Here is a 71,051-nt window from a genome sequence, read left to right as displayed (position 1 = left end):
ACTGGTACGAATGGAAGGAAAGATCCATGACATCAAATAGGCTCAGTTTTTGTCACTGAACTTTTTTTAGGCTAACAATTTCACTAGTGCAAGACCATATGTTTACCTGATTAAATGAAAATTCATAAATGTCACAATTTAAGAACACTCATACAAAACTATTTTCTTCTTTTAAAAAAGTGCCACATACCATACTTTTACTAAAAAAGTTACAAACTAATGGAAGACTGTCTGCCTCCATCTCTTGTCAACAAGGAAAGGCCAAAGTGATTCTTTGATCCCAGCTCGAAATGGCGTTCTCTGACCTATCCCCAGCATCTCCAACTTGGAGCAGTCTAGCTGAGCATTCCTCGGACGAAGAGCACCCACAACTGGACAATCAGTAATCTAAAAAGTAAACAGAAAAAAAAAAACCAACACACCAACAAGTAATCAGAAATGATAGAAAAATATTTATTCTTATATATGCTCATTTAGGTATGTTACTCTCCTCCCCTTCCAACTATTTTGTGGTGGTTTTTTTTTGTTTGGGGTTTTTTGTTTGTTTGCTTGTTTTATGGTTAACCTCATTTCAACATAACAGATGTCAGGCAAAGCAACATGAAGTATCTTAAGTTAAATTTTTCTCAGTCAATTACTGCTCACCATTTATGCTTTTCTATGTTTTGTACCTATTTTCACCCTATGACTATAATCACAAGGTAAAAATTCTCTAAAATGTGGACTGAACCATGTCTTGATCAATATACTTGAAGAGAAATAGATTTGGGCAAGAAAAATTCAGAGTAACTTAGTGTTCTCCATTCTTTTTCCTCCATCTTCCAAGCCACATTTCAGTTCCAGCCTTTACTAATTCGGAATCATTGGAATTTATTTTGGATATAAAAAAATCTTATTTAAATGTTATACTCTCACAACATTATCAGTATGTCTTTAAGAGCAGTCTTACTTTTAAGTGTCAATAAAACTGCAAGACAGGTGTTTTAAGCAAAGCAAAAATTATTTGAAGTTCTTAAGCGCATGTTTTCAGAAATAAATCTGGACATTGAAAAGTTCTGACAGATTCCTACCTTCAAGTTAATGTTCTGTCATTCTGTCAGCTTTTTTAAGAACAAAAATAGAACAAAAAATATGGATTTACTCATGACTAAGGGGAACTGTTCTGCAGAAATACCGGTACACTACAGACTGTGAAACTGGTTACTGACTGACTGGGTAATTTTTGTAATTCAGCAGGTCAAAGCAGCTGTTGTTTTTCTGACTTAGATACCAGACAGCATCCTCAGCAATACATCTGCTGTGCTAGACATACTCACACAGATCGTCCTGAAGGGAAAGCTTATTTGGACAGCTAGCCTGAGACCGACTACTTGAAACGATAAAGCACATCCATCTTTCTACAGGTCGAACACCGCATCACTTACTGGTCTCAGGTGGCTGCTGGGAAGGTTGAAAGCATCTGCAATTGCACATGCCATTTCATACTTAGTCATCTGTTCATTGCCAGACCAGTGAAATATTCCTTTTATTGATGGGTCCTATGAAGAAACGGGAAGCACAGGTGAAAAAAAAGCAGCTAGCTAGCCCTCAGACTAATTCCTGTGCAAGAATTGTGCAGAATAATCTTCCAGCAAGATCCTATCCTGAAAGGCATGTTACAGCACCTCACCGACGTTCTAGAAATGTCTTGCACATTCTCAGAGAACACCTGACTAAGGACTGAGACTGACAACTGCTGTTACATATATCTGACCTGACTTCACAAACAGCTTATATTCTGTAGAATTAGCAGGAGGGAAAGGAGCGAGCCAACCAACCAACCAAGGTCAAATACCTGGGGAGGAGGAACTCGGCTATTCTATACTATTCACTTACTCGAAAACAAATACAAAAGGCACCACACACATTCTGAATGTTAAACTGCAACCATATACAAGTCCTATCAAACAAATGGATTGCACCAGGCCCACCATATGTGCATGGTCCATTTTTTCCAAGTTATATGTATGAAAAATAAAGGTGGTTCGTTAGCTTTGTTACCTTGCAAAGTGGTGTTCTGAAGACGCTGTGGTGAATAAACACAATAAAGTATTTAATTCCAGTGGCTAGTTTTTGCCACTTCAGTCTTCTTAATACAATAAAAAAGGGCATCTTTGAGAATTACATTCAACCGCCGTGGGTATTTTAGTCCAAAATGGCAATTTGTAAGAGGCATATTGGAATAAGTTAGGTATTTGCATTTGTCTCCCATAGACTAGAAGACATATGACAATTTTTAGAAGGATCTGTCCCATCACTTCACTCACTTTTGTTTCAAATATCAGAATATCCACACACTGTCATGTAAAGGTACTGCAGTATTACAGCTAGTTCTTTCCTTCCTCCCAGTGTTCCAGAAACGCAAAGAATTATGCAAGTTATATGCAGTTCTCAGTTGTTCAGAAACAAAGCCAAGAACTCTAACTGTTTTTACTTTGAAGAGGCTTGTTTCTTTAAATTCTTACCAGCATTCTCTTCTCTGCTAGTTGCCTGCAAACAGTTGCTACATCCTTGACGTTAGTAGGAAATCTTTGTTGCCAGTGGTCCATGTTGGCAGATTTATTACTGAACTGCACTTTATCAAACATAACAGTCACAGCACTTTCCTCCAGTCTTTCCACCTCTCCATACAAGAGAGGAATCCTAAGTACTGCAGCATCTAAAAGAAAGAATATTTTAAGTGTTAACATTGTTATGAATAGGTATGAATGCTGTAACCATAACCTGAAAAGTGTTTTGGAAGTGTTAAGAAATATGTCGGTGATACTAAACATCTACAAATCACAAAGAAAATGCAATTAATACGTTTGCTCTCAGAATATCATTTTAATTTATATAAACTCAAAACAGTTTATAAACACTAAGTTTACATAAATTTATTTTCATTCGTGTCATTGATTTCCAGGAAGTTAACAAGCTTTCATTAACACTGCAAGAGAAAAAAGAAGGCCTGTTTGGGTTAGAACAAAAATTTAAAAAATTAAAAAAAAAACCCACACAACTGCACTATGCAGTTACCCCAGCACTCCCCATTCTCCCTGGGTAAGAGCAAGAACAAAAATTCCCACCAATCACAAATCACCATAATCAGGCATCAATTACAGAGATTTTTTGCCCAGGGTGCAAAAGCCTCCTGCATAACGGAGGATATTGTTTACCAGAAGGGAGACATGAACCTTGGAATGAATAAAAAGCTTGACAAATAAGAAATAAGTTCACAGTATACAGTAGTAAACAATACTAGATTTCAAGACAGTGATCTGCAAAATTAAACTAAGTGCAAAGAGAAGGATATTTTATGATGGAATACATCATACTAGTCTACCTCGGTCATGAAGACTCAAAAGGCCTCTTTGAGGGGAAATCCAAGCTGGCTATGACAAATTCATTAAAGGTAATACAGATATTTTTACTTAAAGAAAAAAAAAATAAAATCAGTCCTGAAATTAGAAGTGGAAGTCACCAAATCATTGCAATTCTTCAAGACTTGTAGGAAAATGCTGTAGCTATTAGAAAGCCAAAAAGAAAAAGCTAACACAAAAACTGTTCTCACAGAAAAGTAAACTGAAAGAAGTACTTACACAAGAAAAACAAATACAATAAAAAACCCAACATGACACTGATTTCCTGCTGCTCTAAAAACAGTTATTTGGTCACTCAGCGAATGTGTTCTTCCTATCTCTAAATACTGGTTGAAATATCTTTTTAAAAATACCTTTAGAATTATTCATTATTTGAGAAAGACTGCCTGCCTTTTGTTCTCAAACAGCTATCTGAGACTTGGAGAGCATTCGCTTCATTAGCAATGGTTCTGAAGACCTACTGAAACTTTTTAGTTTTATAAGCATGAGTACTAAATATAACTTGTATCCCCTCCTAACCAAAGTAAAATACATTTTTAAGAAATACGCAAAACCCCCCAAATTATTAGTGGACATTCTTGCATTATACAACAGAAATGGATAGGGAAGTTCTTCACACAACTACAGACATTTGATAGACTGAATTTTACCTATACAACATTAGCAAATTAGTGGTTGGAAGACTTACATGTAAAATATTTATATTTGTATGAAACAATAGAATTGACATTTTCAAGCATCTCGCTCAGCACCATCTCGAAACTCCTTCTGCTAATAATACCACTGCTGCAACCCACTACTGCCTGACAGATCATGCTCAACAAGGTTATGAAACAAAACTGAAGTGTTGTGTCGGGGGAAGGATCTAGCAAGATACCCACACGTACTTGAATTTGGTGCAGTCTTATCTTCATTACCAATCTAGAAGAGGGAGCAAACAGCATCACAGTCAAACTCAGAGATGATATTTAAATAAGAGGTGGAGTGAATAACTTTTTATTTAAATTGATTTTTACTTAAATAAGACTTCCCCTGTCAAAGTATTTTTTAGAAGGTCTATTTCTTACTAGTAATGACAAACCTATTTTAAGGCCTATCATTTTCAAGTATGGCGTATATTTTTACTGAAAGACCATCACACTAATTTATCAATTGTTCAATTCTGTGGTTAGGCAGAACAGAATCACAGTCTGAGTATCATATTGACATATCAGAAGCCTCTTCTGCAAGTGCACTAAGATTATTTTCTTCAAATTCTTTGAGAAAATAGAAGTGCTTCTTTCCTTAGAATCTCTGAATGGAAACTGACAGCATACTAACTAGAAACAACCAAACCTCTCTTTTATACAAGAAATAAGTTTTAAATGCAAGGGAACATGTTCAATCCCAAGCTTTTTTCCCCTTATAGAGTAGAATTTTAAAAAATATGTTTGTATATTTTGAATGCCAATTTTCATTAAGAAAATATTTAAATAACAAATAAAAAGAATTAGTTGCTTAAAAACAAATATGTTACTAACCCTTTAGAAAGTGTTACAAGCAGGAACCTGATGTGTGTGGTGAGCTAGGTGGGTAAAAATAAAACGGATGGTCTGATGGCTTATGTAATGAGAGCACAACAGGAGATCAGCAAGAAAACCAAAAGAGTAACAACCAAAGCCTACACGTTATTATTGAAGTGCAAGCCTGTTTTTCCCTGTAAGTAAACACACATTTAGAACAATTGCAATGCATCCCCCTAAATAACAGCAGCTATATATAAAGTGTAGTAAAGCTTGTGCCATTACAATATATTGATATGTTTTATCTTTCCTTAGGACTAGTTGATTTGCAGTAGACAAAGGCTTGTGAATGTCCATCAGCAGACACTAGTAACGCAAATGAAGATCAGAACAAGTCAGAAATAAAGCTTTTGTCAACCTATAAGCAATAGGAATCGTTTATGAGCAAGGAGACTGATTCCTAATCATGTTCTTTCTAAACCTCATTTCCATGGTTTTGCAGCTTTACCACTGACTTACGAGTCTATTAAGCTAATATACAACTAAGTAAAAATAGAAAGCCTCTATTAAAAAAGTGAGTGCATTCTTACCTTCATTATTTTCCAGGACTGCCTTTTCACCCTCTAGTTTGGTTTTACCATATAAATTCAGGGGATTTGGTACATCAGTCTCTTTATAAGGAGGGCTTGTTCCATCAAATACATAGTCTGTACTAATGTAGATCAGAAATGCTCCAACTCCAGCTAGGAAGAAAATGTTTATACATAGTCTATTTTAATTCACGCCTTGTTTGAAATCACAATAAACTTTCAATCAAATCTCCAAAGAATCTTATCTTCTAGCCCCATTCATCATTCCCACTGCTTTGTTCACTGATCCTGCACATAGACATACATGCTACCCTTACAGAAAATGGATCGACGGCACACTGATCGCAGAAATGACATTCAGCACTTTGAGTAACTTGCTCATCATTCTGTTCCTGTATAAATAAATGCAGTATTTTAACAAGAAACCAAATCCGTTAGATGGTCTCCTTACCCGCCTCTTTTGCTAAGTTCCCTGAAGCAGCCACATTGAGCTGAGAAGCAGCATCTGGTTGACTTTCTACAACATCTGGCCTTCTCTCAGCAGCACAATGCACTATAACATGAGGCTGGAAATTAAAGACTGATTTTAAACAACAAACATTGTCAAGAGATTGCAGTTGCACCCTAGCTCTAGCAATGAACTCCCTCAGGCAAAAAGGCATTTCACTAAGTTGTGAGAAGTAATAAAATTAGCAATATTACTTTTAATCATGGCATTCTGAGGAGCATGTTTTCCTTAGGAAGTAAAATAGAACCATGCTGCTTCAAGATACCAAAAAAATTTACACGTGGCTTATTTGACATATGCAGACTATTAACAAGATATTTAAAGCCATTTTATAGAATGGCACCCTGCATAATCTGTTTCAGGTTTTATATACGCCCCTTGCAAGTTAGATTGAAAAAACAGTGAACTTCTTACTGCACTGCACGCTAGACATAGTTACTGCTGTTGTAATCAAGTGTTCTTCAGCTACAACAGAACTGCTTCATGTTACTACGTCAATATCTCACTTTATCTTTTTCTTTCAAATATTGATGCAAGTGCGCCGACATGTACATCTGTTACCTGCAGTCTGTCCATGGTGGTGATAGCAAAGTTCAGAACTATCTGCATCTACAGAGCAGACCTACACTCCAGATGGGGCAGAAAAGGCAGCCATAAATTTTTCAGAGCTCTGCCAAAGCATTAGCCCCACTAAAGCCACGTGAACTGAGTATTAGAACAGTACTATCAACTGATGACTAGACTTATAAATCTATCTCCTTCATACTCCAGAAACTTACCTGAAAATCATGGATAATGTTATGAACTGCAATAGAGTCCAGAAGATTAATGTGTTCAAATCTGGGCCGAGCTCTCCTGTATCCACAGCCAACTGCATTCCAATTATTTTCATTGAATTCTTTAAACACAGCTCTGCCGAGAAGTCCCGTAGCACCCGTAATCAAAACTCGCCTACTGGGAATCTCAATATCTTCCTAGGGAAATGAGAACAGGAAAGGTTTTCTTTCTACTATTGCTTACTACTGTTTTTTCTTAAAAAGTATGCAAGGCAACAGTCCGTGATACCGTATTAAATAGCCTTCCTTGCCACATGAGTGTATTGGAGTGTCTCATGGAACACAAACATCTGGGAGCACCAATACTGTACCTAATCAAATATTTAAACATATTTTTGAAGATAATGAAAACAAAACTTAAATGGGAAATTCATTTACTTCCACAACAAGAGGGGAAAACAAACCAAACCTAAGTTCATTCCAAGTCTGGTAACTTTGTGGAATTTGAAATGAGGAAAATAACTTCTTTTGAAAATGGACCCAAAATGTGTAACAGTTAGGGTCCACATCCTGCAACAACTAATTTTGGATAGACTGTGCCTGGTAGAGGCTGTAGCAATACAACACAGCTCCCTGTGGGCCTACCTACAATGACTGCAAGAACTGAAGACCTGAATTTTATTATTAAATAGAACAGTAATTCATCGTTATTCAACACAATAGTCTAATAATAAGTAAAAACCAGATACACCTCTCTTCTCAGTTTTACAAAATACATCTGAAAGTGATTTGATAATTTAAACTCTCAAGCTATACAACATACTAAAGCTTTCCTTCAGCTCCCGCACATCTCGGTACTTGAGACAGTTGTGTACATCAGTTCACACAAAGTCACTGCTCTCCATCACTCACTAGACCATCAGGTTTTCAAGACAGCAAACAAGATTCATGTCTGTCTGTGCAATCTTTATTTTCCTTTCATGCTTTCCTTCTGCATGTATCATGAACAAGAGCCTGCTAAAAGCAAAAATAAAAGCATATGCTTACATGCCAGTAGAGAACAAAACTTCAGGTGGGAAGAATCCATAAATCTTGGATTTCCTGACCACTTTATACACAAGGACAATTTGTGATACTTGATTATAATTTTGTAAATGCTCTCTACTATGCAATTCAAACAGCCCACTCACTTCTGAGCATTCCTACATTTTCAGCATTGTAGCAGACCGCTACTTTTTGATTGCAGCACAGGAAGCAATAGAAATTGCTTCCAAATTACTGTTTATCTTGCATTCTTAAAAAGCTTTTGTTCCATAAGGGTATATGCAGAGGTGCATTATGGAAACAGCCTATCCCAAAACAATTGCTTACAGTTCCCAGCACCATTACATGCATTTTCCTCAACTCTCAATCTTCAGGCAAAGGTTGACTTATTCTCATCAGTACTGGATGAAAATTAATAATTTATATCTGTACAGTTTCCTGAAAATGACAAACTACAGCAAGTGATGTTTTAAAAAGTTGCCTTTATCTTTACAGTCAATTTGACCTCAGAACAAAAATTTATTTACAATTTTTTCAGGCTGCCCACGTTTCTCTGAAAAGCATAAGCAAGAACATGCACGTACTGTTTTCTTTTTTTTGTTATGTACTTTTTATCTTAGCAAAGCCTGGACAGAGCGTCATAGGAGAGATGATCAGCACTTCTATAGCCAGAGGGCACCCGCTAATAAACATCAAAGACTTGTTGAAAGGTTCTCTAAAAATATCACAGAATATCTTTAATAAGCAGAAAGCGACCAACACAAAAACATGCGTCATTTGTAAAATCCGACATCTTTAAGCATCATTTATCTAAGTTTGTTTATTCTACGTCTCATAAAGAGGGTATTAAATTAGCAGCACAGCTTGAACTGAACACAATCACAGCTTTTACCAAGTTAAGTACAGTTTGGATCCTGTTGCTCTTGTCTGCAAGACTAATTGACCTTAGACAGTTGTTTCTGAGAAACCAAGATTAAGTGATAGATGTTTCCCATAATTCAACACAAAGTAACTACCAGTTTAAACATGTTTCACCTTACCAGAAGTTAAACGTTCTGGTAATACAAAACCTGTACAGGTTAACTCTTTCCCTATATGTTGCCTCGCTCTTTCTCAGAATGCCACCCAGCTGCAGCAGTATTTCTGTCTCGGGCCTAGTAACTACAGACAGCAGAACTTCTGAATCCAAAGGACCTGTGAGGTTTAGTGGTTCCCACCACTGCTGCTTGAAGGTGCTCTCACAGACTTGCAGAAGCTCCTGTTGTTGCCTCACAGCTGTCCACACGCAGCCAAGCAAATGCATAGGAACGGCACCACATACTTCAGTGGAGCAACCAGATTGTCTTTAATAGTTAGCAAAGCTAAAAATTTAATTCCTCTTACTTGCTTTGTCTTGCAAGGAATTAATCATTGTCCTCTAGAAGAGAAGGAGGCAAAAAGTGTATAGCTGCTATCTAGGAGTATTCAGTATTTAACTGAAACCACATATGGCGTAGCATCTTCTTTCTGACTTTTGTTAATTTACACTCTTTTTCTTAAATACAGATAGAGTATTAATAACATAATGCAACTAAAATGTAAGACTGTTATGCTAACGAGCTAGAAAGTGCGCTTAGGATTTGCAGTAATTTTATAGGTAGTTACTACATGTAAAGAATAAAAGATACTGTAGAATTCAAACGTTATCCTTTCGCTTGCAAGTTTTATAGACTGAAATGCCAGTTCTTGCTCAGATTAGCCTAACAGCTGACAAATCTTTTACACGTGTTTCTCAACTAAGCAGCAGTCGTGTTCAGTCATCAAATGTGCAGAAAGTTCTGATTTTGAATAATACCACTTAAATGCACAATTTTGAGCTTTATAATAAAGCACTCAATTTCATTTTGCCTTATCTTATATTCAATTCTCACTAAAAATTAATGTAATAAAAGAGAATTGTACTCAGCAGTCCCATTCACATAAAAAATATACAAGCAACAGCACTATAAGTTTAAAAAAAATAGCATTTAGGAGATCTAAGATTCCTTTGTAGACACTACCAAAATACAAAATAAGAGTATAATTTACAAAAAAAAATAAAATGTGATGCATTTCAAGGTGAAAACCAAGATACAAGTACTTTATAAGCTCTACATAAAAACTGAACTTGACAGAATCACAATGAGCTCGAAAATACCCGTGTTAAGGAATACCCACTAAAAACAGAAGCTACTGGGATAACACAGATTTGCAACATAATACGATGACAAAAAAAGTCACGACAGGGCCATCCCTCCAAGGCTGAGCTCTTTGTCCTGCTTTGGCATCACCTACAGCAGCAAAAGGAAAACCAACAGCCTTTATGGAAGTCACGGACTGACACGTGAATACTTATTGACACGAGAAACTTACTGACAAAAAGTCGCTGTGCATTCAACTTCCACGTCAAGCACTCACCGCTGCAGCCGTTACAAGCTACACCTGGGGAACGTTCTTGATGCTAAAACACGACACCAGAAAAGGAGCAGCCCCCAGAAGCGACGATACGTGGAACTCCCGCACAGGGTTCCCTTTTCTGTGCAATCGGCCCGCTAAGGTGAAGCGGTTTAACAGGTGGGCTTAACAGCCGTAACTTCCTGCTACAGCCCGAGGCACCTCTGGGGCGACGGATGTAACGAGAATGGCAGGAGATACAAAAGTACTCATGTCTACCGCTCGCGGGTAACCCGCAGCAGGGGCCCAAGGGTACCTGAGATAACTTAAAACCCAAGAGCCCCGCGCCCGAGCCTCGGCGCGCCTGCCTCCCCTTGCGCCGAGGCCGCACGGCGGGAGGGCCCGGCCGCCGCAGCGGCACCGCCGCACTGCGCGCCCGCCCGCGCCGCCAGCCCGCCGGGACGCGGCGCCTCTCCTCCCGACCCGCCGGGGCCGCGGCGCTCCGCGCTCGGCACAGGGCCCCGCTCAGCGGCTCCGACGCTCCGCCCGCGTCAACAGCACGGAGTGCCCCCGGAGGGACGGCGCACCCCGCGGCCCTGCCCGGGCGGGACGGCCGGGCCCGCCGCGGGCAGCCGGGAGCCCCCGCCAGCCGTCGTTGCGCACCCGGAGCCAACCCCCCGCCGCGGGCTCCCGGCGCCGCTGCTCACCTCCACCAGCTCGCAGCGCCCCGGCACGAAGCGGATCTTGAGCTCCTTCTCCCGGCCGACCATGGCGGCGGCGCGGGGGCCAGTGGGGCCTGGACCTGGGCCGGGGCCTCCTCCCGCTCCGCCGCCCGCGGGGCTCGCCTGGCGCTGCGGGAGGGCGGACGTGCCGTGCACCGCGCGGCAGGGCGCGCCCTCATTGGGCCGCGGGGAGGCAGCCGACGCAGGCGCCTCCCGCCACCGCGCGCTCATTGGCTGAGGAGGGCTAAAGGAGGCGGGGCCCGAGCGGGGGTTTAAAGGGGCCGCAGGGCCCCCAGGAAGGCGCACGGCCCGGCGGGGCGGGGCGGGAGAAGGCACCACCGCCTCCCCGGCGGGGCCTGCGGCCAGGAGGAGGGAGCCGGGCGGGCCTGACCTGCGCCGCGGGGAGCGGGGTGAGGTACCGGGGTGCAGCCATCGCTCCTCCCGTGATGCCCCTTCAGAGCCGAGGCCCAGGGCTGGGGGCAGCTGGGACGAACGCGCCTGGGGAACGTGTGTCAGCGCCCAGAGCAGGAGGGGGAGCCGGCAGTGCCAGGGGCCTGACAGTAAAACTGACAGTTGCAGCACTTGCAAAGAATAAACAACGTGTAAAAGCCTTTTATATAAAACAGGTGAGCCATGTAATGTGCTAGAAGAGCCGTACTTTAAGAAAGACTCCAGCTTTAAAAACAAGTTAAAATTATAGTCTCAGCCGGTCTTAGTCTTTAGAAAACCAGTCCAGGTGTTACTAATTTTCATTTCCTCAGGGGATAGAGGGGAACAAGTCACCCTTCGCCCAAAGTCCAACAGCACTGAATGTTCAACAGACAGCAAGCAGCCCTGGGTCTGTCTGTGCCGCACCCCCCCCAGGGCAGCCTGCAACTTTATGCTTGCAAGATGACAAAGTTTATTTTTTTTTTAAATACAAGTCTTTGAGGTAACCTAAATCTGTATACAAAGCTTTTTACTGTGATACTTCTGACCCACACAAAGGCAAAGGCTGTGTGCCTAACCTTGGTTTTAACAACAGGACTAGAGTTCAGTAGATGCATAAGAATGAGTAGCCAAGACCTATTTTAGCTACATCCACACTTACACCTTCACATGATGGATTTATTTCAGCCTGACTTGATTAAAGCAGTATTTAATTGGTGGTCAAGGGAGAAAACCAGCTGATACTACAGGACTTAACACACAGTTAAAGAAAAATATTCAAGTCTATTAAAAATTGAATGGAATCATATTGTAAATGACCTTTACTTATGACAAACAACTGACATTTACAGGGCAAAAAATATATATATATGTAAACCACTTTAGACAGTTTCTGCCTTCTTGAAATGCAGATACCCTAATTTTTCATTGTAATAACCTACAGACATGTCATTCCTTTTCATTAACCTTAGAATTCCACTAAAAATGTCAGTAATTCATAACCTGAGTACAGAGAAATACTGAGCCCTTCAGCAGCACCAAGGTAACAACCCCAAGCACACCCGATGTCACACCCCTTCCTCCCAACACAGACTGAACCAGCTCACTGTGCAGCTTAACAACAACAATGAAGTGGGAACAGAAGTTTTGCCTTCCAGGTTTAGAGCAAGAGGAAAATAGGGAAAGCATTAACGCTGGAGTCTCAAGCTAGAACCATACATTGGCCTGTAAAACATCTTCACATTTTTGTCACCAGTACAACAGTTAAAAAAAACCTATGTGTAATTTGTTATCTTCATAACAGACTATAGTCTATTTTTTCCTTAAGTATTTAGATTGAATTCAGTAGCATTCTAGCTTATATTTTCCATTTCTTTATTATCATTACTTTCACTTTGTGAAACACTATAATGGAATAGATAACAATTTTATTACAGTCCATATCACAGTTATTTAAGCATAATGCATCACTGGGTGACTAAATGCACCACTCATTAAATCAGCACTTCGGACTGTAATTCACAGAGACTAAAGCATAATTAAGTCTCTCTCTCCTTGTTTCCTTTTCCCCCAGTTCTGTAATCAAAGCATGGCAGCCATCTATCAATGGAAATATCCAGAGCCTTACCTGCTCCATTTCCACCAGCACTGCAGGCATTGCCTCAAGCTATAGAAGGAATTACCAGCCTAGGAAATTATTGCAGTTCAACTGCACATTTGTCCCTTTGCTTTTGACTGCAGAGAGCACATGGACTGGAAGAAGCAATAGCTCAGTTGACCTTTGAAACCAAAATGCTAATCCAAGCCCTATATCACGTGTGGCCCTGAATCCTGTTAAGCTTTTGGTTTATTCCCAGTGGTACCATTTAAGCAGCTCAGTATGAACTTAAATTTTCACTTCATAACAGCCAGCATGAACAAGTGCAGCCATTGTGTGTATAGAATTTATTCAAAGCACTGGCACTGAGTCTTACGCAGTTTTCCTTTTATAGGAACCAGGAGGAGGGCTCTAATTGGGTCAGCCAGGTTGAGGATTCTAGCAGCTCTTCATTTTACATTTAAACTAAGTACAACCCAGATCTTGCTACAATACAGTGAGATGCATGATCAGAGAAATAGTTCTTGTTCAATTATATATTTTTTTCAATTAAAAGAAAAGGTATGTTCCACAACATGAAAGTAATTTATTCCTGCAGTGAATGCTTAAGTCAGTCAAGCTACCACTGTCAAGGATTCAGTTTTCAGTAAGTATTTCATATGTGCACAAAACTGGCAAAAGAGCTTAGACTGAAGTTGACACAAAGCAATTTCCCCTGTACTTCCACTCTTTACTTCTCTCCCCAGTTCGCTCTACATTATCTGTATTTTAAAGCTAAAACAAAAATCAACACTGCTGTAAGGCCAGCAGAGTCATCTGCAAGAGTTTCCCTGTTCTTTTTGTCAATATAAGCATGCTCCTGATGATAGTCTAAAAAAGGATTTAAAGTGACACCTAGGCAAAACTGCCAATTAAGCTGGAAAGTTTTAAGAATTAAGGCTGTATGAAAAAAGTATGTAGGTATCGTAAAAGCATGGTCCTGTGATCTCTGCAGTATTTTGCTTCACTTGGTATACTTTCACCCTTTGACAGAGTCTTGCTAATTTGCTGCAGGACATGTTGAACACCAAAAATGAGGTTCGGTTAAAAGTGTGCCTTGATTGGGGTTTTTATCCCTGGTTTGTGAATGAAATAGACAAATTATTTCATTTAAAATTTTTATTGTGCTAAAATGGTCTTAATTTTAGATGCAGTTAAACAGATTCTTTCCACCTTGCCAAAATTCCAGTCTGTACAATGAATGCCTGTACAGTGGGTATCCTCCCACCCAATTAAGATAAATTCTGTTGTTATTCCCCTCCACGTAGTATTGATCAATTACAACAGCTACCTACACAGATACTATGACAATTTAAGAGTCCAGCACTCATAAGAGACATATCTCTTAAGACACTAATTTTAGCTGCAGTATGCAAACAGGTAGGTAAATGCAGTCAATTTGAGTTTGACCTGAAAATCCTCTTCTGAAGATCAAGAGCTGCAAGATGTAGCCCCAGGATTTAAATTGGCACGTCCTGAATACAGACCCCATTAAGAATATCAAAACTAACTGTACAGTCCAACTTTCTACATTGGTTCTATATTATGTAGGCCACAGAGGAAAAAGGGTCTCTTGGCAGCACTCCTGCCAATGGTATTGAAACAACCATAAACAGCAAAAGTAATTTAACATAAAATTGTAAACATGAGAGAGAAGCAAAAAACCATCGTTCATGAAATCACATTTCATCTGTCATCCTTATTCTCCAGTGCTTATTCACCTTCTCTGAACTTAAGCTGCTCTATCGAAAACAAAGCAAGCAGCTTCAGCACACGAGAAGAGTGACACAGTGAACACTTTTCAGAGTTCAAGGGCGCAATGATGTTACCAGGAGTCTGGAACATACAGGCACCTATGGCTTCTCAGCAAGAATATGACCAAGCATAGTTCTTCTAGAAATATATCATTTTAGACTATTTCTCTTGTACTCCTACTAATTTGTGTTATATACAGCATCCAAATTCACCTTGAACAAGTAGTCTGTGGAAGTCTTCTGTAGTACATGAATTTATTGGTGATTTAAGGTATTTTTCTTAATACCAAGAAGAAATTAAATTTTGTTTTTATTACCTGCAATGGAAAAACATTACTAAGTTTGGGTTTTTCACTATTGTCTGCTGGGGGGAGGAAGGCACTAGACTCCACATAACAGGCAAGCCAGAATTTCAGACCCTGGAATATACTGTAAAATGAAGGTCTGGCTGAGATCCCTACCCTCCCACACTCTCTCCTACCCTGCTTCCCTTCATGCACCCCATGCTCCTGCCATCTTTCCCTCCACTCCACATTCATCTGCAGGCATATTGCATCTTACCCTTACACCTACAGCAGTATAAGGTCCTGCCAGGTAGCAGCTAAAGAACCAGGGCTCAAACCTCTGGCTGAGGCACTTTTACCCCTCCCACCCGTACAGGAGACACAGCCTATCACCTGATTAGCTGTATGACAGAAGGAAAGTTGTTGGTGATACATAGTAGCAAAACAAAGTTCATATCTTGCAAGATCATGCAAACCAGCTGATTCTCTGTAATCGACCCCTTTCTCTGCCCCCCATCAAACACACTTTCTGTTGTCTGACCTGACATCCCACCTGCTCAGCTCAGGTTATAAGAAACTGGGCTGGAAAGCACAATAGCAAACACCACACTGGAAGTGCCCCACTGATGCAGCCTTCCAACATCTGCTGCGAAACACACAATAGATGCCATTCTCCTTCCTTCCCCAAACGCAGCAGACTATGCAAGACTGTCATACCTTCTTTGGTTAAATTTAAGAGGTACCAGGACATGGATACTTCAATATCTAAGCTTACCTTCTTTAAAAGGCGTTTTTGGAGGAATATTTTCCTTGCTATCATGCTGGAAAGCTTTGGAAGGATCAAAACACTTAATGCCCTGAATTGCATATAGCTGCTGCTGAAGATCTCTGTTGGTTTGCTTTTCTTTTACTAGCAATGCACGCAGCTTTGAGACATCCTAAAGAAAACATGATACTTGGAAGTTAGATTAAGAAGAGAAAAGCCTGCTTCATCATTTGCTGAAGTAGCTCTTCTGACTAACGCTAAACACAAACATACACACACAATTTTTGGTGGTGTTAAACAAACCAAACATACAGGTGTAGAGATGCCAGCACCATTGTTTAATTACTGTATAACACCATTAAGCAGTATAGTAGCCTGAATCTTTCAGGTGCTGGTTTCAGCAGATAGTTTACTAAGTCTAGAACCTCCAAAAGAGATAAGAAAAAGCAACCAAGCTAAGAGTAGGGGGAGTTATTTGCACTGGTGATCCCTCTGTATATCATATATTCAGTCGAAACTAAAACAGATTCTCTTGCTGTTTCTGGAGGCCAGTAGTTTGTTCTAATCTAGCTCTTGCAGGGAATTTAAGAACCATAGAAAAGAATTCATTTGCAGGATTAGTGTATAAATATTTAGAGCAAAAAGCAGAGGAATCATGCAAATTAACTTACAGATTTCAAACTTTTCATTCCACAAACCTGCTTCAGGTGGGTATTCTCTTCCTTCAACTTCATAACATGCTTGATCTTTTGCTTCTGGTTCTGGTGGCCAAGTAGTTTAGCATATGCATCACTTAGTTTATTCAGTTCTTCTTGGGCTGCTCCGTGCTCATTTAAGAGCGCATTCTTCTCTGTTTCAAATGCATCTAGTTGTTGCTGAAATACATATTGAATCTTTTAGAAATCTTTACATTAAACATAGCTTTTTACTGAACTGAAATCTACAAAGACAGACTGGTTTGGGAAGGGGAATAGCTGGCTCAAGGGATAGCAACTTAGGAAACCACTGCACAATGATAAATGACTTAGAATGGGAAATAGCATGTATACTTCTCAAGAGTAGAACTTGAGTCAATCACACAAGTCTTAAGCCAACAGATAGTAATAAACATTTACTTCATAACACACCTGAAAAGGCTTAGTTTTGTTATGTAAATCTTCATATAGATTACGCCAGGTCTTTATCTCATCTTTTAAGCTAGAGGTCATATCTTCATCTATGTTTTTCCTAAAAAGCAAGAAGTGGAGTTTCATTATGTTCACTGTTAGCTCTCAGCACTTCTTCACACTAAAACTTTGATGTGCTATAATATGCAGGTTTAGTTTGAGAAGTCACCTTGACCTTTCCACTTCGAGTTTTCTTTTCAGATCTTCAGTTTGCTCTTCCAGTTTTTCCTGAAGTTTAGTCACTTGTGCAAGGCAAGACTCTCTTGTTCTCTCTGTTTCTGCTTCTTTTAGTGCAAGCTTTGTCTGGACTTCTAAAAGCATCCTGAGGAAAAGACCATCCATCCTTAATGAACCCTTAATTTTTTTTTATTACACTACTCTAAATCTGAAAACAAAGTAACCGTGATTGAAAAGCTGTTAGTAGAAGAACTGAAATAAAGGTTTGCACAGACAGTGCTACAAGAGAAGAACAACAATACAGAAAGCAATCAAGTCCAAGAAGTACAATATTTTTAACTTCTCCTATGAAGCAGCAAGCAGGGCTTTTGAAGCAACAAAAGTTCATACGTTTCTTATTTACAGCTGTTTAATGCCAGCAGCTTTTAGTGGAAGAGACTTTAGTAGTTAGGCTTTACATGCAGAGGTTTGCTCAAGCAGAAACTAGTCAAGACTGTTCAGTGTGGGTGCACTCAAGGGTTCAAAAACTCTACACCTAAAGCATTGCCTTCCCTCTCCAACCTCAGCTGTTCATTTTATCATCTAGGTGGAAACTAAGAACCCCTTCCCTGCCACACTCAACCAGCAAATCTAACAGGAAATAACTCTTCAGCTGTTTTTCTTTTACCAGCTCTAATGGAAATTGGAGGCAATTGTAAGCAGGTGGGGAGGAAAGAAAGGGTAATATCTTAAGCAGCATATGTGTTTTAAAATAAGCTGGGCTAAGCTGTAATTGTTCTTTGGACAATGTTAATATACTGGCTACGGATGAACAAGTCAGCAGAAGCATTACAAAAGTTTACGGGGGAATTTTATAAATCAGTAAAGCGACAGAGTTGGGAAGATCAGAAATGCTCGATTCAGTTTGGCCAAAACAGCATTTTCAAGCAGTTGAGTAAGTCATTTATCCACACAGAACAGTCAAAAAGATTAGAGCATAGCTGTTGACTTAAATCCAGCTTCAACTTCAGAAGATAGCTAGGAGCTACATCAAAAGTAGTAGGAATGGAAATCTTCCAGCACATACACAATATGTTCTGCCATGTAACTCACGTACAGGCAGTTACCACAATTGCCTAATACAGGTGATCGTACACTGGGACCTTTTAAGACCAAACTCCCCCACTTCCTCAAATAGCCAGGTACTTGCCCACAGCAAAGGACTTTCTCCTGCTCCGAGTAGTGAACTGAAAGGACAACATACACCACTAAGCTGCTGTTAGACAGTCAGAGAAACATGTCTTCAGCTAGTGGCCTAGGACAACTCCTTGGGTGTTACTACTTATCAGCTGCACTGTGGTCCTTCATAATAGGCAGAGAGAGGACCTTTGTTTACCTCACTGCAGTGTGGCAATTCATGGGTGGTTAACTGGCATCTGCTTGTGAGCAGGATTTGAGGTTACACATTATTCAGAGCAGCAAAGGATGAGCTCTGCATTAAGTATTTGTTCGTCTGCCCCTGTGGATCTTATTTGTGGAGCAGTTACTGTAACTGATATTGCTGATAAAGACAATATTCCACATATTTCCTTTTCCTATATGCTCCACATAAAGGAAAAAATGAAAGCAATTGATCAAGCAGACCAGTTTTCTAATGCGTATAAACTTAATGAATTTTGTCTGTCAATATTTTCAGCCCTCTGCACTAGGAAAAGGAAGAAACTTAAGTTTACACCCCATACTGATTTTATTTCCCAGAGCACTACGTTAAGCTCTAGTTACGAAAGCAAGCTTTAGTTGGCATTCTTTAGCTTAAGGAAAAGTTTGTGTGTCTAGTACCTTGCACATTCTTCTTTTGCTTTATTTTTAGTGTATTCTGCTTCCCGAAGCAGCTGTAGATTATCTTGGCCTATTTTTTTCAGGTTGGCAACTTCTTCTTGTAGAGAGGTGTTCGCCAGTTCAAGACTGCGTATTTCTTCAGCTGCTGTCTTCTTGTAGCTGGTATTGCAATGCAAATAAGAAAAATCTTGTTACTTGAGACAAAATACAGACTGACATGTTCAGGCCTTACAAGAGCAATACAAGCTCACATTAACAAGTATAAGAGTTTTTATTATCTGGAGACATGGCAGTGTCTTGGCACTGATAAATCCAAAGTTCAAAAAAACCAAACAAATTTCCATAAAGCCATAAGCAGTAACACTACAACAAATTCGGCAATACGGATATTTTCACATTGTTAGATACTTTAAACACAAAAGACCTACTATATCTGAAGCTTATTTTAAACACTGAAAGACTTCTATCTGCAGCTTGCATTGGCAAATATCCCACTTGAGCCTTCATGGGTGCCTTGCATACTGAGCAATAACAGTATCACTTTTTAAATACTTCCACAACCTGAATATTTTGAGAAGAAAGATCTGCAAGAACTGTAGGAAACTAATCTTGATTCAGTGCAAGTTTTGAGCCTAAACAAGAAGTCTTTTTGCAAGAGATTTTAGTGCGAAGAGAACATCATCACGAGTTACAACTCTCATTGAGATTCAAGAGCACTTGAGTATTCTAATTGGTTACACTTTGGAAGAAGAAACACTCAGTTTCCTGAACTAGATACTGAGTACACCATTACACTTGACTAGTACTCAAAAGGAATAAATCAATTTCTTAATGCCATCAAATACTCCATCACAAAATCCTCTTTCTCCAATACTGTACCAACACCCACATACACGTTAAGTACCAAGGCACATGAATAAACAGCATATTCTATTGTAATCTTACACATAATCCCTGTCCTAGATCTTAATGAAATTTAAATACCTTTCAAAGTCAGCAACAGTCTTTCCAAGTTTACGCAATGTATTGCTATGCTCTTCTTGGATTTGCAGAAGAACACTGCTGTGCATTTCATTGATTTGCTCCAACTCAGCATTCTTCCTGAAATAGAAATTCAGCATTCCATGCTGGACGTAAGTAAATCTGAACACATTACCAAATGCTGTTATCAGTTACAGAAGGCTTGCAGTGGCAGCAATAAATTAATTGTGACAAAACAGTAACTTCTCTGCCACAACTTCTCAAGTATTAAAGCACAATCTTCATAGCATATTCAACTAAGCATTTCCCCCTCCCCTTATTTTCCAAGACAGCTATAGAATAGTTTGAACACCTAATAGTAAACTTTCAATATGTGAAAGGAAGAAACAGGTTGCTTGAAAATCTTTCCTAGTCATTGCCTTCTCCAGAGCAGAAACATCCAATACGACATGCATGTAGCTTACCCTTCACAGTAACATCGTATTACTACAGTACTGGCATTTCAAGCAACTCTCAGCACACTGATTAAACAGTTTTGAATTAAGACAATATAAAACTGATTCAAGTCACTCAGCTGGATTAGATCTAATCACTATCAACAATAAAGAACCAGCAAGAAATAAATTTAGATCTGTTCAGGTCTCTTTAAAACCTGAATTAGGCTCAGAAGCTTTGTTTATGCTAGAGATTTAACATTTTTCCTTTCAAAGCTTTGGAATCAGAAAGTTTATTTCACAAACCCTTTCAACTTTACTTCCATCTGTGCAAGTTCAAGAGCCTGAGACTTGATTTCTTCTTCCAAGCGCTTCACCAACATTTCAGCTTTCCTCTCCTTAGCATGTAATTTATTCAGCTCATTCATTGTATCATTCAGCTCTTCTTCAAGAAGATGTCGCTCACTTGTTACCTCATCTTGAAACTCTAGTAACTTCTGGTGCATTGATGCAGACAACTCCTGCATACCAGAGCATCACAGATTTTAAAATTACCAGAACTTTTCTAGATCTTTAAGACTAATTTGCAGTGTTGAAACTTTAAAAGCACAAGAATAAGGTCAAATCTACAAGAACCACCAAAACACCCATCACACCAGCTATGATTCTTAGAGCTATTGAACCACACACAGTTTCTTCTGGCCAACACACACTTGTACATTCCACAGATTAGACCATTATTAATACAGCAATCTCACATGTAACCAAAATCAGAACCTTTAGTACCAGTCATTGGGCTAGAGTCTATTTTTAGACTAATTTATAGTCTGTTTTTACCTTCTCTTGCTGCAGCTGAGAGACCATCTCCTCATGTTTCTGAAGAAGTTTTTGGTGTTCTTGTTCTTCTAAGCTAATTTTTTTTTTCAGGTCTTCCATTTCAGCATTCATACTCAGAAATTTTCCTCTGCTCTCAGACAACTCTTTCTCTGCATAGAGGAATTGTTAATATTACACAAATTCCCTTCTCTATCTTCAAAGAACTAAAACATCTGTTCTTCATAGTGCTTCCATTCTTGCTTTACAGTTAGTTAGGCAAGGGGAAAACAAAACAAAACAAAAAACCAAACTCAAAACAAAACCACATCTTTAACCCATCTGGAAACTCCTCAAAATGGGCTGAAAGTACACCACTATTAAAATAATTTTAACAGCAGGAATCTTTGGATCAAGCAATTAGCCTTCATCAGAACAGCAGTATGGCTGGGGAAAAACAACACAGTATTTCCCCAGAGCTTCTTCCACATAGTACTAGCACATACGAGCCAAGTGGGACACAGAGAACTGAGTACCAGTCTCAGAGCTGCAGGTCTGCTGATTTTGGTGGAGAGGGGGGAAAGAGATGGATACCTAGACACATTCCTAATACCTCAATGAACTTGTGCCCAAGCTGCTAACAATGGTTTGAGACAATATCATGCTGCTTCTCAATGAAGAGTAAGGAACAAATAATTTGTGTTCATCTTCCAGATTAAAGCCATTCCTACAATGCAAACTATTTCCATCTCTATACTTTCTACCTTAGTAACCCTCCATGGAAATATAAATTTAGACTTAACAGATGTCAGATTCAAAGTAGTTTCCATGTTGTTAGAAATATGCCTAGCTGTTTTCAGCTGGAGCTCAAAGACATGACTTTTAACTTGTAACAAACTAGTCTAAATTGACATTTTGGAACAAACCTATTTGAGATACTTTAAGACATGTCAGTGATCCCACATATGTGAAGAGCATACAAGCACTAACAATTACCTTTTTCTTGTTCAAGCAATTGACACTTTTCATTAAGTTCTTTTATCAGTTTAAATGATTCTTGCTCTTTTGTTTTGAGGGTATCCCTCAGGATCTCGATATCTTGGTCTTTCTTTATCAGTGTCTCCTCCATCTGGGCAACATCCAGTTTGTATTTCTCAACTGTTTCTGCAACACTGCTGTAGGAGAAAATTCAGGTATTTGTTACCACTACATTTTGTTTGTAAGCTTACACTTTAGCACAAAGGAAAAATGCTTAAAACTGTTGGTTTCCAACAGGAAAACTGCCTTTGTGCCAGACACAAGTTTTTGCACATTAAGTAGGTTAGTTAACATTAAAAGCAATTTATTTCAACACTGATGTTTTGCTTTAGAAGAAACTTATACAATCACACAAATAAAATATGAAGTTTTGATTAAAACAGAATTAGTCACTATAATTGATTTACAGATGACTGCTACATCCAGTGTGTTTTTTTTTGTTTTTGGTTGTTTTTTTTTTTACAAAGCTGTTTTGACAGAAAAGCATAGACATTAATAAACCAGATTTCACAAGAATAAGTGGAATCTCAAGATATGTAGCCAGTTAACGAGGAATCTCTTAATGAGTAAATTGACAGTGGTGGTAGGGGGCAAAAGAGTGAACTAGCTCAATTTAAATACTTTTGTATTTTCACCATGTTCTGAGCTAGGGACACATTGCTGTGAAGACTGGTTACTTTCAATCAGTTACAAAGCACTGGATTAGTGATTTTTAGAATCAGACTGATGCTCATACATACTGAATTCATCACAACTCTTAAATGCAAATCAGAGTACTGCAAAGTTCACTAGAAGCCAAGACTGAGGGGTTTTTTTCCCCTACCATACATTGTTTTGCAAGCAAGGGCTAAAAGACGTTACTGCCAGTACTTTAGAGGAAAAGGATTTAGCTTGATTTATGTACAAATAACTCAGGCTAAAAACATGTTTTCAGGACCTTCATACAAAACTCTTCCATAGTATTGCTTAGCCCAGAAAAGCACAGATACATTCAGAAAGATAATTAAAATAATAGCTTAAACTCCTTTCTATTGTGTGGAAAAATACCCGATTTCTTTTCTCCTCTCTATTTTAATAGAGTTAAACAGAATTGTTGCCAAGGTTCTACTTCACCAGTCATAAATGAGGCTTAGTTTTACTGCCTTTTAACTTACCAAGTCCAATTCAAGAACAATTTGTTGTTACCTGAGCTCTGTGATATATTCCAGGAGTTTTTCAGTGTCAGATTTTTCTTCAACTTTCTCTCTCTCAGTAGCAGACCTAAAACCAGGAATTTTTCATGATGGATGCATTTACACAATTCAGAGCTACTTATAAGCTATTTGTTTACAGATAATCAAGTAGAAATAAATCATTGAAGCATGACTTAGTAGTCATACATATTTTTTGTAATACAGTCTGGCTGACAAACTGGTATTGTCTCTAAGAGGTGATTCTACCCTCCTTTAATACTTGTTCCATATGGCCTTCTCATTTGTAGTAAAGATGCGGAGCCATATTCTGCCACAAGTAAGTGTCCTAGAACAGCTGCATTATTAGCTAGACAAATTATCATTGCCTCCCTTTGTGAATTGCACTGCATTATTAGCTTTGTGTATTTTAACTGTAATGTAAGTATAAAAGTTCTGCTCATATTTGAGCACTTGGATGTTAAATAAATGCAGAAAGCATAAGAAGGATGCTGCAGTGCCAATCATGCAAAATTGACATAAAATATACCTTACACAGTCATCCTTCTTAGGTCACCACCCTCAGAAATAGCCTATGTGTTAGCACACGGTTCCTGTGCAGCAAGTGACATTATTTGGGCAGAATAGAAAGTGTTGATTTGGAACTGTTTCTTCCTACATACAGCTGCTTCAGCCAAGACACTTTGCAGCTGCCTTTCTTCAGAGAATGTGGCTACTATGAAGCCACTTCGAAGGCACCACAAGTGCTCTTCAATAGACTTAGCTAGAGAACGTACATATGTTCATCGAGTCTGTGTAAAATGCCTGGCTACTGAATTAGGATCTCAACTCCAGGTCCAATGCTTTTTCATTCTTGCTCATTCCCAACTTATTCGTCTAAAGGGCCAGACACTGAAGCATCCAGTCTACATGAACGTCTTGCTCCAAGGTGAACAACAATTCTTTTCTCAAGATACATGTCTTCCCTCCCCACCCCACACCCAAGGAAACTCCACCCATACCACACTGGAAGACAAAAGGCTGAGATGATGTCGTTTGGCTTTTGGAAAAAGGTCAGATACACTAGAGGAACAATACTTCATATGTTCATTTTATAAGAATACAGCAGTTCCTGAAACTTCGTTCCATCAAATTTATTCCAGGTCGCAAATACTAATAATTTATGTTCCTTCTCAGTAGGGAGACAGCCTGTATTTTCCCTAAACTATGTGCTTACTATAAGGTATAAGCATGTAAGCACAGCTAGATTACATGTTGTTATCTAAGTCAATTCCCTCCTTACTACTTACAGTTTTTCTTCTAACTGTGCTACTTTTCCTTTTGAGTGCTCTAGATTCTTTTGCACTTCCTGCAGCTTCATTTCCATGTTTTCCTGCTTTGCAAGTGCAGTCTTAAAAAAAAAAAAAGACAACTATTACCACCAAAATGAGATTTAGTAAAAAAAACCCACCCTGTTTAAGACACAGTGGTAAACAGATAATAATTCATAATTACAATTTAATGATAGCGCTTGCTATTATGCTAAATGTGATTCAAAGTATCCCTCTGTAAAGATATTAGCCATTTGTTGAAACAACAACCATCACCCGAAAAACAAGAACATGTGTAAGAGCTTCAAACTACTTAGGACCACTGTTTTTCTAAGATATTAATAGTCTGACCAACAGATTGATACTGTAACAGAGGTATTTCTAGGCTTCCTTACTTGAACTCTGATTTACTCTGCACATCAACAGCAAAATCAAGAACATTTGTTGTTTGATCTTTCCTTCTTTATTTTCACTCTACAGAAAGTAGAAGAAACTACTGAGCTGAGGACAAAACCAAAACATGATCTGCAGTTCTGTCGTAAGCCCCTCATTGTCTGTTCCTGAACAGCTCAGAATTACTATCCTGTGCAGTGCAAATGGTCATACCTTCTCCTTAGCATCCCTCTCGTTTCGGAGCTTCATTAACTCCATGCATAGGCTGCTCATTTTCTTCTGCACGCCATCTTCAGACAGCTTATTAGAGATGAATATAAAACCACTAAGCATAACTCCTTCATATGAATTACTCTTTACACAACCTTTTAAAAGTGTCCCCCTCCCACCCACAACACTGATCTCTACCCGTCCTTGAGCTGGACATGAGCATGTCCCGCTCCGTCTTCAGGCAGAAGCGCACAAGATCCCAAACCAGACATGCTCTATCCCTGTGCCAATGAAGGGGCACGAGGCATGTGAAAACAGACGCTGATCAGCCACTAAAGTTTCCTCTTGCCCAGGGAGCTTGATAACAGCAAAGGCAAAGCAAATATGTGCTTATTTATCTGAGTACCTTTGACTTCAGCAGTTCATTGGTTCTTGTTAGTTCCAGAAGCTGTTTTTTTAGGCATGCAACATTTGCCAAAAGGGATGTTTTCTCCTGAACTGCAGCGCTCAGCTTGGCTTCAATCTTAACAAAATCCTCATCCAGAGCCTGAAGTTTTTTATCCTGCTCTCCACGCTCTCTCACTAACGTACGAATCTAAAACAAAATAGGTATTTTCTTTACTTCACATTATTATTCTTCTTAAATAACATCATTAGTTTATGCCCATGGTTTTCTTGGGGAGGCTAAGTATCCAACCCCTATAAACTTTCATTCCAAACATATATCTTCAACTCTGCCATTCACAGGAAAGGAGGTAACAGAATCACCACAATTCTCTGTTATTACACACCACGGATTTGCAGTCGTAGCATTTCATCTGACTTATGCTACTGAGCCAGTACGTGTTAAAGTTAAAATAGTCTTAGATCTATCTTGCAACAGAAGCCAACTCTCCTGTTTGGCTACGGAATAGAAACACAGAATGCGCCATTTGAGATACATGAGGAATAAATTAGTACGCAGAAGTGTACTGATAAGGAAAAGCTAACTGCCTCTTAAGCTTTAAAATTATGTCAGTTATTAGGCAAAAATCTCAGCAAAGAGTCGTTAAATAGAACCTTTTTTAGGGACAGAACATAGGACTTGGTTCTCCATTTTTTTTAAAAAAATGGCTGCAAGCTCTTCACGATCAGTAGGAATGAATATAATTCCATTAACAAACCCCGTGCTTTCGACATACCATAACATTTGATAATCTCTGCTCTGCACAGAGCTGTTTGCAAACTACTTGAATGCTATGTTATGCAAAAGAGGCTAATTTTACCAGCTTACATTTTTTTTATTATGGTAAGTGGGAAATATTACAGGATTGCACTCCCACAATGTATACATACCTCCTTCTCCAGTATCTTCTGTTTCTTTTTCTCTTTCATAAGGATAAAATCTTTTTTAGGCTTCAGAGTCCCAATAGCTGGCTTTTGAAAACAGATGTATTAGAAATATTGAAACTGATCTCTAGCTGCACACTAGTTTAACAACACAGTTAAATATAAGAGTTGATGCCTTCATATAAACAATACTATTAGAGATACACACACACAAAAAATAAAAAGTAGACACCTCTCTCCTACACATAGGGCAGACACATATCAGGTTAGGATGGGTTTTACCACTGTACTTTCTCATAAGCATTACTCTGAATGGGCAGCTCATACCCATTGTGACAGGAAAGAGATTAAGAAAGTTTGAGACATTAGCACCCCCTAAACTCCACAAAAAACACTTATCTCTTAAACACAGGTTGGTTTGCAGAATTTCATCCTACATCATGAGTACTAGTAAACTAAATTAGTAAGTCGGGTTATCATTTTTTCACTCATTAAACTATGCATCTTCAAATCCATACCCCCACACATCGCACTGAGAACCGTTATATACGGTATCATCCACTCTTTGTTTCTTTTACCACTAGGTTTCTGCCCTGCCCACCATATGAAAGCAGAAACATGATCTTAAAAACAAGCAGCTGTCCCATAATTACACGATGAGCAAGAGGCAAAAAACCCCCAACACTGTAACACCAAAGACAACAAGCCACTCTGTAGTCCCAAGTAATCATCACATGATTCTCAAAGATGCTGCAATTTCATTTTTCCTTCTTAGTTACTAAGGAATAACAGGCAAAACAACGTGTTTCATAGTTTGCTCAGGTAGGCTAATAGTAACTGTATAAAGAGGCTACATGATTTAACTAGTCACAGTGAGGTGTAGCTGGAATTTAACAGTGCTACAGACACCACAGAAGAGTCTTACTGTTGATCCGAGAGATGCGAGTCTCCTTCCAGTTACAGGGGTAGGTGCACTCTTCTCGCTGTCCAGATTTGTCTCACCTGCAGAAGGATGTAGAAAAGAATGGTGAAGGAAGAGGGTGTGCATGCACACAGTGAGGGAAATTTAACCAAACTAGACAAGGTTAACTGACTTTTTATACAAAATACAGAATGCCACCTAATGATTGACTATCCACTTCACAACCCAATGGCAGCTGCTTTCTGACTGTGATCAGGCAGTTCCATATTAGTCATCTGGGCACTTTACAGAGTTTAGAGAAAGACTACCAGATGACAGCCAGTGTTGAGAATTCAGCTTCTGCCAAGTTTCCCTGCCAACATCCAGATCCATGCTGTCAGTTTTCAACTCACGGATGCTCTACATCTGAAAAGCCCACAACAATATCACTAAAACCAAGGTTAATGAAGTAGTTAAATCATTTATTTGATCTCCAGAGGTCCCCCTACTTAGCAGAAGTCACACATAAAGCTATTTTCAGAAGATTCAGTTAGACATGTTTTTACAGCTGCTGTCCCCTTGAGCTGGAAGGTAGGTAGTGAGCCCCTGCAACAGAAAACATTTTCTAAACAAGAACAAAGCACTAACAGCATGTAAGCACTAACAACTGTAGCATTCAAAGATATTATACCATTGTGTTCTGTGCAACTTTTAGGACTACTTACTCTTCTGTTTTCTAACCCGTTGACATGTTTCAGAGGACAGAGAACTTTTCAGTGCATCTGAAGATTTAACATCATAGGATCCTCGCAGGGGGGTACATACTAGAAATGAGATTTTCAGAACAGCAGAGAACTATTAAGGTAAATGATATGGTTTTACACTTCAATGAGTTGAGGCTGGTAACACATCTAAGTTAAAACTGCTTTAAAAAAGAAAAAGAAAACAACCAACAACTGGACTGTCAGTTCTCCTCATTCTTCCCATAGAGATGAAGAAAATATACAGCACACATGGTGGGGGAAAGGGTTGGTTTATTACACCCCTAATAAAATTAGAAATTGTGATTTACATATACAATATTGCAAGGCATCTTATTAGTCATAGCAGTGCATTAACTTCCATTAAAAAAAAAAAAACAACGGTTAGAGGATCTTAGTGCTCCTTGGTGAAAAAGCCAGTCTAAAGTGTTAAGGACAAAAAGCAAACTTAACTTTTTTTCAATATCTTCTTCCAATTTAGAAGAGACTTAGATGTTATTGAATGTTAAAGTTTTCCTCTAAAGAGCTAAGTTACTTAAACTTAACAAAAAAATCAGATTTTTTTTTAAATTCAATAATTTTAAGGGAAAAAGCAGACAGAAACAAGATGGCTACAAATTCTTCCAACAATTATCATTATAGTCAGGTGGTCTCAAGCCCAGTAAAAGCTTATCTACTTCACCTTTCAGCAAATGAGAGCAACTTCATTTAATGAGAACAGGCGACGGTAGCAGAGAGGCATTCAGCTACAGCCAAAAACTCCTTGTGAGAAACTTTTGCATTAGAAAATGCCCTCAGCAGCAGTACTTCAGCTGTGACTAGTCCTGCACCACGACAGCAGCAGGCTAGCAAATCGGGGTTTGGCACTGTTTTATTTACTACATACATACATACACGTTCACTGCTATATCAGGAGCAGTTTACCCACGACTAGGGTTCGACTTGGAATTTTTTTTCCTCAAAAGAAGACTCCTGCAAGGGCTTAGAGAAGAGGCCCCCACACGCACCGCCGCCCGCGGCACCCCCCACACGGAGACATAGGCAGCACTGGGGCACGCGGAGGCAGCCGCATGGCGGCCCCCCTTCCCTCAGACACTGCTACGAAGGGCTGGGGCTTCCTCCCTCCGCCACCCGCAGACAGGAGCCCGCCGCGCACGTACCGGAGCTCTCGTTGAAGCGCCGGAGCGGGGCCCTGGCGAAGGCCATGGCGGTGGGCAGAGCGCGGCGCGGCGCTGCCCTCTCCGCGTTCAAAAGGCCCAACGGCCGCCACCGCGCGCCCCGGACAGCAAATCACCTGCGTCCGTTCGGGTTCGCTCAGCCAATCAGCGCCCCTGGCACAGAGCACGCGCACCGCCGTTCCCGCGATACTCCTGGGGGCGGGTGGGTAGCGATGGTTGGGCTGTGCGCATGCGCGGGGCGGGCTGCCCGCGCCGGGCGGTGCGGGGCGGTGGGGGGCTGGGGCGGCGGGCGGTGCGGGGCCGCAGTGTCCCATGTCGGCTCCTTTCGAGGAGCGGAGCGGGGTGGTGCCCTGCGGGACGCCCTGGGGCCGCTGGTATCAGACCTTGGAGGAGGTGTTCATCGAGGTGCAGGTGCCGCCGGGCACCCGGGCTAAGGACGTGCGCTGCAGCCTGCAGAGCCGGCACATCGCGCTCTCCGTGCGGGGCCAGGAGGTGCTGCAGGTACCGGCTGCCCCGGCGGGGGGGGGGGGGGTGGGCGCGGCCCGGGGGCGGCGGGGCAGCACCGAGCGCCGCCGCGCGAGGGAGGGGACGGCGAGGCGCAGCCCGCGGCCGGCGCCGAGGGCCCGGGGGCTGCAGGGAGCTCCGCTGCCTCCCGAGGGGGTTACAAGGCCTCTCTGCCGTGTTGCGCTTTTTTTTTTTCTTCTTTAAATATCTAGATTTTGGTAAATTAAAAGTGAAATGTGTTACAAACGGTTCTGCCGCACTGCACAGTCTTTTAAAGGCGATAGGAAAAATAAAGACAACAAATTCAGGTGGATTTGCGTTCTTTTCTGGTGGTTTGGGCAGTGTTTAAGTGCATAACTTCGATCCCTGCTGAAAGCTAAAAAGAACCATCGAAAGCAGATTTGTTTTCCCCCTGGCAGTGAGCAGTCCTGCCTGGCACCGTGTGTGTACATCGCACCAGAGCTGTACGTTACACTTGGCAGAAACACTGTCATTATCATGGCATGTCTATTAAAAATGGCATTGCCCTCTCAGAGACACAGCCCCTTTCCATGAATTGAGATACTGAAACAGTGACAGGTTTTTTTACTGTATTAAATGTTTAATTTAAAAAAAAAATGTGTAACAAAAGATAATTATTTGATTGTTTATGTGCAAGTCTATACTTACAGGGCCAGATTGCCCTATTCATTTTAAGTAGAAAACAAGAAGGTAAGTTGGGAGTAAAACTTCACGGTTCAATATGAACTGGACACTGAACAGGTTTTCCCATTTTGTAATATTGTACTTGTCTTTTGCAGGGTAAACTTTTTGACTCTACAGTAACTGATGAAGGAACGTGGACGTTAGGTAATAACCTACATCTGAAATGCCATTATGAGGGCAGTAGAACTTCTCACAATATGCTGCAGAAGAGTTTACCCCCTTTTTTTTTTATGGGAAAGATTACTTTCTTCCCTGTGCGTAGCTTTGTAAAGACAACAATCATTATTGCCAAACTAAGGAACTGAGGTAGTACAAAAGCCCTAGAGAGTAAGGTTAATGGAAAAATGCTGTATCTTGGAAGGTAGGAATTAATGGATTACAAACTTCATATAGTGAGAAGTTTTTTGCAAACCCTCATTAAAGCTACACAATTACAGTACAGTTATGTGATCTGTGCCTCTCCATAATTGTTACTTTTTTGGTTTTTTTTCCTGCTCTTATGCATTATATTTTTGTGATGGGTGACATATGCATTATATTTTTGGCATGGGTGCCGAAACCTACAGTCTCAGAGAATCCAAAAAGCAATCTAAAAGTCACACTAAGGTACCTACAGATAATGAGCAAACAAAAGATGCTTTGATCATTACATCACAAATACTGTAAAGTGTTCAGAGTATTTTGAGTTTTGGCAAGCATATTTGTGGACTGTGCCTCTCACTTAATGTTTTCCTATGATGGATTTTGTTTTCGATCCAATATTAATTCTAAATATTGATTAATAATTTAGTAACTTAAACATGAAAACTAGAAGTGTAAACAAACATTGTGAAGTGAGGCCTACTCTTTTCCAGTATGCAAATAATCTTTAAAATACACTTCATAATGCTGTATTTATTAAAAAAAGTAGAACTAAATATCATACATGTTAACTTTGAACTGTACTTCCAATATATTGTCTATAGGCATACTGTCTGTTTTTAAATAAATTGATTATACCTCCGTATGTCGCTAAAACTTAGTTCTGCCTTTTTTTGGTAATAACCCTCCGTAAAGCCTGACCTCACATCCTTCATTTTTGCCTTAGTTGAGGTGTATATATTAATAGATTAATTTTTTTCTCTGTTGTGAACCTCTCTAAAAGGTTAATTTATGTTTGCAACAGAAGTACTTCTGAACTGTGTTCCAATTCCTTAAAACAGCTTCAGCATTTTATAGGCCACAAAGGGGAGAGATGGCTGTACAGGCTATATTTGCTTCAGCCTTTCTGTTTCATGTTAATGTTTGTTTATTTATCAATAACCTTGCTGGCATTGGCATTAAGAATTTAAATTACTTCACCAAAAAAATCCTGTGCTTATTAATGGTGAATCCACCAAAACAACAAAGACGACTAACACATAGGACTGAGTTGGATGGTTGTTTTATGTGTCCGTTTTCATTCAACAGAAGACAGGAAGCTGATACGAATTGTTCTAATGAAGACAAATCGAGATGCTGGAAATTGTTGGACATCTCTGTTAGAAAATGAATATGCTGCTGATCCTTGGGTGCAGGACCAGATGCAAAGGAAACTTACACTGGAGCGATTCCAAAGAGAGGCAAGTTCAAGGACCATAATTACTCCTTATATTTTGTGTTTGCAAATAGAGGTTATGGCCATGAAAGCTGAGGAAAATTGTTCTGCTGTGCAGTGCCGTGGAAACATATATTGTAGTTTAATATATATAGAACCCTCACAAGGCTTTATCAGTGTACTCTCAAGAGATTATTCTCTCTGTAGTCTGTCTGAAGGTTTTGTGAGAAGTTAAGATGAGTTTGGGGGGGCGGGTATTTCTGGTTTAGGGTTTGTTGCATAATACTAACAACCTTGCTTAAGTTAAGCTACACACAATTTCTGTTATTATCTAGAAGTATGACATAGCCATATTTACAACAAACTCCTAACATCAAGCTCTGTTGAATATGTTTGTTTATAACATCAGATGATGTAGAATAGTTAGCTGGAAAATATTTTCCTTGCCCTTTTACTAAAATTGCTTAAATTGTTTTGGTACAACTTTAGCATGCAGCTATTTCTATGCATGTCTGCAGAGCTGTAGAATTACAACTTATGACTTAGCAGCTGAACCAGCACACTACATACTACATCCAGCACGGCAGGTACTTATGTTTTCAGATAGTAATTTCAAGGGACACCAGAAGCCAGAAATTTTTCTTAAACTTCCATTAATATTTTTTACTGGGAGATCTAACTGCTTGACAAATTGAGAACAGCATTACGAAGTCACTTTAGCAGCAGGCAGCCAAACTATGACAATTCAAAGTTTATTTGTTGATGCATTTTCCAAGAATTTCAGTGCCATATCAAATGGATGACAAGTTGATCATCCCGTTATATGTCCCTGTTAGAACGGCAGAATATTAACAGAAACAGTTTTGGGCTTTTTGTTTATTGGTTGTTTGAGTGGTTTTTTAAAAACATTTTTATTAAGAATAATTATCTACTAAACTTTTCTCTTATGTGCATCAGAATCCTGGATTTGACTTCAGCGGGGCAGAAATTTCTGGAAATTACAGCAAAGGAGGACCAGACTTTTCTAATCTTGAAAAGTAAACTTTTTATCTGTGTTCCTTGAGAGGAATTACACATTACATTTAAAGACTGGAATCATGTAACTGGTGAAGACTTCAGTGATCTCTTCCATGGATTGTTGTCAATTAATTACTTCAGTGAAAAGAAAAGTTATTTCTTCCAGTAGAATGAAGACGAAGTGTTACCAGCTGATTTATAGGCTGCAATAACTTTCTAATACTAAGGGACAAACTATAAAGGTGTACACAAAAAAGTAACATCTTTAAGCACAATGCTGGTTTTGAGGTGGTTTTTTTTTTTAGAAACACCATAGTAAACTAGTCAGTTATGAATATACCACTTGTCTTTATGTAAGAATATCTCATTCACCACTGAAGAATAGATCCTATAAGCAAGATATTTACTATTTTCTCTTAACTTGCAACAAGAAGGGTATTAGGATGGCTACAGTTACGCTTTCCCTCTGTAGCAGCCATCTGAGGACTCATTAATGTAATTCTAAAACAGTGGTTTAAATAAAGAAACTACTGCATCTTGCCTTGAGTAAGGTTTTACAATCCACTGTGCTGTCAAATATAACACTAATGATTAATACTTGCTACCAGGTAAGTGATACTGGAAAACTGAAAGGTCAGGTGAAAGTCTGGGATATAAATAATTTTATGTGTTAATGTAATATAGCCGTTCAGTATAAATATTCAAAATTTTGAAAGTAAGATAATATTATGTCCTTTGAAAGGAACAAGGAGTCCCTAAATAGGAAATGGTATCTTGCACCTATTCATTACCAACATATAGCACAAGTTGTTGATAGTGTATCTAAGAAGCTGTAGATTTTTGTAGATACAGTTTTAAATTTAATAGCCACATTTTAAACTGCATGATATATTTTGCACGTGCCAATTATGTATCAGGAATTTTCTACTCATTGTTAAGGTTGCAGCTGAGAAGCACTCCAACCACAGCATTATATAGGACTAATGCTGTGTCAAACAGACTGACAAAGGAAGAAAACACGATTGCCAAATCCTGTTGTATTCTGAACTCTGAAAGTACTGCCTATACTTAAGTCCTAAGCAGAAGTCTCACTGGATATAAATTACCAGCAGCTGTCATCATACTGCTGAGCCTTATTTCTAAAATTGCATCATTATTTCAGTTGGCATATGACAAAAATAAAGCAATAGCTGAGGAAGAATGCTTTCTTGTTGTACAAGAAAGCAAGCATTAAGTGCTCCTGAAATAATCAAGTGTGCTGCTTCTACCCGTGTCATCTTTACAGAATGCAAAGTAAGTCCAGACACTATGCTTGGGTTCTAGAGAACTTGCCTTACTGTACAAAGGGAAGTAGTATAGTATCAAACACTGATTTAGGGCTATGAAGTTTTGTATCTTTACCATGATCCTAGTATAGAAGGTGGATGGCACAGTTAAGGACTGAACTGAAGACAGTTAATGTTGCATCAAATGCTGAAGTACTATCCAATGAAATATTATTTTTTGTTACAGCAGTTGGTGCGCACAGGATGGTTTTGTACGTCTTTTGGTTAGAGCAGAAGTTAAAAACAGCATCTGACACTTCAGTGCATGAACTTATACTTACTATATGCACTTTCAAAGCTAAACTTTATTCCCATATTTTCTGCTTTATGAAGTAGCATGAGAGTCATCCTACAGCTAAGTCCAAGGCTGATGTCAAGGAAAGATGACAACTGTGCAGTATGTATTCAGGCATCACAGCTGACAGGAAAGGTCTGAACTACTTTGTTAGCTACTTCTATCATCTACTGTAAGTTACAGACCTCCAATTTTGGAAGAATCTAGATAAAAATAAAAAGATACCGATGCTATGACTTAATCAGCATCTACTCCGTTCTCAGTCTATACTTCAACAAATGGTGGTTTGTGTCTATCTATCTCACAGGTCTCACTGGGATTCAGTCCCTTGCTTCTTAGACAAACAGTAACAGGCACTTGACAGATGCATAAATCTGGGTATGTGATATGGTACCCAGAGCAACCCGCCCTATAGGAAATAATCCTGTGCACTCATTCAGAGTGCTACTCTGCTAGGTAAATGAGTGGAGGACAGTCTACTGGCATTATTTTCCTTTATCTGGTTCAAGATCGGCTTAGAGTAATGCCACAGAATTGCTCTCTTTATCAAAAGGACCATAGCTGCTCTGAGTCATTGTCAGGCACAGAAACGTATAGCTAAACTTATACCTAGTCAAACTGAGATGCTCAGATCAGTGCAGAAACTCAGATCTTGGGATTAGAAATCCGAGTGCCAGATTCTCTTAAGCGCCATCCATGTATTTACTGCAACGTATAGAAACAGGTGATATGTAGTATTAGATAAATAATGGAAGAGGGTTGGAACCGTCTAAGTATTTAAGACAGTGTTTTCAGTCTTCACACTTTAACATCTCAAAGGATTCAGACTAATTGTGTGCCAAGATGAAATAATTTTAATCAGGCCCCATGAGTTTTTCCTGTTGGTTCTCTAGGCTTTCCCACGCAGCCTCAACCTCCTAAAAAAAAAAAAGAAAAAAATCTCTATATCTTTCTTCCTGCCTGGAAGTTTTCCGGGTACTGTTCAGATATGTCACTTTATAGGCTTCCTACTAAGATGTTTTATAACAAATGGCAAAAAAGTTACTCAGTTAAGCACGTTTCAATGTTTAATTGAAAGGTACATATCTTAATATTGAGACATGACAATACCGTTAGAATTGCACATTGCATCTTCTCCATCTCTCCCAGCAGGCTGACCACACCTGTGTCCAAATCACTTGCAGGCTTTTCAGAGGCCAGCACAATGCACAGATAGCACTGGCAGATGTAAAACCCAGTTGCATGTTAAGCAGTGCAATCACTCCCATCAGTTCATGAGAAGGATTGGTTTGTCCAGTACAGAGCTTTGGTATGAAGTCTTCTGTGAAAGGTCTAACTAGTTTGAGCTATGCAAAGAATGGTTCCCCCTCAGCTATTACCATAAAGGGGAAAGGGTTGGTTGGCTAACATCTAAGCCCACACTATATTCAGAACATTCTGATCTCTCCTTCTCTGCTAAATTGGTTCATACAGGCATCAGTTATTAACAGCCTTTCGCTAACAGCCTCTGCTCCACAGTGACACAGAATTCAAGAGGTCATTAGTAACATTCCCCCAACACCCCTATTCATCTTAAATACAATAATACATTCTTATTATTCACTTCCTTGTTAGCACTAGAAGCATGATACACCTCAAGTACTGATCTGGTCTTCAGAAAACACAGTTGTTTTTTACAAAGCTTACCATTAGAGAGATCAGAGTTGAAGCAATCTTCAGTGCTTCTCAACTTGATTGCTCCTACCTACAGGCCAAAATGGGGCATTAGCATTAGCCCTGCTCCTACTGTTCCTACTGTAAAAATGCACCTGTTCAGCATCAGCATTTACGTCTTGTACAGTGAAACTTTGGAAAACTGATGTCAGCTTTGGGGCAGGTGACCCAGTACTTTCCCTCAGCTTTCATTAGCTATCATTAATTTTTTACATCATTACATTTTTACACTTTATGAAATAATTTGTAATCTCTGTAAACTACACCTCTTACAAAATAGTGAAGTTACTGATGCTGTTTTAGTGACTACCTTTTAAAAGGCAATGAAATAAGGTTTCTCTTTTCTTCTGCTCTAGCTACCCGGCATGTTCAGCTGGTTATCACATAGCCTAATTTTTCATGTGTGTCTGTGGTAGAAGGCCAATGCCCTGCCCAGCAGGAACATGCAGACACATGACACTGCCCAAACAGCGTGTCAAGTGGACTGACAGGCATTTGCTATTGTCATCACTGTTGAGCAGGATTAGTCTTTAGTTTGATGACTGAGACACTGCAGCACTGTGCTACTGCACACAATGTTTTCCTAGTGTCACATAATCTTTGGAAAGTGAACCAGATTTTTTAAATTAAATGGCGTAATTCAGCACCTGCAGTTAACAGTAAACCAAGGTTAGACTACACAAGCTGCTCTACAAACTGTAAGGTGTTAAAATTCCTTGTATCAGTATTGTGGTATTTCACTGAACAGTAAACAGTCTAACAAATAAGACTGAAAACTGACACTGAATATTGTTGTAATCATCATGAAAAGAACTTATTTGCTGGAAGGATCTTTAGTCTGAAATGTTACATAGTCTTTCCATGAGTTGAGTTCTTCACTATTAATATTGTGTTTCAGACTTTGTTTCTCAAATATTCATGTGTCTGTTGACAAGGTCACAGGATGGTTTTCTCCTCATTGTATTGTACTCCTGTAAAAAAATATACCAGTCAGCTGAAGAGCTTTCTACAAGAGCCAAACGAAGCATCAGACTTTAATACAGCAAGACAACAGCAAGACAGCTGTTATAGAAAATATGTAGCCTTTGGAATTAAAGTCTAGAGAAAGAAGTAGTTCACAATTTCTGCAAAGTAAAAAACCAGTGATATGAATAACTGAATTACAGCTTTAGACTTTACTAAACAGCCAGTTATACAAGTAAAACTGTACAAAACTGTCTTCCTTTTAAGTGGTTTAAGTGAACGATTACAAGAAACTCATTCTAATATGCAACTCTTTCCTCTTAGCCGATTCTTTTCAGGATAGGAGCAAGCTAAGTTTTTTTCTATGCCTTTTTACCAGTTTTACTCCACATTTTAGTTTGAATGAGGTCCCAATGACTGTAGAACACATTTCTGTTCCCACAGCACACCAGAGGATCAGTTCCTTCACTAACATTCATATATTAAGTTGCCACTTCTTTAGGTACAGCACTGGCTCAAGCATGAGCACAAGAATAGATCAGCCTCTATGACAGGCCTACTACATTTATGTTACACGTCTTCAAGTGGTTACCTATGTAGAATAAGAAACTTTGAGGTAGTTAACAGCTAATTACTTCTACATAATCAGAAGTTGATTTTACAAGGAGTTACCTATTATGAGCTGGCCTCTGGAATTGTAGGAAGGTGTGTTATTCTGTAGTAGCTATGTTTAAGCTGCCGTGCTGTACGTCCAGACACAATCCATTTTAATTTCTGGACATTTGGTTTGGAACACTTGCTCGAGGAATATTCTGTAAGGCACTTTAACACCAGTTCCTTCCAGAAGGTCAAATCTCTGTTGTTTATCTAAATAGCAAGACAGAATCTCAGTGTTAATAGCTCATTAAATCCTTATTTCATACATGTACTTTCAGCTTCTTCACATAAGACAGAAAGGCAAAGATCCCAAGCCAAATGGAAAAAAAAACCCCAACAAAGCCACAAAAGAAACCAGTATGCCAATGGACCTCCCCGTTCCCCACTGTGTAGGCCCTTGCATGCATTTTTCTTCCTTCTTCCCCTGAAACTTTATCTATACATACCTTGGAATGCAACTGCAGAAATTCCAATGCCTCTGTCAACTCCAGCAGTTTTTGTTCTTCTATCTCTAGTGCCATAATAGACAGTGCCAAGACAGAAGGCTGGAGAGAGAGAAAACATTTTTAAACACCGCTTTGTTAAGTTTCAGTAGTCTCATTGTCTTTGAGCTTTCAAGACATTTACCTTGGCTTTAGAAAACATGATTCTGCAGTGACATGCCTTAAGCTGGGTCTCAAGTCTCTCAAAATTAAGGTATTTTCTCCTATAATAAAAACAGACAAGTGAATGTAGAAGAAGAACGCAAGCTTGATCAAGGCAACACCACCCTGGGAACTCAGAGAAGCAGCGAGAATGTTCATTAACTGAACAAAAGCTGTATTTATCCCAGAAGTTCTAGGGTTACAGTCAAACAGGTGTTCAGTTTTGGCAGTCCTAACGCCAAAAATAAATCTTGTGTTACATCGGGGAAAGTTGCATTGTCAAAAGAGGCTTACCAACAAGGAACTTTAGTGCTTACTAGCAAAAGGAATCTCTTTCTAAGCCAGATTTTGAAATCCTTGCAATGAGGCAATACTTAGTGCAGCATAAGCAGAGATTTATTATACCATCATTATTGAGCAAGTTTTGTTTTCGGCTCAGAGCGCCATACTCTTTAGATCAATTTATGCAAACAACATTTAAAATTAAAATAATACTAAATCAAAGATATTCACATTTATAATATTCACCAAAAAGGGGGAAAGTGTGGGGTTTTTAAGTATAGAAAGGCCAATTACTCAATTTCCCTGCTTACTTTTCTACATAGGCTTCCTGATCATATGCAGCCATAGCAAAAGAAGTATTAGACATTTTACCTTTCACAGCTTAAATTCTCATGAATGAGTGAATGATATTGTTGTAGAAATTGGAAGGCTGTTGTAGCTTTGACTTTCCAACACAGCTTCTCCAATACGATTTTCTCCATTCTCATCATATCAGAAACAGTGAACCTATACTGGCTTATTCGAATTAAGTCAGTGGCTAAGGGAACATTTCTCTCTTCTTCTGATGCCTTCACAGCCAAGTAGAAGCAGCTGAGTCCAACACAGCCCAAGTGTTTAGGCTGTACCTAAAGAAAAGTAAAATGTTGTTACTTTCAAAGAGGAAGGCCTTTGATCAGCCATTTCAACATGTAAGTACCAAACTATGTAGGCACCAGCGTATTTCAGAAAAAAATTATGGGGGGCAGGGAGGGTTGTTCTGTATTTTGAAGACCAAGAAATAAGTCTCTGCTCCACTTACATTATTATCTTTATTTAACTAAATGAGAAGACTGTTAGACACTGCAAGTTCTGCCTCATTCGTCTAAAAAGCAAGATTGTAGAACAGTATATTTTGATTGAGGTAGAACTGGTTTCTTAATGAGGTTCTATAATAGCCTAATCAGAAGATTTTAGGACTTAAAAGTGTTGTACATATTGGTTTATGGAAAAAAAAAATGTTTTTTTTTTTACTCTTTTCTATATATATATACACACACACATATATATATAAAAAACCTGACTGATTTTATTCCATAGGCATTACAGTCCCCATTTTTACTGCTTATTTTGGATTCAGAAGTAGTTTCAAATCATCAGTTTCCTATCTACTCCATCCAGCTTTCTCATTTTTGTTTTAACACAGAAGGAAAACAAGCTTTTATTCTTGACCAAATAGCACAGTGGTAATCCTGTCTCGTTAGACAATTAAAAACAACCCAGGTCAGCATGCCACACATGCACAGCAGAATGCAGTGCTAACTAACTGTTTTACCAGATTCTAAGTGCTGAACAGCACCAAGCCTCTTGAGATACATGAGGCTTACAGGTAGGATGAAACAGCAGTAAAATAAGAAGTAATTTAAGGCATTCTTGTATACATGCAACAGGCAAGACAGCCTGCATTTCCAAGCCTATGGGCATCCTCAAGTTGAAACTGATGCCCTCTTCCTTCTCTTCTCCAGGGTAAACAGCTTAGTGATACTAAAATCTGAACAGGGAAAGCCATTTTTTAGCTCTTGAGCAATCAGAATCTCTGGAAGCAGCTTAACCTTTAGCCATCTAAAACCAAGATGTCCTAACTTACAATAGGAACAAGATTACAATGAGCAGAAGCTAAAGACTGAGAGCTTACACTTCAAAAAGCCTTACCTTCATTTTTGACAGGAATCTATCTAAGAAATTCACAGCTAGTGAAAACGTCTCTGTATGGAAGCCAAAGAACTGAGTTAAGCTGAGGAGATCTTTCACTTCAAAGTCTCGCAGCCTTGCAGTCATTCGGAGGCCATTATCATGAGCAGATTCAATTAGTCTCAGGCCAGAAGCCTTGGGCTGACATTTTATCTCCTGTTCCAACAGGGCTGTGAGCTGGTACAGCAGTTCTTGAGCTTCAGTAGTTACAAGTGTTTCAATCATCTGTAAGGAGAAACAAATGTAAGTGTATCAAACAGCTAAAAGGGAAAAACTTACAAAGTTACAGTTGTCTCTAAAGCAAAGATACAAACTTCCCTTTCTCTGTGGGTATGTGAACTATTTATTTGTAAGTCTAAGTACTTTTGCCAATTAGCAGCACGAACACTCGGAACGGATACGCTCGGGCACACACAGGCGGCATCACCCGGGGCACATACCGGCAGCACCAGCGCCCGGCCCGCAGCGCCGGTGACCAGACACCCAGTCACACAGCGCACGCCGGCAGCGAAGGTGCCCCCGCCCGGAGCGGGCTGGGCCCGAGCAGGCCTGGGGCGGCAGCGGCCCCCCTTCTGCTCCCCATAGCGATACCTTCCACTCACGCTCCGGTTACACCGCCCACCTCAGGGGCCGGGCCACACCACGGCCGAGCCAGCTCCAGGCCAGAGGGTCCCCACAGCCGGGGCCCACCGGACCCCGGATAATCCTACACGAAGGTGCCCGCTGCTGTGCCCGGCACACCCCAAGCCCCGCAGCGAGCCCTCGCCGCCCGGCAGGGCCCTGCCGCGGCCCCCAGGCCCAGCGGGGCCGCGCACCGCGCAGGCGCCACCTCCCCGGGACAAGCCCAGGCCTGCCCTACGCCGCCCCGGGGGCTCCGCCGGCGGACGAACGACCTGCCAGCTCCGCCGGCGGGACGGAGGGACCACGCGCGCCCCAGGCCCGGGCCGGGCACGGCGCGGAGGAGCCCAAGCCTGCCGCCGGTGGGGCCCGGCCCTGCGCTCTTACCTTGTCCCTGCCGTCCCGCTCCCTTCTCTCGTGGGGAGGGCCCCGAGCCGGTGTTAACCGCAGCGACGGCCGCAGCAGCGCCGAGGGGTCACTCTGAAGCGCTGCCCGGTTCCATGGGCACCAGCGACCACCGGCAGAACGCCATGCAGCCGCCGCCCCGCAGACAGCCCGCCCTGCACCGCACCGACCTGCCTCCGGGCTCCGCCCGGCCTGGGGGGCGGGGCTGAGGGGCGTGATAGACTTCCAGTCAGGCCAACCAAAGGGCGGGGATGGCAGGAAGGGGCGGAGCGCCGTCGCTAGCAGACAGGCAGGGCCGGCACAGTGGCGGCCTCTGGTGGCGCCGCTGCACGGCACCGCCCCGCCCCGCCCACCACGTCCCGCCACATCCCCGAGGCGCGCGGGCGTGGCGCCTTCCCTCGCCCTCGTGCCGCGGGCGGGCTGGGGAGCGCGGGGCAGCGGGTCCTCGTGGAGCTCCCGCGCTGCTGCAGCGCGTGTCCCTGAGGCAGCGGCCCGGCCCCGCCGCCTCCCGCCTGAGGCGGCCCCGCCGCGCCCGGGGCTGCGAGGGGCTCGGCACGGCCGCTGCTCGGAGCGCGGCAAGCTGGCCGGCCGGGCACCCCGGCCCTTGCGTAAGCGGCTTTTGAATGCTTTTTGCAGCTCGTTGCTGGGTTTTCAGGTCAGGGGAGTTGAAACCGTGTTCCTGCTGGGCTGAGGACTGGTGTGACTGCTCCCGCCTCCTGCAGGGCCGAAAACTTTTAGGTATGGATCAGTAAGGATTTCTTTTTTTTTTTTTTTTTTTTTACCCACTTTCCAGTCCCTCAGAAATATTTTTCTATATCCTAGGAGGTCAAGAATAACCGAAGGACCCAATCAACAGCCTGAGTTGGCCGGTTTTGTTTGGGATTCAGGCGGCAGTTTACAAATACACCTGCCTTCATCTTTGTGTGTGCTTGGTTGAATGAAATAACAAATAGTCTTTCTGCTCAGAAAACTGACAGGAGCTACTCAGGGTTATGTTGAGGTGAATGTGTTGCCAGGGAAAGCTAATTCTAGTTTGTTGTAGGTATCAGGTCAGGTTGTGTATAAACTTTCTTTTTTCATTTAAGATAAGTAGTTACAAGATCTGGAAAAGATACGATATTGTTGAAAAACACTTCAAACGGTGTTTAAAGTTATTCCAGGAGCAGAAAGTATTCCACTTCTGAACTGACTTTAAGCAAGTAAAGGGAGTTTCTTACTATAGAGAGCTTCTGTTTAGGGCATGCTCCAAGCCCAAACTATTTATTTATTTATTTAACGTTCCATTATTTGTTATTTTATCAAAAGTGAATTCTGATCTCCTATAAAGGCTGAGGAATGGCTGAAGGAGGTATTTTTCAGACCTGTAATGGATGCTGCATCTTTCAAATGGGTCAAAGGTGCTTTAGCACTTGCTTTCTTAAAACTGTTGGGGTGTTATTTCTGCTTCAGTCTAAAACTTTCAAACTATTTTCTGATGGTTATTATGAATTGGTCAAAAGGCTTAAAATTCTCTTACGGAGTGAACTGACATTTTCTGTAATGCACGGTTTTTAGTAAGGCAAACCTTTTAGCTGTGTTTGTTCTTCTGACTCCTCAAAATATATGTTGATATGTGACTAATAAATGAAGTGATACGCAGATATGTAGATATTGAAGATATATGCATCTTGTAAATGGGAGGAAGTTCTCTTAATCTCAGAAGGACTTGAAAGGGCTCAAATCCAGGTGAGCTTTATGACTTTTGGAAATTCTCTCAGGAGGTCCAAGATTTCAGTAAGCTTAGGTGATAACTCTCCTGAGAAGAACGCTTTTTTTTCCCCGGTGAAGGCTATTAGCTTGTCATTCAAAAATCTTCATGAAAGGAAGGCTGCCTTTAGGCAGCATTCCTGGCACCGCTTTTAACTAGCTTTACAGATAGTTTACAAGAAGTCATCTTATGTCCTCTGAGACAGGATGTTTTTCCGTCTCTGTTTTCTGCTTATGAACGGTTTTTGGTTTGCGTTTGCTGTAAGCATTATTTCTAAAGTGCTTTATGCTTTTCTTTAAAAATGGAGGGAGGATGAGTTACACTTTAAGTGGTGGCATGTTGCAAACTGCCAGCACCTGTTCCAGGCAGTATTTTACCCCTCCCTATAGCACAGCGTTTTCTTTATAATACTCATAATATTAGAGCTTGTCACATCTGCCAGGAGTAGAGGACAAGATGAGTTTAAAGTCATTTGGGGTAAAATTAGCATAATATTCGTGACACAAAAAAAGGGCATGTATCTACTTGCATGAGACAGTTTAGCTGACAGATGTGATAGATAATACTACAGTTGTTCAGAACCTTAAACCTTTAGTAGACTGTGTGGAAAATAAAGATGAGTTGTAAGAGGTTTTTATTCAGCAAAAATTGTTTGTGTGTGTAGGGGTTTTTTACTGTTTAGATACATTAGGTAAATACTGTCAAGAGCATTATCTGTGTTTTCACGGAGAGTGAGACTCACCAAAGTAACAGCCTGAGTTGCTCTAAATATGGTGATCCCAACTCGATTTTAAGAGCACTTTGTACATCCTCCCCTTTTCTGTGGTAATGGCTGTCATTACCAGTATTCATTGGTCTGTTGTCATACAAGGAGAGGAAGATGAGGGAGCAGCTTTCCTGAGAAACCTCTGCCGTTGTGTTCCGTCATTTGACGGAGTGTGAGCATAAAACAGAGGGACTGTTTTATGCATCAATGAGTTTTATCATCTTATTTACTCAGTATATGTATCAAAAGCTGTGTTCATCCTACTTTCTCCCATTGTACTTCTCAGTGATTTATTGTGAGTTTATTTAGTTTTTCCTATGACTTACCTTTGGAAATTAATCAAAGTTGGTTTTATTAGAAGCAACTTTGTACTTCAGAAGGCTGGAATGAATGACAAGAAAGGCAAGACCAGAAAGAAGTGTGGTTGGAGATGCAGAGATTTTTAGGAAAAATGTGTTTTACCTAGTAAGTGCTTGGATTTCTAGAAGGCTCAGTGGAAGTCAGTATGAGGGAACTTTAAGGAGTCCCTGGGTGTGAAGGTGGAATGACCAAATAGTGTCTGTGTCTTTCCCCTCTAAAGTACCATTCACTTGCATAGAATCTAACTTTTAGTTTTCCACTTGCTGTCTATTTAACTTTCACTCTACCAATAGTTAGCAAAGGTCTGAGGAAGAATGCATCTAAAAATCACTGTTTTGACCATCATGATAATGACCTTGGTTTATATCTATTAGACAAGAAAAAGTAATTTGTTCAAAAATGAGGGTGGAGGCATCAATCCCAAGTCTCATGCCACAGCCCTTCTGAAAGAAAACGAATTGGTTTTCTGTGCTACAAACTCTTAACTGTAAATCAGTCTGTTGCTGCTCTATGAAATTCCTGTATAATTGCCCATGAATGCAAACTCAAGTACTTCAAGTATTCACAGATGCAGAACATCAGAAATAAAGTTTGTAGTAAATCAGATCTCATGAATATGCATGTTTTTGTTGCCAGTAAATAATCTAAGTTATCTAAATTAAAAATCAAAATTGTGTATTGCAAAGGAAGTGTTCATTTTTTTAAGAATTGGAAAACATTTGTGGTAGTCTTCCTGTTATTACTGTGCACATAATAATCATGTGAAGCAAACGATACTTCTTTTTATGCTGCTTGCTTTAAATAGCTTTTATTTCTTAAATTGCTGTTAAAAATAGACTGAGAACTCTAAAAAGCAGTGGTCTGTGGAGCTGGTTGAAAGCCACCGACACCAGCCAAAGCCACTGGCCTATTTTGTGTTCTTGCAATAAGGATTCTGGACTGAAGTGACACTAAGGAAAACCAATTCATGTCAATTAAATGTAACGTACAGATTTTGATTTTAAAAAACATTCCTAGGGCTTAGACACTTAGCAAGTGGAAGCCCAAAACACCTACATCAGTGTATGTAGTTAACACTCCTGGCGCAGAGTTTAGGCTGCTGTTAGCTACTTGGGCAGCAGCTGGGAGAAGTGGCTTGCTCTAAGGTGCCAGACTTTGTTCTGAAGTGAGTGTGCATACTCCATCTGCTCTGCAGTCTGCTGTGTGTGGGTAGAAGACTCTTCAAGAGGGTGGCAGTGAGCAGTGAGGGCACTGGTAACTTCCTAAGTGTTGCAGCTGTTCTCTAGTAGCTCTGGCAGATACGAGACAGAAGATTAAGGCTGTATAGCTAAAGGTGTTACACCTCTTCTAGATGTCTCTTTTACCTCTTTGGTGGACATCATTCCAGAGGCAAGAACATCCACTTTTCTTGTGAATCAGTCTGGTGGCTGAAGGCACATTGATCCCAGTGCATACGGCTGTGCCAAGCTGAGGAGTGTGCTAGTCCTGGGACTGCTGCAGGGATGGGTGGTGATCCTCCCATAGAAGCCGAGTGGATAGTTGTAGGAGAGACATCCTAACCTCTTTTCTATTTCATCTATGTCTGTATGTCTTTCAGAAGTCTGTGTAAATGTCTCATCCCTAGTGCCAGAGTCAGAGAGCACCAGTAGGTCTTAATTACCTGCACCAGCCTCACCTGGGACTCCCACCCACATTCCATGCCCGGGGGTCCGGGAGCCTCCCTTAAGCTCAGACCTATGGTCAAAAAAGAACTGTGGTCAACCCTCTCCCCTGCTTGTCCAGACTTGTTGATTGGACTTCCCAGACTGACCTTGGACTTGCCTTGTTGCCTCTTACTTGTCTGGTAATCACAGGACTGTCAGCACAGCCCATGGCTGTCACCAGACCGGCTCTGCTCACTCTGCTGTGAGGTGGTGTCTTCGTTGGTGAGGTCCTACCCTGCCTTTGCCAGGGCTGTCTTCAGCTTCTAGCTAGTCTTCCCTGGTGGAGGGATGCTGCTGCCTGGCTCTTTCATCCTTGTGAATCAGTCCTCAAAACTTTTGTCTGATTCTACAGAATATCCTGTGTCCTTTCCACTTCATTTTGTCTGGAAATGCCTTGTATTAAAAGGAAAAATTCTGTATGTGTCTTGCTGTAAATAGTATCATTATAAACAAAAGAGCTTTAATCTAAAGCAGGTTTTCATGGGGAAGTCTTAGTTCTTTTTAATATATAGATTTCTCATTATCCTTTTACTGTACTTATGTTACTTAACATTCACAATTCATCCTATGTGTTCATATAAGATTTTTAAAAATGCTTCTGTAAGGATACTTGCTGAAATGAATAGGGCGTCCTTTTCTGTGAGCTGTTCTGGACAAAATCAAGAGTTTATTGTTAACAGGCAGAGGACGGATCCTATAGTTCAATCCTTTGGAGACTCTAAACCTGTTGTTAGCAGTTAGAGGAGTTTCTGCTGTAGCAGAAATATGATTATTTTGTGATGGGTTACAAACAGATATTGACTTGCCTGAACAACATCAGGAAGCACTGCAACATGGTTGTCTTGGAGAAATGTGTGCATGCAGTCTGAGTTCTTGGGAGTGGGAAATACTATTCTCTTTTTTTTTTCCCCTCCTGTGGAAAGAGACCTGTGTATCTAACATCACCCTGTTTTCAAGATAACTACTGACATTAGTGCTGGCTTTTCACACTTCACTGTGTAATGTTTTGTGACTATAGCATCATGACTATAGTTTTGTGACTATAGCTTTCAATAAGCATTCAAAGCTTATTGAAACTACTTTTGCTGGGATTTCAGTAAACAAAAGATTACTATAAGAGCTGGAAAAGTTTCTCTCCTGCCCCTTCATATACAGTATACCTTTGTTTCATATTCAGTTCTCACAGACCCACACACACAAGAAGAATCAGGGTTTTGATTACAGCTGTCTGTAGTTATATCATGCTTGTTCCCTTATTGTAATAATTGTCTGGAGTTTTTTCACTAACGTAATTGTAAAGAAGCACACACGAGAAAGAAAGGGAAATGAAAGGAAAGAGGTGAAGCTTCCCAAGTAAAAGTGAGGCGCTATAAGAGATTTACTTTGTCTGATGATACTCCTTTACTGAAGCTCATTATATCAAATATGTCAGAGGAGAAAGTAAGGATCTCTTGGATGGATTTAAGTACAAGCACTTGTGAGTACAACCTGAGAGGCTAAGGAGACAAGCCTCTAAGCCATTTGGACCTGCTTTAGGGAAAGTCTGTTCATAATCTAAAGTTCAGCACAGGCACAGGAGAACTGTGGGATTCTAATTTCAAAGGCCTCATTTAAGCTCACAGAGTTCCAGGTTCTCAAAGGTGTTGATGCATCTAACTCCCAGAATCCTTAATGTAAAGGATTTAGACGTCTAAACTTCATTGGAGAAGAAAGATCGTGGAGATCAGAGGGGGTATCAGTTAGCCCTGACATCAATACATTAAGTTATTTGACTGAAACTTTGATCTGAAACTTTGATGAAATTATTTTGAAAGTTTCTTGTGAATTTGCTTTCCATGGCATTCTTCAGCTTTTAAACAAAAGGAAAGGCAATGTGCTCTGCATTTCCTTACTACAAGGGAGAAGGACACTTTGTCAGACTGAATATGAAGATTGTAACACTTTCCATAAATACCAAAACCTGGAATAGATCTAGAAGTTGTAATTAACTCTTACTTGATGTTCTCATACTTATCTTAGTCGAACATCAGTCCCATGCTTTCTTATCCCCTTATTTTCTTAATGAAGAAAATTTAAAAGGTAATAACAGGATATCTACTTTTTCAAAGTAGAAAACTTATTACTGCATCCTTCTGTGAAATTGCCAAGCCAAGCAGACTATTGCGTGTTTCTCCACCTTGATTGCAACGATAATGCACAAAGCCCTGTTTTGGATAGGGATAATAGCAGTCCATTTGCTTTTTTATTAGTGTATTGGCATAGCATGTAATCTAAATGCCCCAGTCTCTTGTGTGTATCTGATATCTGATTTGTATGCTTGCTTAAGTTTATTGTGATCTCTTTGAGTTGTTTTTGTGATGCATTGATTTTAAAAAATAATCTCCTTTTACCCCAAAGGTATTTAAACTGAAAGTCATTCAGGAAAATTCTTTGCTGTTTCACACTCCTTTCCCCCAGCCTTTGTTAAAACAGTCAACGAGCATTGTAAAGAGGACTAGTATGTAGTTAGCTGTCCTAGAAGAAAAGGGCATGGGATACAAAATCTTTGATGCTGTGGTGGAAACTTAAAAAATAGCAGCAGTTCTGAGCTCTTTGTGATCACATCTTCTCTGCCATTAATTTTCAGCTGGGTATTTCTTCCCACTTAGAGAAGATTCAGGACTACTTTTCTAGGAAGAGTAGTGTCAGCTGGATTCAGGACACAGAGTAATTTCCTTAATAGATGGGGAAAGGTGGGACCAGGGACTTATGATTACTAATAAGCCTACAAAGGTGTGTGTGTTTTGTTAATCACCCTTTGAGGAGCAGTCTAGGGTCAGTGTCACTTTGCTTCAGGGACAACTGTTTGAAATACTTCAGTCATTCCAAGACAGTACAAAGTCATGTTTCAATATTTTATTTATTTTTGCTTGCAGACTAAATGTTTTCAGTGTTTGTGTGGGTGCTGCACAGTTGCTCTAGACTTACTGATAATGAGCTGATTGTTCCTGACTACCCCGGAACACCAGTTTGTGAACCCTGTTAGCTGCACCTTGACATTATGGAAATATGTAGTTTGTTGTTTTGGTTAAGAAAAAATATTAGGAAGCAAAGTTATTGAATTTGGATTTTTTTTTACAAAAAAAAAAAAAAATCTACTTTTTAATAAATCAAAAAAAAAATGCAACTGGAAAGACTAATTGAGAGCTCAGGGACTTAAAAATCGTTGAAAACAGTTTGCTAAAAGCAAAACCTGAGAATCTTTTGTTCCATGCTTGGTTGATGAACCCAAAGTGATGGACTGAAAACTATTTTTGTTTTTTGAGTAGCAAATCACTGATGGATCGTATGGTACTTGGAAAGAAGCAAAAATACACAGAAAACATTGTTGGGGGGGAAACAAGTTACTGGCTGAAGCCTTCTCCCTGCCCCACCCTCCAAAGCCAGGTAACTCCCATGCTGGCAGCACTGTTCAGGGGAATTCACCTTTATTGCTATTGTGTCACAAAGATTAGGTGCTCTCTGAAGCACTGGAGTTGAATGCATTGAAATGTGGGGTTAGGTTTCCCACCATTCACTCATCTTCTCAGTTCTGAGCTGATCCTCTTCCCCACCCCCAGCATCTGATCTCATGGCCAATTTTTTTTTAAGTAATTAGTGCCTTGATTTACTATAGATGAGTATTTACAGCTTAAGCTTTTTCCTCTGACTCTAGTTCCATCTAACCTCAACAGCTATTAACTCAGATGTATTTGCAAATAAATGAACTCTATGGTGAAGTTGTTTTAAGGTTTTTGAACGAGTAATATAACCGTCTCATGATTCTAATGCAAATTCCTTTTTATTACCTTTAAAATTAGGGGCTTGAGAGTGTGTTTCCACACTGATGTGTTTAGCTATTGTCCCTTGCACATGTTGCACATGAACGGCCTCTCTTGGCCTAGTGTTAGCACTTCAATGGTAAGTTAGACTGGAGAGCAGATGCAGGTGAAACCTATTTTTTTCCTAAATCATTGGATTAAAGTGACAGTAGAACAGTATCTTTAAGGGTTGGATCCTGTGAATGTCTTAGCTTGATGGAAAGAAAGAAGCCTCTCAAGCCAGGCGCATACCCGTACCTTGCTGAAGACTGTCTTCCGATAAATCTTGCTGTTGTTTTTCTCAAAAGTCTCTGTCACACTCTGCAAAGTGTCCCATAAATAATCTGAGTATACAGAGGATTGATTCATGTCATATTGGAATAACTCGTACTCCCAATGCCCCAGTAATGAGTGATACATCTCTTTTTAAGAGGAAATAGTTTGATTCCTGTTATCTGTATTAGATTTTCAAGATAAGAGGGTCTACTAATTGATTGTAATGGCTAATGTGCTTTGCCAAATGAATGAGTTAAGTAGTTCAGGTAGTATTTTAAACAATCAAGAGTTAAATATCTTTTTCCAAACTATAGATTTAGAGCGCAGCAACTTGCAAATCAGTTAGTGTCCGTGCTATTATGGTAACTCGGTGGTTAGTACGCAGTTCAGAAGATGAAGCATTAGGATATTTCAGTCCATGTGCAGAGCTACATCCTTCTTTTCAAAAGCACTTTTTGGAGAAAAATGGACTGGTTTTCACAAAGGCAGAGCTGTGATCAAAGGACAGTTCTTCCCTGATGGACTCTGTTGGTTTAGTAGAGGAGATCTTCAGATAACCTAATGAAGCGAATTTTGTTCTTGCAGTGGGAAACCATAGCAACCTGCCACTTTGGAATGCATGGTATATAATCTGTCTGTCCTTCAGATAGTATTATGCAGTCCAGAAATAGTCATCGTTTCCTAATGTGTGAATGTAAAATGTCAGACAAATGTAGCTGGAGTGACAGTGTTGTCTCTGAGGTAAACATGAGCCTTATTGTGCTGCTTGTCTGGTGCTGCGTATTTGCAAAGCAGGTTCCAGAGGAGGCAAAGGCAGTCTATATTTTTTTTTTAGTTTTTAATAAATAGGTTACAGAGGTGCTCTGAAAATTGGTAATTGAAAGAGCTTGCTGCAGTCCTCTTAGTGCCAATCTTACCCTGCCCTCCAACCCATACATGTCCCTACTTATTTTTGGCAGAGTTTTCTTAAATGACAGTATTTGGAGTTCAAAGCTTTTTGGTCATTGGTCTCTTTGATATCACTTTGTTCAGGCTGAAATAACCACAGAAGTACTCAGTAATTATGTAGTAGGGTGAGTGCCCTGCAATTTGCTTGAAGCTGGCCAAAGCTGCTGGCTGTTCTTGATGAAAACACGGAAACCATTCTTCCTTGGTTAAATAAATAAAATGTGTGTGAGCAATCTCACTGACTTCTCTCTTTGTACTCCCCCCCCTCCCATTCTGAAACAAAGCTGAGAGAAGTATTTTCCGTAGAAACCAGCATTGATTACTAAACTGTTACAATTTACCTTGTGAGTCTTAGAATCTACTGCTGGTTTTAGAGACTGGGCTACCAGTGTGGAAAGAGATGATTTACTCAGCTTTTATGTGAAAAGAACCAAATGAGTGGTGCATTGAAGGAATAAATTGTAAATATTTAATTATGTTACTAGGGATTGATTTAGACTAAACACACTGTATTTCCTTTAAAATATCATCACGACTCCAGCTTGTTTAGGAGTGTTTAGAAATCAACTTTGATAGCACCAAATGTTCTTTATGAATGTACATTTTGTGGAATAGAGCCATTTCAAGTGTTTTTCTGTAAATCAAATGTTAATAGCTGAAATGTATTGTTTAAAATGCAAAATTATTTTGATAGTGCTGTGATGTACTTTGACTTAAGAGGAGAGCAGGGCAATATTTGATCAGTATTTCTTTGTTGATAGTTATACTGTTTCTGTGTCATAGTGGGCAAAGGCTATTAGATTCCTTCTACTCCTTTAAACTGATCTGGCTCCTTATTGTTTGTGACACATAAATTTCTTTACAGTTACAGTTAACCAAATTTTTCTTGTCACTTATGCCTCCATTTCTCAGCTTTTTCTGACTTCTTTTTTTAACATCATGCCTGTTCAATAGCTGTTTTTATCCCCCACTAGGTTTATTTTTCATCCACCTTTGAGTAATTATACCTTTATGAATAACAGTGGAGCTTATTAAACTATTCCTATTGTCATTAATTTTTGTTCTAATTAATCTTTCTGTGATCTGAATCCAAGTTGTTCTCAGCTTTTGAAGTTTTTTTGATTGTATATTTGTTATTTGCATTTGTACATAGATGGATTCAGCACTGAAGTTGCTTGTGATCACTTGTGTCTAAGCAAATGCAGTGGGTCTCTTGTTTTGTTTTTGTTTTAGTGCTCTGGCAAGTTTTTCTCCCTGTATTGTTCGGGGATCTAATAGAAATCCCTCTTGTTGGGAGACGACACTTCAAGCTGAAAGACAATGTAAATGACAGCACATATGCTCAGATCTATAATATCAAAACTAATAATAAAAATAACTGTGAAAAAGTAGTCTTTTAAAAAAGAGGAATGTCAGATTCCAGCTTCTCCCGAATGAGGGCAGTAGGGGCACATGATTTGTATAGTCCTTATTCATGTTCAATGCAACACTCATTAAAGACTGTGAGCTTTGGTATATTTATATTAGGTGTTTCAGTGAATGTGTTGTGGAATTACTTTTATAAATTCAGAGCTGAGAAATACCAGAAAAAGCTGTGAAGGGAGATCTTTTTATAAAGAGGACTTTCAACTTAACCTCGCACTAGAATGATTTTTGAGTTCTGAAGAAAATCAAGACAACTTGCTGAAGGGAAGAAAATGCTATCACTTGACAAGTAGAGTTGGCAAATCTGCATTTAAAGTTTTCTAGGTTTTCAGGAGATGGTCAAGTTTCACAGGGATTAAACTTAATTTTTACTGAAGGATTCTTTTCTACACACAATGTTTAATTTTACTGTTTAGTTCAATATGCACTGAGTCTATTTATATGTACTGAAATCATGTACTTCTAACTGTTACATCCTCATGTGGTTGCTTTGCAGCAGCAGTTATGGAAGTATTAGATGAATAATTACACCTCTGTCTGCCTTAACGTGAGACCTGTCATGTTTTCTTAATTGACTTTCAGTATTGAGTAATGTTAGACTCTTGAGAGATCAATATATGTTGGTGTAGGTGTCTTAATGAGTGTCACCTTCTGAAGCATGACTTCTCTCCCAACTGAGGACCTTTTGAGATGGTACCTAGTGACATGATTTTTGGGTTAGTTAATATAGCAGTGAAGATGAGGTTACAACTGGACAGGTATCCTGCTGAGGTGGCACAATAACTGGCTTAGTGGATTGAATAATAGAGTTAATTATGTAATTGGGTATTATAGTTTTAAGAAACTGCTGATATGATATCCAGTCTGCTTCTGTTTGTTCCTCGTGTCTGCTCAGCTTTACGTAACCTTGTTGTGCTTGTGCTCCCCTGAGTCTGGAAACTCTGCAACTGCAAGCCAATAATCATGCAGAACAGTGAATTGAGGTCTCTCTACAGAAGACACCATAGATCTATTAAATTAAGTGGAAGGAGTACCTCCACGTAAGCACAGCTGCTGCTGACTGGTCAGTGGTGGGCTGTTTGTATTTACGTGCCTGCTAACACTAGTGCAGATTATGAGAGTTTCCTGAAGGCTTTGCTAAAGCAATGTGAAAGATGTATGTTTAATCTCTGGATGATGAAAAGTGGTGAAGTGGAGCTACCAGCTTTGGTGTACCAGGGAGAACAAACCACAGTTCTATTCCGAGTGTTAACAGTTAGGCAGAGCTATTATTTTAGGCTGAAGTGCAACAAGTATATTAGCTTTGCTTGCACATAAACTTCTTAAATTATAGTTAAAATCGTCTAGCTAAATGTTCCTTTGTTGGATTTATCTGCCAGTATGCCAATGGAGTCTTAACATACCATAGAATAATGCTTCCAGCTTTCTACGTGTGGAGTTAGGAATCTAAACTAAATCTGCATAAAAATAAACTGGCAAATATAACACTGTGTTTTCAAATGTATGTAGGCACAAACTTTTGATGGGATGAGGAAAACGTTGCGGGGGGGTGTCTGTAGGTTGTCAAATGGGTAAATGCAGGCTACATGTTGCATGCTGTAATGTGTGGCTGCTGCCTTCACAACATGTAAAAGGAGAAAGTGGCACTTTTTAATTGAACTTTGCACTTTTGTAGGGGAATTTATTCTTCTTTTAAAAAGGAACGTGTAGGTTACAGCATCCTTGCTGGTCACTTCTTTTGCCTTCAAGAGGTGTGCGAGACACAGTCTGCCATGTGCGCACTGGAGCCAGGAGCGACTGGCTCATTCCTTTGAGGCTGGTATATACATGCGTGGTTAGGACAGTGTGGCCAGTGATGTTAGTATGGGAACCTTTTCTTAGAAAGTAGACAGGGAAAACACCCCTTGCCTGTTTTACTGAGTTTTGTTGCTGCCACACCAGCTGTGGATTGTCAAGCCAGCTGAAAGAGAGAACCTAGATTGATTAGTTAAATATTTGTAGACTCCTGACTGGATGTTTGTTACATTGTAACATAGTGTGGTTTTCAGGTTAAAACTGTGAAATACCGTGTATTTCTTTGCTTGGGAAGCCCTTCCTAATAGGCATTGACATCAAACTAGCAGCTGATCTGAATCTAGCACCAGTATAGGTCCAAGGAACTGCAGCAAACATGGAGAAAATAGGAAAGCTAAACTCCTGTGCATGCTTGAGTTGCTTTTATTTGAATTGGGGTGAGGAGAAGTGGTTGGTCAGTTTACTGGAGGTTTGGCTAGATCTTGTTTGCATATCACCATGATTAAGGTAGTGTTTTCTTTGCAAACCGTCTATTTAACATTCATCATGAGGTTTGTGGGTATGTCTAATGGCCAGTAAGCCTTGTACCATGTTCCATGTGTGGTGGGGGTTTGTGAGAGGGAAGCCTGCATCTTGGAGCTTTGACAGGTTACCTGTGTGCTGTGGGCTCAGAAACAAGGGGCAATACTCATTTTTGTCACTTTTTTTGCTCTTCATTATTGCTGGGAAGCAGAATTTGCAAATTAAAAGGCGATTTATCAAATGCCTGCCCTAGATAGAGTTTTCCATAAGGTTAAATTTCCATCATGATATCTATCTCAACAAAATTACTGTTGCTTCTATCAGTTTCTTCTGTGTCACTTTTCCCTTTTCAATTTGTTCCTTGCTTCCTGTAAATGAGCTTATACATTATGCATCTAGAAGCTATTTTCCTTCTGTTCACATTCAGAACAACTTAAAATACATGGCAATCAATGCTGCTCAGGAAAACTGTCATATCTGTGTTCCCAGACATCTTGGAAGGTTAAAACCCTGTAGCTGGCTCAAAGGTGATAGCATTCACTGTAATGGATTGCACAGAAAATCAATAGGAAAGATTGATTTGAAAGATTTTTGAAAATGTTATTTCAAGCTAAGGTCAGATTAAAAAATATGTATCAATAAAGCCTCTTGTATTGGCTGGTGACATGAGAATGTATGGTTTATTCAGTAATTCTGTATGCAGTCTCATTTTTCTTTCAGAGTAATGAGGATCTTTAAGCTTCTACATCTCTAGCCTCTGCTTTTCTTGCATCCAATTTGATTTGATTCTAACATGGAACTTCTTTCAGATTGACAGAAGAAGACCTGTAGAGGCTGTCTTCATAATCAGTGCCATGACATAAAGGCCTGCAGCATGTTAGAAGGCGCTTTTGCTTTTCTTCCGTGTTCATCCATTGAGTGTCTTAATTCCTATTGAGGAAAAAAAATCATTTAAGGAAGAGACTAATTACCAATAACTTTCTTTATCCCAGTAGATAGATAAAATGTGTTTCCAGCTTGTCTTGCATAAGAAACAATTAATTTTGTTAAGAAATATTTTGAAACTTGAACAGAAAGAAAGGCAAGATCAACAGATACTTCCATAAACTTGGTAGTAACTAATGTCTCAAAATTTATCTAAGAAAGCAATGAGGTGAAAAACTGGCTAAGAGACTTAATCTGAGGGATTTTAATGAATGTGATCCACAGATAACCTAACATGTGATTTCTTGGGTCCTGTGGTGCTGACTGTCTGTTTCCGGCAGGACTAAGTAGCCAAGACGGTGCACTATTAGCTGTCTTTGCTTCTCCTGGTCCAAGACATCTTTTAAACCTCTTGCCTATGCTTGTGATTTCCAGTGCCTGTTATGCTGATAAATCTGCATGTACCCATATGCCTCAATCAAGAGCCACTTTGCATGGTAGTGCAGGCCCACCCTGGTACTGGGAATGTGACAGGGATTTCTGCTTTGCCAAATATTTTCAGCTGTGCCTTTTTATTTCCTTCCACCCAGAGCTTTACTCGAAATCAGTGTTGCTGTTTGTCTACTAAGCAGCAGCAGCCTGTCAACGCACTGATGGCACACAGTTTGTAACCAGGTAAGCTGGCCATAGATAAAGGAGAGTTCACTGAAGTGAAACCACTTTGGACACTTGTATTCAGTTCTTCCCTGTGCATGGGAAGTTACGAACATCCCAGGCTCCAACCAGGAACTATGACACTTCAGTCTTCAGTCCCATCCTTCTAATAGCACCTGTAGTCATCACTGTACCAGGCATTGACTAGACATAATACAAGAATTCCCATCTTTAATAACTGGTAACTAGTCAAAACTTAACTATGGGTGAAGTAAAATGGCAGCTTTTTTGTGATTTCTTAAATCATCATCCAGTATGTTTCATCACAAATGTGCTAAAGTGTTTCTACTTAGCAATCCTTGTACTTGTATCCTAGTTTACAGATTTTCGTAACTAATGAAGTGAGTCCCTCTCACTTGGTACATCTCTGAGACAACATTGAAATCCAGTAGATTTAATAAAGTAATCCAGAGAGCTTCTATGCTATAACTCATTGCAGCATTTAGTTTGTAATTAAAAAAGGCTATTCTTGATGGGCAGGACAAAAGAATTTAGAAAGATGTAGATGGGTTTTTTGTTTGTTTGTTTTTAAAATAAAACACCTTGAACAGAGGACTGTTGATATACTGAGAAAATCGGAAGTGGTTTCCCTGTGTCATAGAAATCACATATTTACAACATGTAGTTAGGGGAACTATTTTTCCTAATAGGTCCACAGAACTCCCTGCTTATCCCCTCACCCTTTAGAAATTATGCTTTGATGCTTTGGGATACTTTAACACTTTTTTTTTAAAAAAAAAAGTTTTTAAAAGCTTTGTACGGTGTCTACCATGTTTTTTGATGGTCTCCTACATGATTTCCTGTAAATTCTCATATAACAAAAATAGTATTTTAAGGAAAAAATCTGACACAGTGGTCACTGTATGGTGGCTATAGGCAAACCAAATACTGCAGAAGAACTTTTATACCTAGGGGCCTTTTGTGTGTTTTAATGGAAACAAGAATTTCAACAGAAGACAGCCATTTTTGGATGGAGAAGAAAATGTAAGTCATGGATTTTTACCCATGAGCCAGGAAGAAAAAAAAGATTTTGCAGCAAGCCATTCAGAACTACATTGGCTTTTAAGGGTCAGTATGTCGAAATTCCCATCTTCCCATTCATTGCATGCTTCAGTTTATAGAAAAGAACTTTATTGTATGTGTAATTATTTTTGGAAACCTCTGATAGAAACCAGCAAATGTGGGCTGTCCTCCTGCAAACCTACAGTCTGCATAGTTTTCTTGAGTGTTTTGTTAAAGTTTTCTTGGTCACCATGCTTCTTGGGGCTGCCTTCCATTTTAAATTGTTTTATGCTTCTGTGACTTCTGTAAGTTTATTATGTGACCAGTACATAATTGTTTTGCATGCTAAGGAGTTGCTCTTCCAGATGTATGTTGCTGAGCATTCACAACGACAGCTGAAGTCAACGTACATCCAGCAGGTCTGAAACTTAAGCCCTGGGGCCCAATCAACCTTTTGCTGAAATAGGTGCTGGCAGCAGTGGGAGCTGGACTGAGGACAAAAAGTCTTTTGAGGCAAAAGTCATAGGAATATCATGAAATGCCCTGGGTTCCTGCCCAGCTCCAGTGCTGGCTATTGTCCAGAGTTAGTCTGTACTTGCCTGCCCGCCCTCTGTGCCTCTGCTTTGCTTTGTTTCTTTGAACAATCGTTTTAGCACTTTCAAATGTAACAGTTGAGAGCTCCCTCTGGCACAAACTCTGTAAAGTGCGTGTGTAGCAATGTTTTGTTTGTGTCTTTTTGATGTTCTGTGAAAAACTATAAAACTTAAGTGTGCTTTTTGTTGGTTTAAAAACTATGGATTTCATAGGAATTTTCCCTGAGAGATAGAAGCAGACAGACCCTTGCTATAAAATGAGTGAATATATAATCATGTGGAGACTGTTTTGCCCTTGTTCCGCTCTGCAGTTATTCCAGGTCTCTCTTCAGTGTCCTGTCTGAGCCAGGCTTTCTGGTTAGTGTTCAAAAGAAGTAATTACAGGAGATGAAGCTGAGGGACTTCTCCTCAGTACTCTTGGACAGACCTTTGAGTAGGTGAATACTCATGCCTCTCCTGAATGCAAAGCAGCAGGGCAAGGGTTTTCCATGCAGGCAGTAAACATTCCAGTGTTAACTTTGAGGTTCTTTCAAATGGAAAACAGCTCCTGTTTCCTGGTCTGGGGAGCTGAGTTGCAATGGGACCCCAGTCACTTGTAGGCACAAGGGTTTGTTGTTTTTTTTCTGTTTGTTTTTTTGCTTTGTTTTTATGAGTCAGTCTTCTACTACAATATCTGATCTGGATACTTCCAGAGCTCCAAACCGTAATAGCTGTATAACCCCAAGTGGAGGGGTATTTGGCCAGTCTGAACCAGTTGTCAGTTTTGGTTTCTTCTGCTTATTTAGTTATGTTTAAACTTTTAAATCTATGCTGCTTTACATTTTTGTCAGCTATCAAAAATAAATCTTGTTTTTTTTTGTCTATACAAACAGCAACTGCCAGATTCTTGTTTCTCTCTCTTTAACATGAAAATGCATTATGCTCAAATGTGTATGCTGATTTACTAGGCAGTTGTGTGAAGGCATGCTAGTGAGTGAGTCTTAAGCTACTTGAGTGAAATGGGGGTATTCTTACTGAAGGTGTATGGAGCAGCAACAGAAAAAAAAAAATATCTCCCTTTATGAAACTGAGTGCATAACGGGAGAGAGAGAGCTGGTTAAGACATTTTTGACAAAATAACTCTTCTTAGGATAGGCCAATTTCAACAAAAGCTTGATTTGAAAAGGTCAAGATGCTGCTTCTGGTCAGAACTCAACGGAAAGACCCCTGCCATCAGCAGCTCATATGCTCTACTTCTATACTTAAAGTTATGGGGAACTTGGGTTGAACCCTAGGCTATTTGGACACTTCTAAAGTTGGAGGTTTGAATGTTTTTTTTCTACATCCCTAGTGATAAACCAGAAGAAAGTACTAATACTGGGTCCTTCTGGATCTTCAGAACCAAATTCCATTACTGTGTTTAAATGTCTCAACTTTAATGATATGAAGTCTACGTTGGCCAAACATAGATGGTGAAAAACTCTACCCCTTGACCACTGTATTGTGTGTGAATAGCAAGAGATGTTAAGTAGTGCTATCTCCTGGCTCTTCAGTGCCTAATGATGGATCCTTCCCTGGAGTACCAGAGGAAGACTGAGAGGCATATTATCACTTCTCTATTCTCTTCTTCTCTCATCCTGATGAGCTTCTTGGTTACCAGAAGCAAATGTAAGTAAAAACTAGTTCTGCTTTAAAGCATTAAATCCCATTAATCTCTTTCCTAAGTTTGGTTGTGTACTCACCAACCAGATGAGGGATCCTCCAAAAGAAAACTTGTTCCTTGTGAATGCTTGATTTTGCTTCTAGATCTTGTGCAATTCAGTGACCACAGGGATAACATATCTGCAAGATGAATACTATTTGTTCAGGACCTTAGCTAATGCTTGTTAAAGGACTATATAGTCCTCCTAAAGGTATTCCAAGTGCCTGAATTTTTTGTTCTGCTTTGTGCAGCATTTTGCGCAGTCTGGAAACATGAGTAAAGCAATTAGAAGAAATTGCCATACAAATGACAAAGTCACTGAGATGAAAGCGAGGGTAACAAGGAATAGTGGAAGGTGGGTGTGGGTAAAGGAAGCATGCAAATAATATTCATAGTACTCAGTGGTACAGCAGCTCAACTGAGATAGGATAAGTGTTTATGTGGGCTAGACAAAACACAGTAAAATATACTGATTTAAATGGTATTCATGATATAACCATAGGTTGATCAAATTCTGCTTTGAGTTTGCAGTGGACTGTAAATATGCATGTAGCTACTAAACTGACCATCATAAGTCACTGAACTGTAGAAACTCTACGTGTCTGCAGCTTTTCTTAACCACGTAGTAGATCTTAGTGTTCAGACGTATTACCCTGCAATATTTTGAATTTTCCCCAAATTAATATAATGTCCTCCTAATCTACAGAAAAAGGAGGTTTTTATGTGCTGGCTTCCTCTCTTTAGTATTGGTGTCATTAACGTATTAGACCTGTATTTCAGATACCGTAGAGTAAGACAAAGAAATTGTTTTAAGCTTTCCAACAGCTTCGCTTAAAAATCAGAATATGATGCCAAGTGGCATCTTGTGTCATTTGCTGCCAAATATCATTTTGCCTCATAGAATTTGAATCCACTCAAGTGGTGTGAAAGCAAAATTAAAAATCAGCCTACCGCTGTTGCTTAGAAGCTTTCAAGTGTACTTCGAAAACTGAGATCAATGGAAACCTTTACCGAAATATCAAATTAAAAATAGAGATTATCTCATTAATTTAAAAGCTAATTTAAAATGAACTCTCTGCAGTAGGGATTCCTGTTCTGTAGTGGACTTGAAAAGTTCAGTTTACATGGTTTCTGGTGAAGTTTTGTGCTTTAGTTTTTGAAAAAATCAGTATGATTGTGGAATAAAGTCTCCCATGTTTATAAATACAGTAATACAGAGTAGAGAGCTGGGTACAGATGTAACCTGTTTTCTTTCTTTACATGTAAATCCAGATGAACAGATTAAACTCCTTTACAAATACTATGTAGATACTCTAAAGACTCCCCAAATTAACTTGCATTTGGTAACATCAAATATTCTATTGGTGCATATACGTAAAACTGATTCTTTCATGAATGGCATCATATTCTGATGAAATCCTTTGTGTGGGAAGAAAAATGTTTCTCTAAGGTATAGAAATCTGTAAACCAGTGAACTTAATTGCAGGGAAGAGATCTGTGTGCCCGTAGTCGCCACAGAGCGTTCTTGAATGTGTGAGAACTTTCAGGCAGGAAAAATTATTGGTGCTGCCACATGTCTCACAGAGTAGCTTTTATTTTATGCAGTTGTGCTTGGATGGGAGTTGGGATCACTACTGCTGCCATGTGCTGCTGGTAGAGCTCTCCTGGCTCCATCTGCACAGGCACAGAAAGGAGCTGTGGGGTGGGAGGGTCCCGCTGTGGCCACCCAGGCATAGCTCTCCAACTGAGCATCAAAGTGAAAATTAGGAGGTATGTAATACTACCAGCAGTAACCATTGCTGTCATGCTGTGCATAAGAAACTGATGTCTTATTATGACATACAAATTGGTCAGTTGAGCAGTAGGTGTGTGCCAAAGGAGTTGGAGAGTTTTTCTCTGGGGGCAGGCAGGGGCAGAATGCCATGCTAACTTCATGTTAATTGAAAGTTTTCTTCTGCTGTGTGGGAAGTACACTTGATGCTTGTGCTGTTCGATCAGCAGAGTGTCTCTGGTACTGACATATGGAGTTATCAGACTTCAATGTTGAAAACAAGAGCTCTTACTGAAGCCAAAAATGGTGTTTGATTCAGTTCATGTTAGGAAAATGTGGTATTTTCCAAAAGGACAGAATTCCTTGCAGAAGGAGACTATCTTTTTAAAAGCTATGAAACTAATGCAGTGCTACTGAGTTCTTAAAAGGTATGAGAAGTTTAAAAGTAATCTACTTTGGTGAATAGCTCTGCTTGCTAGAAAATAAATAAACATAGCTTACAATTTGTTCACAGAAAGTTACATAAACTTATGCTTATAGTTGTGTTAAGTGGAGGAAGAGCACATTAGTGCCTCTTCCTGTATTGTGAAAGAGTGTGCATGGGGAAATGTGTTCAGAAGATCTTGCACAGAAGGATGACAGTCTGGAAGGTAAAACATCCCCTGGGACATTCACCTTCCTGTGCTGTCTTCTATTTTTGTTGAACTTCAGTATCACCATAAAGGTGTTACAGTCCTTGAAATAGAACTTGTTTCTGAATGTTTTTCACAATTAAGAGAAAGATAATGCCAAGCAAGATGTGGGCATTAGGAGGACCTCACACCGCATCTTGAACATGACACTTGTTCTATGAGTATGTCTGGATTTAAGTTCCTATCTTTTCTCTCTCCTCCTTCCCCCTTACTGCCTTCTAGCCTAAACAGTCTACAGATAGCTCGAAGTGTGGCTAAAGCTCAGACCCAAAGGGAGTAGCCATTTAATAAAAAGCTGATGTTAGAATCAGGTATTTGGTCTCTCTGAACATGGTTCAAAAGCCTCTCTCTGCTTTTCTTAAAACTGAAGGTTTAAATGCTTATTTCACCTGTGCCCTTCATTTCTTCTTTCGGTATTTCTATTTTTGTTCTTGCTTTCTTATGTAGATCTGTATGGTTTACCAATGACTTCACTTTTGTCCATCTGTGAACTGATGTTAGAAACAACCATTAGAAAAAAAAAGTAGGTATTATGTACAAGTAATTTAGGAAATAACTTCCAATGCTGCTTAACTGAGCTACATTATTCAAAAAATTTATTAGTTTACTAGTCAATACAGAATTTTGGTGAAGGCACAATAAATTGCTTTAACATTTGGGGTAGACATCACAATTTCTCAACACTTAAAATAACAGGAAACTGTTTTTGTCTTTCCTCAATATGTAAATGTGAAGAGGATATATCGCACATATGAATGTGTTTTGTAGTGAGATGGCTTGCTGGGTTCTCATTTGTTTTCAAATTTTTATGCCAGTTACTTCCGTACTACTACATTTTCCTTTTGATATGTGTGGCTACTTCATTTATACTCTTTGCATCTATTCCCAAAAGAGCCCTATTATATGATAAGTGGAGCGTCAGGAGTATATAGATTAAATGCCACTGGAAAATGAGCATGTAGGAATTTTCTCTTTTTTGGAGAATAGTGATAATTAAATTTCAGGCAAAGTTTCATTTCCTGCTCATGTCACATAGCAGTATTAAGTGTTTTCATGGTCCATCACTCCTTTTTTTTATTAACTTTCTATTTAGAGTAGGTTTTTTGGAAAACATTTTATCTTAATAAGAATAACCTATCAAGCAAGAAAGCCAGCAGACTTCACATTATCACACTGTCTATAGAGGAGTTTATCTTTCTGCTGCCACTACTGCATTCCACACTGCTCTGATGTTGGAAAATGGATTTTATTTAATGGCTGATTTTTGATTGACAAAGGCAGAGAGGGCACCAGTGGCCTGTCACAAGAATGATAGGATTAGAACCAGCTGGCTAGACACACAACAGGTTAAAGAGCTTTTGGGAGAAATGCGCTGTATGCTGCACCTCTGACCAGCATTAGCATTCTCTGCCTGTTGCAGAGACTTTTTAAAATGCCATTTGCATTGACGATGGTATAATTGACATGGCTCCCCAAGGAGCTGTTAGGGATTGTAGGAACCTCAAATCTCAGGAAAAGTCATCTGTTCTTGGGACTCCTATATAGTCTGAGGTCTTGTTGGTAGCAGGACTTGCGTTGTTTTATGCTATCATTCTAATAATAAGGGGCCATCAGTATTATAGCTCTTCTCAAGTTCCCAGCAGTATTTTTGTTAAATCTAATTGAGCATTAACTTGCTAATTAGCATTAATGCTTCATTCTATTGGGTAATTGACTGCATAGTTTTGTTTTGAATGGCTTTTCTGGAAGATATAGTGTAATAAACTTTTACAATGAAAATAATAACTTATAGAAGGTTTGGTTATTTCAGCAGTAAAAGTAGTAGGATGTGCGATAGAAATTCTGTATTTGCTTTCTAGAGCTCTGAAGGCTAGGTGGTAAGGTGAGTGTACAAATCAATGCCTAATAACTACAGAAATAAGTAACTTAAAATATTAAAAGGGATTTGGGAAGGAATCCATAGAAATAAGACGACTCCTGGGACCTATGTATACTCAGAAGCTATGAGACGATTCTGCATATTAGAATGTAGTTAGAAGGCACATTATTGAAACTTTGCTGGTAAGTACAGTGGGAGATAAAACTGATTTACCTGTAAAAGTTAATACCTGACACTGTATCAAGTAAGCACTTTTTTGGGGGGCTTGTGTGTATCATATGCAGAAGATAGCTGAGAGATCAAAAGTTGGTTACTTACCTAGGAACTGAATGCATGATTTGTATGTTCGTGTATGTATTTAGTGAAAAGTTCATTGTAACGAAAGCAGCACCAGAAAGAGTAGGAGAGGTGCTGACTTAATAAATCTGTAGAGTCTAAGTGTGATTCCTTGTCTTTGGAAACAAAAGATTTCATTTGACTTCAGTAAAAGATATTGGATGAAATTTTGATCTGATACTTAAGTGCAAATTTGCAGTAATTTCACTGAAGGCTTAACTTAATCCTACAGTGAACGAGCACTAAAAATTAAATTAGATTTTGTCACTCCAGATTTATTCTTTTAACATACAATTTAGGTGAAGTCCATTGCTCTGAAAGGAGGTACTGTATGTTAAGTTAAGCTCTTTGAGACGAATATTGGGCATACTGGTAATCTTAGGCACTCAAAAGAGAAATTGCAACAGGGAATGATTTTGCATGCTTATTTTATGCAAAGATTGAAATGCAATTCCTGAGCAGTGAAGTATTCCTTTTAAAAGTTTCAGCTTTTCTTATTCGTAAAAGGGGTTTGAAAAACAGTTACTAATTATGTTTAAAAACATTTTTCTTAAGTGTGCTTAAGACGTAAACCAACCATGTTACACATTAAGTTGTGGAAGGGAGGTGGGGGGAAAAAGGATCTTTAAGTGAATTTTTTTATGCAAGTTTTCTTGTGATTTTGCCTTGAATTCCAAGTATTTTGTGCTATAATATTAGGTAATGAATTATTGAAGGCTTAGAAGTGGCTGTAGAGGGTAGGCAGTAGAGATTGACAGGGGATTTTTTTTCTTGAAAGTATAAATATATGAGGAAGTAGGAAGACAACATTAGAAGAATGTGGAAAGAAAAGCAGCCAAATTTGAACTAATTTGTATTAAGGTGGATGCAGCTTAAGACAAAGGCTGTGACAAATTCACTCTCATAGGCTGCTTTTTTCAACTATGAAAAGAAAACACTGGTGATTGCACACAAGAATTGCGATTGCATCATTAGAAGAGAAAATTGAGGATAGAAGCATAACATAAACAGTTCAAGCACTTCACAAAGATTGCATCATCACACACATCTGACACAAGGCCAAGGGGACTACAAAGTTAAACCCCTTCACTATTAATTCCCCTTTCTTTCTCTTTCATACATGTTTGCGCACTCTACCATTATTTATCTTTAAATTAATTTTATGTGTCATTTCCCATAAGGTGAAAGACGTCTACAGAAACACCAGCATGGTGTATAAAATGATTTAATGTTGGTGATTTCTATCTAAGTAGTTTTTTCTTATTTAAATATTTTTGAACCAATTTATATGCCAGCATAGGTTAAAGGTGATACTTGAGATTGGACAGTTTGATTCTGCTTGTTTGTACTTAAAAATGTACAGATGCTAAAAAGAATCTATGCCTATAACCTGTAATCTTTGAACTTCCAAATTACACAATAAATGCGGATGGTCACAATGCAATGTGCTCTCTTCCCATTTTTGTTCAAGTAAATGCTGGCATTTGCAATTGTGATTCTCTACTCTCATCTTGCCCTGCATTTTCAAGTTGCTGGAGCTGAAAAGAATGACCCTCAGACCATTATTAATCACCAAACACTTACCAATAGTAACATCGTTGTACCTTGATCAAATTCTAGCTCTGGTAATTTCATTCTCCTTGCCTCAGGTATCCATATAATTTCCTGGATTGATATTTTTCGTGTCTCTTCTTGTTGCCTGTTGAACACTTGCTGTATTCCACCCTAGCTGAAGAATGTATTTCAGTGGGGAATGAAGTGTTCCTGACATTTCTCACAGCAATCTGAAAGGTTATAAGTACCTTTAGGAATTTTTAGAATCGATGTTCTGTAAATGCCTAAGAAATTATTCTTCAAAGCTTAGCCTTCTTCCAAAGAGGGAGGAGGAATTCAGTCATATAGCTGGTACATCTTAAGCATAGAAATTGTTTACCAATTTACATTGTACAAAACATTCCCATGTTATTGAAGTTACGTCTTCAGTATTCCTGCATGCTAGTATGGAAGAAAAAATAAAACTCTCTTTCCTGTCTGTATGCCACACTGGAGAGGAATTCTCTGGGTTTTTTTGTTTGTTTTCTTTCTATGGACAACTGTTTTAAATTATACCTGATCTTCTGCAGTCTTGTCATAGAAACTGCTGTGAATTTGCTTTTATCAAATTATGAAATGGCCCTCAGTTTTTTTGTTTTGTTTTGTTTTTTTTTAAAAAAAAGGCAAGCAACACACACAAGCCCCCAAACCTCCACCCAAACCAGCCAACCAAACACTAAACGGCTGCTGTTTCTGATATCTATGATGGAGTTCATGGATGTCAAATACAGTACTGCAGAACAGCAGTGCTGTCTGTATAGGTGCCATTCAAAGATGCCAAAAGTAGGCAGCATGCACTGAAAGCTGTACCACGCTGTGGCTTGGTGATGTCTGAGTAGCTGCTTTTCACAGAACCGTAGTTGCCTGCACTCTGACCTAACATCAACAGCAGTTTTCTGAATGCTTTCTATAAACTTAACTTTGGCATCTGATAGCTGTTTCTGGCTCTGTGTCAGGATTATTATTATAGTTGGATGACAGGAATGTTACTTCTCAGGAAGACAAACAAATCTGCTGTACTACACTGGTAAATAAACATGGTTAAAAGAAAACTGGGCATGGATTCTTCCTTGAAACTTCACTTTCTTTTTTAGCTTGCAAAAACAGAAATGCAATGAACAGAGTATTACTAATCCCCTTGGTGGAAATGCAGATCTCTTGACACTGGAATACACGTCAATTCAGAGAGAGCGCGCGTCCTTTGTTGCCAAGTTGCTAATTATTCACAGAAAAGATTAAAGCTGAGCATGGCTTTCCCAAATGATTTCAGATTATACTGTGAATTAAAAATGCATTAAATAGAAATGCTGATGTGGTAGAAAGGATATTTGTCAGTACGAGGCTACAAGATTGTCATGGTATTTAGATTAATAGAATCTGGGAGAACAGGTAGAAGGATTGCAAGAAAATATACTGCAGCAAAGCAAATGTTCTCATGATGTCTATCACCTGTGCTCTGTCATAGAATGAATGGCTTGTTGCTGACCAGCTCTGCTTTCTTGGAAGGTGTGGTAGACTTTGATGTCTGTTACTTGTGAGCAATTTCTGTGTGTAGACAGGGTTACTCTGCAGCTCTAGCCACGCAGCTGAGGTCAGTTTGACTCAGAACTAGTTAATGCAATTTGAATTTCTCAGCCTGCAGTGCCAGAAAGCATTCATTATGATCAAACCTGACTTTCTGAGCAGAAGTTTTGGTGAATATCATTTTAGGAAGACATCTGTGCCTTTTGGGCCTTGTTACAAATTATGCAGGTTGTCTAGAAGATGTTGCTATAAATATCCTAATAGTATGGCTTTTTTTGCTGAATTTTACATATTACAATTGTTTTATATAGTGAAAGCTGATGTATCTTGAAGACAATATGTTTTTCTGTAGAAGGCAGAAGTAATGTAATATTATTATAACATAATGTAGTAGTATTATTATAATGTGTAGATTGTCCCACTCTACACTGCCGTGGTGCAGCCCCACCTCTGGTACTGTGTGCAGTTTTGGGAGCCTCAATATAAGAAGGACATCGAACTATTAGAGTGTGTCTAGAGGAGGGTGACCAAGATGGCGGAAGGTCTCAAAGGCAAGACTTAGGAGGAGTGGCTGAGGTCACTTGGCTTGTTCAGCTTGGAGAAGAGAAGGCTTGAGGGGTGACCCCATTGCAGTCTACAACTGCCTCACAGGGGGCAGTGGAGAGGGAGGTGCTGATCCTCTCTCTCTGGTGACCAGTGATAAGACATGTAGAAATGGATGAAGCTGCATTAGGGGAAGTTCAGATATGACATTAAGAAAAGGCTCTTCACTGAGATGGAGGTCGGTTACTGGAACAGGATTCTCGGGGAATGGAACCAAGCCTGTCAGAGTTCAGGAAGCATCTTCTGTACTACCTAGTGTGAAAGGAGTACTGACTGAAGGTGGTGTTTTGTCCAAGTATTATTCTTTAGCTAGTCTGTGTCTCATCCTGTGCTTCTATCATTCCTGGATATTTTATAGAGACTTTTCCTGATGAACACCAGGGAATAAAATAATAGTTTAAGTTGCTGTAACGGTTAAACATTAACCACAGATTCCAATGGTTGAGTAGAGCTTGTTAGCCCTAGTTTATAGGATGAAGCTTGAGTGCATGATAGCTGCTAACTAGAGGCCGTGCTGGAAGACTACGGCAGATGTACACACAAAATTCTGGGCTTTACTTTTCTATTAGATATTTACAATCTGGAGAATGTATTCCCTTTGAACTTAGGTGGAATCATCTACTCAGGATGAGTACGAGGAAAACCTGGTCTCAGGTAGTACTTGCAAACTCTTGCATACTTTGCCCTTTTTAGTAGAAAACACACTGCTAATGTTTGCTTCCCTTCTCATAAGATAACTTGTTTGCCGTTGAAAACTCCTAACATCTAGAAGAAGGACGAACTTGTCAAAGGCACAGGGGTTGCGACTCAGAGATAGATATGTCATTATTTTTCCTTTTCAGTCAAAAACACTAAAAATGTTTCTTGCCTCTTATAATTTTCTCAATCCCTCTGAGCACCACCTCACATGTCAAAAAAAAAAAAAGAAAGGTAATATTTGTCTACTTTCAGAGATCAAAGTATCATGACTTTTCCAGTTTCAGGGCTCTGTGCTGTCACTGGTTTGGTCCATCTGCTAAGATGTCTGTGGGATGGATTTTCTGCCCACCACTACTTCATTCCATTATTTGTGTGTCTCTGACTTTGATTGGGCTTGTCTCCTAGTAGTTTGCTCTGTAATCTCTGTTTGCAATTGCTAGTAGCAATGACTCAATGCTTTTCTTTTCACCTTATTTCTGCTTGGTGCGTTTTGATTAGTGTTCATGTTTTCTGCTTCAGGCTGTAGATGATGGCTGAGGAAGGAAAGGAACACGTTAGCCTTCCTTCAGCCAGAAATGAACAACAACAATGGCTGATAATAATACAGAGCTCATTTAAGGTGGCTTCTTGCAACCTGTTTTCACATTGGTGATTTCTCTTGATATTGTCACTGCTCAGTTCATGGTGCTCTGCTTTAAGAAAAGCTGCTATTCAGCTGGTAAGACTCCTTTTTCCTGTTGCTTTCAAAGGTAGATCTTCCCTGCAATTATTTCTCAACCAACCATGGGTTTTAAGATGTGATCTTCAAAAGGGTTCAGCATCACCATTTATTTTGGCTGAAGCTTTGTGTGTCCAGCAAGTCCCGTGTCATTCATGTTCTTGTTAGTGTTTATTTATCTGTTGGAAAATAAGCATGCTATCAGAATAAATGTAATGTAAAATGAGATTCACTGAATCTTCACTGAGATTTTCACCACTCTCACTAGCAGGCAGGTCACTGTATCCAGAAAAATTGCCCCAGTCCAAGTTCACCAAATTAAACCAGTGCAAATTCCCCCCCAAACCCAGATTTGCAGCTCTTTATCCCTCCTTAAAGGGGCTTAATCTAAACTGATTAAAACATTATGCTGAAATACACTTGAATTTGCACTGTTTTGATAAAATCATATTGACCGTGTTACACTTGGAACACTAGTCTGTGGTACTTGATTGACTGCTGACCAAATCCAGCAGAACTATTTCAGTGTTTTCAGGTAAACTACTGAAATCTCTAACGGTTGGTTGGAAGTTCAAAAAACAGAGTGAAAAAGCAACTACAAAATAGACCCAGTTATAAGTCAGTTTGTCCCATACTTCTTGACTTCAGAAAAAGACGTGTAATGTGCTTGGTGAATTGTTGCTATGTGATAGTGACTATAAATTCTTTTCAGAATGGTAAAATTTGCACATCTTTAAATTTAAAAAAAAAAACCTCTGTTTGCTGAAGGCACTTGCATAGCATATAGACATCCCGCTTTGTCTGAATGTGCATTCTATGTACAGTGCATGGCCCTTATGAGGATGCTTTCATTTATTTGCCAAGCTTGTGAATTTTTATGAGGAAGCTAGCTATGTTTTTGTGGGTCGATTGACCTTTGTTCATAAAGAGAAATATAGAAAATACAGTTCTCCAGAAAGTCACTGTACCATTGTAAGTCTAGAAACA

The 71,051-nt window shown here is 39.6% G+C and overlaps 4 protein-coding genes across 5 annotated transcripts in view; 1 reads left to right on the top strand and 3 right to left on the bottom strand.

Annotated features, from left to right (window-relative positions):
- MAT2B (methionine adenosyltransferase 2 non-catalytic beta subunit) overlaps nt 1–11,099 on the bottom strand; it is a 14,824-nt gene extending 3,725 nt beyond the window's left edge. Inside the window, exons 1-7 of the mRNA XM_068417271.1 lie at nt 10,941–11,099; nt 6,781–6,975; nt 5,945–6,059; nt 5,494–5,646; nt 2,505–2,698; nt 1,425–1,538; nt 1–387 (exon numbers count right to left, since the gene is read on the bottom strand). The exon at nt 1–387 is cut by the window's left edge and continues 3,725 nt beyond it. Of these exons, the coding sequence (XP_068273372.1) occupies nt 217–387; nt 1,425–1,538; nt 2,505–2,698; nt 5,494–5,646; nt 5,945–6,059; nt 6,781–6,975; nt 10,941–11,003 (1,005 nt within the window). The 5' untranslated portion in view covers nt 11,004–11,099 and the 3' untranslated portion in view covers nt 1–216. The remainder of the gene's footprint in view (nt 388–1,424; nt 1,539–2,504; nt 2,699–5,493; nt 5,647–5,944; nt 6,060–6,780; nt 6,976–10,940) is intronic.
- A 3,064-nt stretch (nt 11,100–14,163) lies between these two features.
- HMMR (hyaluronan mediated motility receptor) lies at nt 14,164–29,588 on the bottom strand. 2 transcript variants are annotated; one of them, XM_068417232.1, is made up of 18 exons: nt 29,506–29,588; nt 28,310–28,408; nt 27,609–27,685; nt 26,690–26,770; nt 25,761–25,949; nt 25,358–25,444; nt 24,731–24,831; nt 23,437–23,511; nt 22,210–22,388; nt 21,238–21,386; nt 20,707–20,921; nt 19,970–20,086; nt 18,986–19,144; nt 17,160–17,312; nt 16,952–17,051; nt 16,523–16,699; nt 15,834–15,996; nt 14,164–15,091 (listed from the first exon to the last, which is right to left on the bottom strand). In XM_068417232.1, the coding sequence occupies exons 1-18, from the start codon at nt 29,549–29,551 to the stop codon at nt 15,072–15,074; spliced, it is 2,187 nt and encodes a 728-aa protein (XP_068273333.1). In that variant the 5' UTR covers nt 29,552–29,588; the 3' UTR covers nt 14,164–15,071. The 2 variants fall into 2 exon arrangements, with proteins under 2 accessions (XP_068273333.1, XP_068273334.1); XM_068417233.1 differs by having other exon boundaries at nt 17,166–17,312.
- A 216-nt stretch (nt 29,589–29,804) lies between these two features.
- Nucleotides 29,805–35,186, top strand: NUDCD2 (NudC domain containing 2). Its single transcript, XM_068417160.1, has 4 exons — nt 29,805–30,024; nt 30,828–30,876; nt 32,182–32,333; nt 33,266–35,186. Exons 1-4 carry the CDS (start codon nt 29,836–29,838, stop codon nt 33,347–33,349), a joined length of 474 nt encoding a protein of 157 aa, XP_068273261.1. The 5' UTR covers nt 29,805–29,835; the 3' UTR covers nt 33,350–35,186.
- Nucleotides 35,187–35,999: 813 nt separating this feature from the next.
- On the bottom strand, nt 36,000–42,159 carry CCNG1 (cyclin G1). Its single transcript, XM_068417159.1, has 7 exons — nt 41,938–42,159; nt 40,894–41,157; nt 39,577–39,830; nt 38,906–38,984; nt 38,725–38,823; nt 38,294–38,488; nt 36,000–37,629 (listed from the first exon to the last, which is right to left on the bottom strand). Exons 2-6 carry the CDS (start codon nt 41,155–41,157, stop codon nt 38,297–38,299), a joined length of 888 nt encoding a protein of 295 aa, XP_068273260.1. The 5' UTR covers nt 41,938–42,159; the 3' UTR covers nt 36,000–37,629; nt 38,294–38,296.
- Nucleotides 42,160–71,051: the final 28,892 nt, after the last annotated feature.

This window comes from Nyctibius grandis, chromosome 22 (genome assembly GCF_013368605.1).
Source record: "Nyctibius grandis isolate bNycGra1 chromosome 22, bNycGra1.pri, whole genome shotgun sequence".
NCBI lineage: Eukaryota > Metazoa > Chordata > Aves > Nyctibiiformes > Nyctibiidae > Nyctibius > Nyctibius grandis.
Note: the sequence above shows the minus strand (reverse complement) of the source record. Positions and strands in the feature narration are given on the sequence as shown.

Coding starts and splice junctions, on each gene's coding strand:
- HMMR (XM_068417232.1), bottom strand. CDS start 29,551: ATGGCCTTCGCCAGGGCCCCGCTCCGGCGCTTCAACGAGAGCTCCG. Junction 25,950..26,689: donor AGAAGATACTGGAGAAGGAG/GTATGTATACAT, acceptor ATTTTGTTTTAG/ATTCGTACGTTAGTGAGAGA. Junction 25,445..25,760: donor ATGAACTGCTGAAGTCAAAG/GTACTCAGATAA, acceptor ATCTCTAATAAG/CTGTCTGAAGATGGCGTGCA.
- NUDCD2 (XM_068417160.1), top strand. CDS start 29,836: ATGTCGGCTCCTTTCGAGGAGCGGAGCGGGGTGGTGCCCTGCGGGACG. Junction 30,025..30,827: donor GGGGCCAGGAGGTGCTGCAG/GTACCGGCTGCC, acceptor TGTCTTTTGCAG/GGTAAACTTTTTGACTCTAC. Junction 30,877..32,181: donor TGAAGGAACGTGGACGTTAG/GTAATAACCTAC, acceptor TTCATTCAACAG/AAGACAGGAAGCTGATACGA.
- CCNG1 (XM_068417159.1), bottom strand. CDS start 41,157: ATGATTGAAACACTTGTAACTACTGAAGCTCAAGAACTGCTGTACCAG. Junction 38,824..38,905: donor TCATGTTTTCTAAAGCCAAG/GTAAATGTCTTG, acceptor CTCTCTCTCCAG/CCTTCTGTCTTGGCACTGTC. Junction 38,489..38,724: donor TTCTGCAGTTGCATTCCAAG/GTATGTATAGAT, acceptor CTTGCTATTTAG/ATAAACAACAGAGATTTGAC.